The sequence below is a fragment of the Salvelinus fontinalis genome, unplaced genomic scaffold (genome assembly GCF_029448725.1).
Source record: "Salvelinus fontinalis isolate EN_2023a unplaced genomic scaffold, ASM2944872v1 scaffold_0004, whole genome shotgun sequence".
In the NCBI taxonomy this organism is placed as follows: domain Eukaryota; kingdom Metazoa; phylum Chordata; class Actinopteri; order Salmoniformes; family Salmonidae; genus Salvelinus; species Salvelinus fontinalis.
Window position 1 is genome coordinate 1,743,862 of NW_026600213.1, and position 72,089 is coordinate 1,815,950.

The 72,089-nt window shown below is 42.2% G+C and overlaps 3 protein-coding genes and 1 long non-coding RNA gene across 4 annotated transcripts; 1 reads left to right on the plus strand and 3 right to left on the minus strand.

The window, feature by feature from the left end:
* Positions 1-8,207: 8,207 nt before the first annotated feature.
* On the plus strand, positions 8,208-11,178 carry LOC129841943 (uncharacterized). The gene is made up of 5 exons (XR_008757429.1): positions 8,208-8,797; positions 9,590-9,720; positions 10,284-10,446; positions 10,775-10,967; positions 11,143-11,178. It is a non-coding gene; the product is annotated as an uncharacterized LOC129841943 (long non-coding RNA).
* Positions 11,179-23,777: 12,599 nt separating this feature from the next.
* Positions 23,778-25,035, minus strand: LOC129841931 (uncharacterized). Its single transcript, XM_055910303.1, has 2 exons — positions 24,833-25,035; positions 23,778-24,727 (listed from the first exon to the last, which is right to left on the minus strand). Exons 1-2 carry the CDS (start codon positions 24,873-24,875, stop codon positions 23,991-23,993), a joined length of 780 nt encoding a protein of 259 aa, XP_055766278.1. The 5' UTR covers positions 24,876-25,035; the 3' UTR covers positions 23,778-23,990.
* A 344-nt stretch (positions 25,036-25,379) lies between these two features.
* On the minus strand, positions 25,380-26,566 carry LOC129841958 (uncharacterized). The gene is made up of 2 exons (XM_055910324.1): positions 26,230-26,566; positions 25,380-26,076 (listed from the first exon to the last, which is right to left on the minus strand). The coding sequence occupies exons 1-2, from the start codon at positions 26,511-26,513 to the stop codon at positions 25,380-25,382; spliced, it is 981 nt and encodes a 326-aa protein (XP_055766299.1). The 5' UTR covers positions 26,514-26,566.
* A 16,156-nt stretch (positions 26,567-42,722) lies between these two features.
* On the minus strand, positions 42,723-57,854 carry LOC129841942 (NLR family CARD domain-containing protein 3-like). The gene is made up of 8 exons (XM_055910314.1): positions 57,678-57,854; positions 52,021-52,119; positions 48,600-48,716; positions 48,220-48,304; positions 47,868-48,090; positions 44,498-46,268; positions 44,045-44,218; positions 42,723-42,972 (listed from the first exon to the last, which is right to left on the minus strand). Exons 2-8 carry the CDS (start codon positions 52,101-52,103, stop codon positions 42,738-42,740), a joined length of 2,688 nt encoding a protein of 895 aa, XP_055766289.1. The 5' UTR covers positions 52,104-52,119; positions 57,678-57,854; the 3' UTR covers positions 42,723-42,737.
* Positions 57,855-72,089: the final 14,235 nt, after the last annotated feature.

Here is a 72,089-nt window from a genome sequence, read left to right on the forward strand (position 1 = left end):
TTATATCCCCCATATGCCTTAACTCCCCACGGTACCTTCTGGGGAGGGACCACTGGGAACACAAAACTCAGAGTTTTACACAGGGTTGAATTTGGCTCGAACTTTTCCAATATGCTCATCCAACCTTCCCCATTACTTAGGACAAATGGGTGAGCAGCCAGAATAGGTCTGGCATGTCCACATACGACACAGTCCTTTCTATTAAGTGTTTTGTAGGCCAACCACATATTCTCCCTTTCCTCATAACCAGTTTCAGTCCCCAAATGTTCACTATCTGAGATGTCTTTTATATTTATTATCTGTACCAGATTGGAGAGCTTAGGTGATGGCGTGGGACTTGGTCTTGAAGTGGTGGAGGAGGCCGGCTGAACCCTGGTCCGTTGGAACTGGTGGTGGTTCTGGCAGCACTGCGATGGTATCATCCCCATCGTATCCTGATCAGGCAGCTCAGGACTACAAGCAGTCCTGTAAAACCCCACCCTCTCCCAGAGAACACATCATCAGCCAGAGATCAAGCAACACTTTCACTTCTATGAACGAACACAGTGAGGAAAGGTCGGGGGCAGGGAATTCTTCATTAAGGAGTTGATCCCCGAGCTCTATTAGCAACAGTTCTTCTCCTTAACTCTGTGATCATTCGGCAGTGTCAGTGTGTCTCACCCTCCAAGTGCGATATGCCCCCAGGTCGAGTGATTCACCTTCTCCCTTAATTCACCTGCAATGTATAAACTCTTGGACATACAGGTTTGGTTAGCAAACAGTTCCTCATTTGTTCTTTCTGATTATATATTTAACTTCTATGCCTAATTATTTATTTATTTTTTTAGCTATAAATGTTTAATTTTAAATAAGTTTATTATCCAATAGGCCCCATCCTTTCCTAGTCCACAATGTACCCTCCTTCGTTTGATACCTGGCTCTGGCCAGGTATCAACCTTACCTACTCTAAATAATAACTTAGTACATCATATTCTAGGAACGTCCCTTTTATTCCCCGCATATCCAATTCTCCCTTTGGCGTACATTCATATCTATTCTTTTCTAATTCTCTGTCAAGTGACTTATCTACTTTGAAATGTATCTGTGCTGCTTATATATGTTAACCCCTTTCTCCTATCTTATTTCACAGCCTACCTTGCTCATTTCCTGGTCCACCCTCCCCACTCTGCTCTCAAACCTTCAAGGTCTGAACAGTGCGGGGTAGACCCATCTGTCTGCCTTTTTGTAATAATAGTCAATAACAACTGTGTGTTCCTTTACAATATTAACTAAGTGTCTCACTGTTTTGACTTTATCTGCATGGATTTAAAAATAACCACAGGTCTTATAGTGTCAACCTTTAAAGTCCTAACATAACCTTAATTAACCTATCTCTATCTTCTAATGGCCAATACAAATGCTTACCTTATGGTCAAGAGTTATAAACTCTATTATAATCAATTTACCTCAAAACTAGTATCCCAAATGACACAATCTCATTATTCTCACCACATTTCCCCGCGAGTGATCAAGTCGCCGGAAAATGCAATGGAAACAGAAAACAGGTCAAAATGTTACACCTACATTCGTGTTCCATATCTAAACATACCAAAAGAACCCTTTATCTTCTCAAAGTCCCTTGCCTAAATAAAACTCAGAAAGTAAAACTCCTATTCCCATATGAGTGTATTCTTTTAAGATATCTTATCTCTGGGTACACGGAAACCCTTAACCTTAATGTTTACTCCAAAAATCAAAATTATGTCACCAGCATTCAACCAGTCGGCTGGGAGACCATTTGGGTGCTGCAATACTGCCATCTTCTGTCCATTCTCTGCATAGCTCTCCACCCACTCTTATTCAACCTTCTCAATTTGAGCCATATTAGTTTCTTATTTTAACTATTGTTTTCTAAATTTTTAATTTTTTTAAATTTTTTAATCTATTATTACCTAGTTAGACTAGAGTGTCCGTGACATACATCCATGGGGATCCGGTTATAGTTATTCTATTAACCATGTGAAAGTGCCCAGGGACACCCCAAATGTCAGTAGGAATATCACAAATAAGGGGCCAGATATCCCTAGCCTTGCCCAGGGAGGGAGAAATATCCCTCTAACTGGGCGAGGTTCCTTTATCAGGGGAGGCGGAGTTTGATTCCGCATCACCTGAGTCAGAAATGTCTTCATTTGGAATCGAATTTAAGCTGTTTAAATCAGCTCTGACTTCTGTCAGTGTTCTAGAAGGGATTGGGGCTGGAGTGCAATGTGTGAGGTGGTGCCAAGGTGCGCCTGATTTACCTTTGACCTGGACTGAGTGTGAAGTAACCTCCCTCACTTCGTACTGTCCAGTCCACCTGGGTTCTAGCCACTTTCTCTTGTGGACATTAACCCCACCCAGTCACCAATTTTTACCTTCCGTGTGCCAGATCTCCCTTCTGCTTCCCCGTTGGACCTTATGAATCTGTGTGGAGAGAGCTGCAGAAAGTTCCGTCAATTATCAAACATTACAATTTGTTGTACATCAAGGGCGGGCATATGACCTCCCTTCCTTGGTGGACCAAGCATGACTCCTCCAGCCATTGTCTCATGAGGAGAGAGATGGGTGCCTGCACCTGGAGAGGCTATCATGGCCAACAACGCCAGGGGCAGGACTTCAACCCAAATCAACTTCAAACCTGCACATACATTTGATTGGCGCGTTCCACGAGACTTATGAGATTGTGGCCTGTACACTAACCCCATCATTAAACAACAATCAGTTGACATTTACACATCCGACCCTATTGGTACATGGAGCGTTTGTCATTAAACAATACACATGAGTTCGGTTTGCAGCCACTTAATGACCTATTTTGCATCCTCCCCTGCTGTTGGTATTGCCTCAACCCATTTAGAGAACCTGTCTACCATAACTAACAGGTACCTTTTTCCATTTGTCACATTGTCTTTCCCCATATCTGTGTGTGTTGGTGAGTGGTTCGTTCCCCAGGTCAGGTCTCCGTTTCAGTTCCTGTGCAGCTCTTTCTGCACAGGAGTGGGGTATACCTTCAGCATTGAGTGCGTCTGCCATGTTTTTGTCAGTGTTGACAAATGTGATGTGTGATTGTGTGCATTTATTCTGGATTTTCGTTTTCCTTTCAGCGCTGAACGTGAATTCTTTGCTCATCAGATATGCTGCAACCCCATGGTGGGTGTGGATTTCCAATGGATGGCACATTATCATGTGGGCTGTTTTTCCAATAGCTTTTGCCACTGCAGCCACATACCTGGAGCATGTGATTTGTCCTTCTTCAATGTGGGCCAGTTTGGAGGAGTGATACACCAACACTCTACTCTCCCCCTCTAGGTTCTGGAAAAGGATGGATGATGTACATCCTTCTTTTTCAGAAACATCCAGATGGAACTTGTTTTTTTTTGTTTTTTTTTAGTCAGGTGCTGTTAGGGCTACTGCCACTTAGAGATCTGTTTTCAAGAGTGCAAAAGCCTTTGATGCTTCAGTAGTCCAGGTCAATGATGAGTGTAGGTTAGTGGTGAGCAGCTTCAGGGCCATGGGGCATATTCGTCAGCCATGCCCTGAAAAGGGGGAGGTGATTGCTGATTCGGGTCTGGATTGGGGTGATTGTATGCGGGTTGAAGGGCCGCACGTGGTTGATACATCATTGGCCTGACTCCCCCTTGGTCTAGGGGCGTATCCTCGTCCCCTTTTGGCCAGAAACTGGCTTTGGGCCGGGGTTATTGGGTGTGGACACTGTCGCACCATATGCCCAGCTTGTTTACAATTATGACAGCTTCCATAAGATCCAGAGTACCTCTGGGGCTGTCCCCATGTGGGTGAATAGTTTGATTGTGGTAGTGGGTAGTAGGGTTGTAGTGGTGGTTCCGACGAAGGGTATGGCTGAAACGGGTAGGCATACGGCAGTTGGAATGGCTGCTCCTGGGGTGGGTGTATAGGTGGTCCCTGCTGGGTGAAGATGGGTAGTTGTTGTTGCTGTATCATTCGGGAAACAGTTTTTTCAATGATTTGTGAGATTTCTTGTTGGTCTTCAGCCACCATCTGTTTCTTGGGTTTCTCTCCTTTCTGGGCCTCTTTCAATTGTAGTTTCAAAAGTTGTACCTGTAGGGACTGGATTTGTGTTTCAGCCCCTCCCTTATCCTTATTGTATTGGGTAATGTGGTGATGCACATGGGAGTTGAACTGAGCCTGGGGAATTGCCATTAACCCCACAGTGCCCCTGAGATGGGTTGGGGCCGATGGGGCTGCTGTGGTGGTAGGTGGGGCGTCATTATTGTTGGGCCTGCCCTCTTTGGTGTCAGTTGGTGCTCCAGTGACCACTCTCATCGTATCAGGTTTCCGGTAAGGGAGAGCTTTCCTAATTTCCTCAATTGCCCATAAACCTATTCTCATCTCAGCCTGTGCCTTTTCCCTTTGCTTTGTCCCTTCTTTTTAAATAAGTGACTCTTATTCTTATCAACTTCACATTCTATCCCTTGCTTCACTGCTTCCTCCAATTCTTTCTCCATAATGAGGAGTTGCCCTTTTGATGGGGCGACTCCACTAAGGAAACCTGTTTGAGTCCATCTCAGCCTCACTTCCTCCCAAATCTTTTTAACGGGTTTGTAGTGTAATTTCCCGCCTGCTCTGTCTTTCATTCTCTGATCTAAATATTCGTTGAATTTGTGTTTGGGGACGATAGTCGTGGTCATTTTGTCGTTAAGCTATGTCTGGGTCTATTATTATCTTTGTATACTTTAGCCCGTCACTGATCGAAAGCAGCGATGTATTTTTCTTCCCCTAACCTCCCCCAGTCTCGTGTCCGACTCGCGTGGACAAAGGATTTTATTGCCGTGTATTCGATGAATTATTTTCGTTTTCCAACAATATTTCAACTATATCTCTTTGAAACAATATACGAATATATTCACGCGCTCCTGTTATAATTGGAATGACAGTTTTAGGTACTTTTAATAAAAGATATTATTGCTTTTCGCTAATTTAATTAATTAAATACTTTGGCAAAATATTTCAGAAGTTTCCTTTGGGGACAATATACTAGTAATTCAGGCGCTCCTGATATAATTGGAATGGCAAGTATATGATATATAATTCGAAAGATATTATTTCTATTAACTTTTCCGATTTAATTTGAACTTTTTCCGATTAATTAAATACTTTGCCAAAACATTTCAAAAATTTCCTTTGGGGACAATATACTAGTAATTCACGCGCTTCTATAATAATTTTCAAATTGATTCTCACCCTTAGGGATTTATCAACAGCAGGAGAGGGAAAAATCCGGTCAACTCATCAGCAGAAAATAGTTGCTTCACAGCAATATATACACATCGACACGGCGGTCACTTTATCACAGCCTCAACTAGCATATGGCTAGTTAGTAGCAATTGGTCTCGTGGAACGTTCAATCCCCCACATTGCGACAACACAACTTACACATATAATTACAACACAACTTACACATGCAATATTAGAATTCTCACGTAACACCTAGCTAAGTATAGCTACTGCACGACTATTTGAATTCACATTAGATTTCTCACGTAACACCTAGCTAAGTATAGCTACTGCACGACTATTTGAAAACGTATGGATTCTTCACGGTACCCCTATCTGATCGACTGTCAAATATGGCCCGACTGTGTGAATCGTTATATATATTTTTTTATTTATTTTTTTTTTTTTTTATGGGTCGTCACGGTAACACCTAGCTGATTTGCCAAATCTAACTACTGCCCGGCTATTTGGATCCCATCTTTTAATTATGGATTCTTCACGGTAACCCCTACCTGATCGACTGTCAAATATGGCCCGACTATGTGAATCGTTATAAAGCTTATTCTTCACTGTACACCTACTCGATCAGCATACCGCGTAGTGCCAGACTATGTGAATAAGTCTTTAACCTATTAATACTTAGATATCTGTACACAATGCCTTAAATTCTAAACAATTCCACATAAATTTAGCAACAATTCACACTCACCACAGTAGTCCTGATCTTTGAATTTAGATATTGGCTATAATACAATATACAGATTTTGGTTAAACGGGTATCTGCTCACCTCTTTAGTTTCGAGCTCTTTGATCAGTTTCCTGTGTGGGTTGAATCGCGATTCTCCCTCGAAAAGGTCACCTCTCCTCTGGAATCTTTCTCCCTCTCGTCTCCTGTCCGATTAATTTTCTATTGGGCCAAATTCAAAGATGAAACCATCCTCTGCTTACCAAGTCTGTTAGTAAAACGTTTACTGTTGACAGGAGAACAAGAGGAGACAATAGGACGAGGTGGATAATTTTATAATAAGGCCGTTTAATCACATGTAAAGATATCTTAGTAAAATCTTGCAGCAAGGCTCTTTCTGTCTGATTCCTATTGAATCGTCCGGGAAAGAGACCAGTTTCCAGAAATGTACAGTACTATATAGACAACAAGCAAAGTAGGTAGATCTGCGAGTCCGGCCTTCCGATTGGTCGATCTGGGTCTTGGGTAGTCCTGATCAGGCCTGGTGTCCACGTTCCATTGGTTCCTGAGAGTTCTTTGTCCTGAGGTCCAACCATGGGTTGGGTGTGTCTGTGTGATTGTCATGGGGGAGGGGAATTGTGGGTGCCGTGTATATGTCCTATGTGTCCAGCATATGTCCAAGAGAAAGAGGGGGTGTGTATGTTGTGTCAACTTATAGGTAATGTTGAGAAGTTGTTAAAACAAGTTACCAATATCTAATACAATTTCTTACATTACCAGAAAGATGTTTGTTTCTGTCGGCGCGATGCATGAAGAAACCAGCTGGCTGCACCGACTCCGTTAGCGTCTCTTGAGTTAGCCATGTTTCCGTGAAGCAGAGCACGTTGCAATCCCTGATGTCTCTCTGGAATGCTACCCGTGCTCGGATTTCATCAACCTTATTGTCAAGAGACTGGACATTGGCGAGTAGTATGCTAGGGAGTGTGTTGATAATGTTGTTTGACGTTAATGAAATGTTTTTGTATTTTTTTATTTAATTTAACGAATCCATGGCCAAAGGACAGGCTTGGAGTACAAACACACACACGCACGCACGCACACACATCTTCCAGATTGCCTGGAAGATTTGTTCCACCTGGTTCACCACTGATTGAAGGAGGAGGAGTTTCACCACTGAGGAGCTCCCAGGCAGTTTGTCAGCACAGAAGGGTTTCCGCAACAATCACGTCTGTGGTCACGTCGATGGCTTTGCGTTTGAGATTGGAGAGCTTAACCACACGTGCCTGAACCTTGGTATCACTGTCGTCGTCGCTGTCCTCATCGTCGCTGTCGTCCTGGTAGTAGTGGTAATAACCACCACCTCGGTTTAGGTTGCTCAGGGTTGTTAGCCTGTCTCAGCCTGTTGCTACACAGACAACATAAGGCTCTGAACAGCATCCAGACCATGAGGCTCGGCTCATAAGCTGCGCACTTTGTAAGTATACGGGAAAGCACGATGGTATCGTGAACCAGACATCAAACGCTTGATAGTCCAGACACCTTGGGCTATCCGATAGGACCGTGCAGGGAGATGACGAGAGCTACTACGAGCGGGTCCAGAGAGCATCTGTTCCGTTGCGAGAAGGAGCTTGCGGAAGCTGCTTTGAAAGACAGAGGGAGCTCCTACGGATTAGATATGTTTAGAACACGTGAGCTTAGTCGTCGTGAAAGGGGTCAGTCTGACAACGTGGACTACGAGCGTTACGGGTTGATCCCTATCCATCAGGATGTCAACTCCTAGGCTTACGTAAGTAAGGGTTTGGAAGTAAGCATTTCAAGGTAATGCCTACACCTGTTGTGTTTGATGCAGTTGACAAATACAATTTGATTTAATTTCATTTTAAATATGCGTTTAATACACTTTATGTTGGTGTTTCTTTTATTTTGGCAGATACAGTACATGTACTGTATGTCTTTTTGATAGTTATTTTTGTAGAAACTATTGATCCTCTTTGGCTAAATTATGCTCTGTTGTATTTTAAACATTGAGAGCGGGCTCCTGTGGTTGGATTAAAAAAATTATAATAATTGTAAAAAGTATTTATTTTGTATTTGTTTTGCCCCTTGGGCCCCCTACGGGCTTGGTCCCAGCTCCTGAATCACACATTTTACTAGTCACATTTATTTATTATGCAGTTTATATATTTTTATTAATCAATTAATTAAACAAGTGCCCACCTACCTCCTCTCCTCCCCATCTGACAAATAACAAAGTGTCCACAGCAGCAGGCCTCTACACTCATTGAGAGTGGGCTCCTGAATCCCCCTGTGGTTGGCGGTTGCAGTAAAACATAAATATATACTACATACTGTATATTGTTTTATTTCTCCGGGGCCCAGGGGCAATAGCCCAGGTAAGCCAGCCCTTCCTATGTCAGAAAATAGCCAAGGCCTATTCACCTTATTCCTATTTGTTTCTGGATCAATCAATACAATTTCTGAATCCTTAAAATGTACATGTTGGTGTCTTGAAGTTTCCTATGACCTATAGGCCGAGGGAAATGCATTCATTTTGCAATGTATTAGCCTATTTCTTAGGTCTATAGAATATTTAGTACACAAGTGAAATATCAACATCAGTCATGTCGATTGTATAGGATTCCAGCGCCTTGACAGATGCACACACACCACTGTGGTGACACGTCCCCTATATGACTATCTCTGTCCCCACGTTGTGATTGTCCCTCCCCCACTCCACTTTACCGCGCAGAGCCAGAGAGGGAAAATCACTTTCATCTGGAGAAGCTCGTCCGTTAACACCGGGCGGCCCATCTGCAGCTCCCCGCTGTTCCTAAAAGAAAGGTGAGCAATATCATATTTTCAAGAATTGAAATGATATGGAAAGTTATTTTCATGCTGTAGTACAATTCCACCACCATAAATCGTTGTATTGGTTTATGAACTATGTTAGCCTAGTTGGCTTGTTTGTTGCTAGTGCTAATGTTCGCTCACTATCTAGCTAATGCACTAGTGAGCCAATTTTGTTGCCATTTGGGCGGGTAGCTTGATTAGTTAACATAACTGTTGATAAAGAGACTGATATTTTATGGCTAGCTATTTCAGTCAATTCTATCAGTGTGGTTAGAAGTAACATGCATAGACAGCTAAATGGGACACGTGATCCCCATAGATGAACTTGAGTAGGTAGCAGTTTGATAACATTAGATGGTGTTAGTTTAGCGAGCTAAAGTTGGCTGGCTGGAAACCAGGTGTTGTGCACCCCACCTTGCATCTCATAGCAGAGTGGAAGAGGGAAAGTCACAGATGGAATTTTTTACTGCTTCTAACGTGCTTGTTTTGTAGTCATCTAACAAACATACATTATGTCTCTTATAAATTGTAGGTTAAGCCATGAATGTTGATTGTCTGACAGCCTTGGTATAGTTAAGCAGTAAAGCACAAGGAAAGGTTGAGGACTGTTCTTACGTAAGAGGCAACGCGGAGTGCCTGCCTGGTTACAGCCCTTAACCTTGGTATATTGGCCATATACCACAAACCCCCGAGGTGCCTTATTTCTTACATATACCACAGTTTCAGCCAATCAACATCCAGGACCCAAACTACCCAGTTTATAATGTCTGCTTTATTCCACAGATTAAGGATTTGAGTTGGCCTGACGGAGAGATCTTCCAGGCGACTCCGGCCCATGGAGGATGCAGAGCATCACATCAGATCAAACATTGATAAACCAGTACTTTACCAGCGTTTTATCAATATCTTTAAAGGTAAGGTGAAGATTGAATATATTTCTGACAGTCCTAAATATGACAGCTATGAATTAGATGAATCAGATGTACATTTTAGAGGTTAGTGGGAAACAGTGAATTGGGATATATGGGCAGAGTCACCCAGGAAAAAAGGTTTAAAGGAATAGCCATGTCTTTGTATTATGGTCATAGGATTCTTAAAGGTCCACTACAGTCACACAATGCTCCATCTGAAATCTCCTTCCACCTGAAAAGGCCCACCTTGAAAACCAATCATTGGTTTAGAAGACAAAGTAAGAGTGACAACTGAATCTAGCCTCTTGAAAGACAGAGCAGCGCATCCCCCTCCCTAAACCCCCTGCTGCACACCTGAACCTCATTTTGATTGGCAGTGATATGTGTGAGATCACTTTTAGACAGTGTGAGGTCATTTTATGAGAACAGCTGTTTTTGGAGAAGCTTGACAAGTTGAATGGGGTGATCATGTGACCGGAGTGGACCTCCAGACAGTGATTATTCTCTGTAATAATTGACAAGCACAATGCAATATCTCCTAATGTTTGTATTTTGTGTCTGCTAAGGACGGGGAGTTTTTGCCACTGAATTCATATCCAAAGGAGACTTTGTTGTGGAGTACCGAGGTGAACTGCTCACACAACAGGAGGGCGAGGTCCGAGCTGATCAGTACAATGATTCTGCAAAGGTGTTTCTTTTCGATTTCCAATGGAAAGGAAGAACATGGTGGTAAGTAGGATTGATGAGAACAAAATAAACATATTACTGCCTTTTGAGATCTAAAAAAAGCAACAACATTCAAATGGAGACAGACATTTAAATGGTTGGTGGCACAATATGCACTGTAGGCCTATCTCAGGCCCAGATACTAATTTGACCGTGTCCCTGACCTAAACAGTAAGGAACAATATTAGTCTTCAAACCAACTGGTTCGCTATCAGAGCATCTGCACTCCTTTGTTAAACAACAGTTAGGGACTTTTCTGCCCCTTTTCTGAAATAGAAACCCTGTGCTGCAATATCTTCATTAAACTGTGACATGTTATGTTTCTATGCAGCATTGATGCATCTGAAGAAGACTCCTCCCTTGGGAGACTCGTTAATGATGATCACTAAAGACTCAATCTCAAAATGAAGGCCATACAAGCAAACGATGAGCCACACTTGTGCCTCTTCGCGACTCGAGATATTGCAGCTGGCGAAGAGTTGACTTATAGTTACGGTGATTCAGACTGGCCATGGAGAACACAGGTGAGGAACCTTTTTTTTTTTAAAGATGCTAGATGAAATTACCACCCATCTTGGAAGAGCCGGGAGGATGAGCAATTCACTACCCTGTCATGCAATATGTTGTGATGCAGACAGCGTCTCTTTACTACCAAGATGTAATTGATGTCTAATTGTTGTCTTGGTTCACTTAATTCAGGTCATCAAAACTGAATTGTCGTCCAGCCCAAAACCTTTAGTAAGAACTTTACTAAAGTCATCGATCAATATGAGTTTATTTTTTTCTATTATCACATTTACTATTTCACCTTCACAAATACACATTTATAGTCTAACATCAATTGCACTGGAATGCAGTGCACTTGTTACATACATCAAAAGTTAACTAAATATACAATACATTCAAATATATGAAATAAAAACATTATCAATAAGAACTCAGTAGTTAGGCTCTTGTGGGCTCATTTAGTAGCCCAACTCATGAGGGATTTGCTCTTCTCCTGAAAAGTTCAGTCCTGCATCTGACCAGAATAGGATGTTCAAAACTAAACGCTACACCAGGCATTTCCTGTGTGCTTTCTTATACAGTAGGTCCCCAGATGTATACAATGCATTAGATCACGTTTTTTGATTTGAGGGGATTTTTCAGTGTTTTAAAAATGTTGATTATGTTTCAGCATCCAGGGGTTTGTCAGTTTCTACAAAAACAGTCTCTTAGTGCATAGATGTCTGTGACTATTTTGCCTGTTGGTCACAGGCTGGGAGCAGAACAGGGGCTGTGGCAGAGCAGAGCACTTAGGGGTGAAGTCCCTTGCTCAAAGGCAAAACAGCAGTAGGTAGTACACAGGGATATTGAAGCCGGTAACCCACCGGGCTTCAATATCACCGTATACTACCTACTGCCGTTGTGCCCATCAGCAAGGCACTTTACAACACACACATCACAGGCTGATAGCAGGACATGGGCTCCATAAAGTGATTGTTCTATGTAATAATTGACTAGCACAATACAATAACTCCTAATGTTTGTATTTTTGTGTCTGCTAAGGACAACAAGTTGATTTATGGGGAGAGGTCGGGTAATGTAATCATGTGCCCGAGCACAAAACAACATATATGTAATTTTTGTCCTGTCTAAATCTGCCATGTCAGTCATTTTTTATTCCAACCAGAATAACCTAATGTTTTTTGGTCTCCTGAAAGTACTAGTCCCGTGAGAATCAACATCAAGTTTTATTTGTCTCATGCTCCGAATACAACAGGTGCTGACTTACAAGCCCTTAACCAACAATGCAGTTCAAGAAATAGAGTTAAGAAAATATATACTAAATAAAATAAGTCAGCTTTTGCAGACACGTCTCGCCCCGCATCAGTATAGAAAGGGACCCTAGCAAACTGCATCAGTATAGAAAGGGTCCCTAACAAACTGCATCAGTATAGAAAGGATCCCTAACAAACTGCATCAGTATAGAAAGGGTCCCTAACAAACTGCATCAGTATAGAAAGGGTCCCTAACAAACTGCATCAGTATAGAAAGGGTCCCTAACAAACTGCATCAGTATAGAAAGGGTCCCTAACAAACTGCATCAGTATAGAAAGGGTCCCTAACAAACTGCATCAGTATAGAAAGGGTCCCTAACAAACTGCATCAGTATAGAAAGGGTCCCTAGCAAACTGCATCAGTATAGAAAGGGTCCCTAGCAAACTGCATCAGTATAGAAAGGGTCCCTATCAAACTGCATCAGTATAGAAAGGGTCCCTAGCAAACTGCATCAGTATAGAAAGGGTCCCTATCAAACTGCATCAGTATAGAAAGGGTCCCTAGCAAACTGCATCAGTATAGAAAGGGTCCCTAGCAAACTGCATCAGTATAGAAAGGGTCCCTAGCAAACTGCATCAGTATAGAAAGGGTCCCTAACAAACTGCATCAGTATAGAAAGGGTCCCTAACAAACTGCATCAGTATAGAAAGGGTCCCTAGCAAACTGCATCAGTATAGAAAGGGTCCCTAACAAACTGCATCAGTATAGAAAGGGTCCCTAACAAACTGCATCAGTATAGAAAGGGTCCCTAGCAAACTGCATCAGTATAGAAAGGGTCCCTAACAAACTGCATCAGTATAGAAAGGGTCCCTAACAAACTGCATCAGTATAGAAAGGGTCCCTAGCAAACTGCATCAGTATAGAAAGGGTCCCTAGCAAACTGCATCACCTTTGTGGGGAGACTAAAATCATCAAATCTTGTTGCAAAGTTACAATGTGTATATCAGTGACCGCTAGCCAGAAATAGCCATTTCTTTCTTCCTTCCTCGTTATGCAGACATAAGCACACCTGGCACCATCGAGGTGCAGCTGTTTACTTTCTACACGGGTTGTTATTTTTCAGTTTCCTCCTAAGAACAGATTGTAGTGGTAAAATAAAAAGGGATACATTTTTTTGGTGCCATTTAGGTGAAATTGATCTCCAAGCTTCACTCCAGTCAAAACGGCCTTTGCGAGTGTGTGATTCCATTCATTTGCTATGTGCTCCAGCTTATTTGTATTAAAAACAACTTTTTAAACTTTTATTTAACTAGGCAAGTCAGTTAAGAACAAATTCTTATTTTCAATGACGGCCTAGGAACAGTGGGTTAACTGCCTTGTTCAGGGGCAGAACGACAGATTTTTACCTTGTCAGCTCGGGGATTCAATCTTGCAACCTTTCGGTTACTAGTCCAACGCTCTAACCACTAGGCTACCTGCCTCCCCAGCTTAGCCAACGTTTGCTTGCCATTTTTCTTCCTTGACCTTTTCCATTGTCCAGCCCAGCCTTCTATAGTTACCCACTGTAGGGAAAAGGTTTTGGGGGGACTCATATCAGAGGAAAAAAGAAAAGCAGTCAATCATGTCAATAACTGTTTTATCCCTCCTCTGTAGTCCCAAATTAAGTCCAAGTGATTGATGCCACTCAATAAACAAACCTCAGCTACAAACTCCTCATCAAGCATTTACACTAGTATGTGTTGGGTTTGTTGTGGCGGCAATTGCAGAGAAATGCAATTATCTCCTCCCTATAAACTCTCATCCTCTCTTGAGAGCATTAGGCCTACCCTTACTTAGCTACCTAACATCATGATGTAGAGTTTACACCAGTATGTGTTGGGTTTGTTGTGTCTCCTCCCTCTTTAGCCCTACCCTTACTCAGCTACCTAACATCATGATGTAAAAGTAGATCATGATGCTCAGCAGACTACGAAACAAGCCATGTTGAAAGATAAATGTTAGTCATCGCTGAGTCCAATGTTCTTTAAGTCACAGCTGAGTCCAATGTTCTTTAAGTCATCGCTGAGTCCAATGTTCTTTAAGTCACAGCTGAGTCCAATGTTCTTTAAGTCATAGCTGAGTCCAATGTTCTTTAAGTCACAGCTGAGTCCAATGTCCTTTAAGTCATAACTTAGGGACTGTGTAATGACACACAATAACACACACACACAGACAGAGTCTATCACACTAACACACACAATCTACACCCACATTATTCTTTAGTTGTATTGTTTGTACAAGTCATTGTATTCTAACCCTAATGCTGATTCTAACCCTAATGCTGATTCTATCCCTAATGCTGATTCTAACCCTAATGCTGATTCTATCCCTAATGCTGATTCTAACCCTAATGCTGATTCTAATGCTGATTCTAACCCTAATGCTGATTCTAACCCTAATGCTGATTCTAACCCTAATGCTGATTCTAACCCTAATGCTGATTCTAACCCTAATGCTGATTCTATCCCTAATGCTGATTCTAATGCTGATTCTAACCCTAATGCTGATTCTAACCCTAATGCTGATTCTAATGCTGATTCTAACCCTAATGCTGATTCTAACCCTAATGCTGATTCTAACCCTAATGCTGATTCTATCCCTAATGCTGATTCTAACCCTAATGCTGATTCTAACCCTAATGCTGATTCTAACCCTAATGCTGATTCTAACCCTAATGCTGATTCTATCCCTAATGCTGATTCTAACCCTAATGCTGATTCTAACCCTAACGCTGATTCTAACCCTAATGCTGATTCTAACCCTAATGCTGATTCTAACCATAATGCTGATTCTAACCCTAATGCTGATTCTAACCCTAATGCTGATTCTAACCCTAATGCTGATTCTATCCCTAATGCTGATTCTAATGCTGATTCTAACCCTAATGCTGATTCTAACCCTAATGCTGATTCTAACCCTAATGCTGATTCTATCCCTAATGCTGATTCTAACCCTAATGCTGATTCTAACCCTAATGCTGATTCTAACCCTAATGCTGATTCTAATGCTGATTCTAACCCTAATGCTGATTCTAATGCTGATTCTATCCCTAATGCTGATTCTAACCCTAATGCTGATTCTAACCCTAATGCTGATTCTAACCCTAATGCTGATTCTAACCCTAATGCTGATTCTAACCCTAATGCTGATTCTAACCCTAATGCTGATTCTAACCCTAATGCTGATTCTAACCCTAATGCTGATTCTAACCCTAATGCTGATTCTAACCCTAATGCTGATTCTAACCCTAATGCTGATTCTATCCCTAATGCTGATTCTAACCCTAATGCTGATTCTAACCCTAATGCTGATTCTAACCCTAATGCTGATTCTAATGCTGATTCTAACCCTAATGCTGATTCTAATGCTGATTCTATCCCTAATGCTGATTCTAACCCTAATGCTGATTCTAACCCTAATGCTGATTCTAACCCTAATGCTGATTCTAACCCTAATGCTGATTCTAACCCTAATGCTGATTCTAACCCTAATGCTGATTCTAACCCTAATGCTGATTCTAACCCTAATGCTGATTCTAACCCTAATGCTGATTCTAACCCTAATGCTGATTCTAACCCTAATGCTGATTCTAACCCTAATGCTGATTCTAACCCTAATGCTGATTCTAACCCTAATGCTGATTCTATCCCTAATGCTGATTCTAACCCTAATGCTGATTCTAACCCTAATGCTGATTCTAACCCTAATGCTGATTCTAATGCTGATTCTATCCCTAATGCTGATTCTAACCCTAATGCTGATTCTAACCCTAATGGGCAGGGCTATAAGAAAAGAGATTCTCCCATTGGATAATATTGAGCAAGGGCTCATTTTGTTACTAAATATCAGATTTATTTCTGCTTGGATTAAAAATTAAAAATAAAATTAAGCAAAATGATCTTTCAAAAAATTTATAAAACAACATCTCATGGCACATTAGGGACTGTGAAATGGTACACAGACACAGTCTATGACACTAACATACACAATCTACACCCACATTATTCTTTAGTTGTATTGTTTGTGTAAGTCATTGTATTCTAATGCTGATTGTAACACCCACATTATTCTTTAGTTGTATTGTTTGTGTAAGTTATTGTATTCTAATGCTGATTGTAACACCCACATTATTCTTTAGTTGTATTGTTTGTGTAAGTCATTGTATTCTAATGCTGATTGTAACACCCACATTATTCTTTAGTTGTCTTGTTTGTGTAAGTCATTGTATTCTAATGCTGATTCTAACACCCACATTATTCTTTAGTTGTATTGTTTGTGTAAGTCATTGTATTCTAATGCTGATTGTAACACCCACATTATTCTTTAGTTGTATTGTTTGTGTAAGTCATTGTATTCTAATGCTGATTGTAACACCCACATTATTCTTTAGTTGTATTGTTTGTGTAAGTCATTGTATTCTAATGCTGATTGTAACACCCACATTATTCTTTAGTTGTATTGTTTGTGTAAGTCATTGTATTCTAATGCTGATTGTAACCCTAAACCCCCTAGAAACAGCCTTATTCCTTGTCTGGACCTGCAAATGTCCCCAGTTGGTCCAATGTTTGTCAGTTTGCTATTCTTGCGTGGACTTCTGGTCCCCACAAGTATAGTTAAACATGTCCACTCTCACACTCGAACACACACAATCTACACACACATTATTCTTTAGGAATATTGTTGTATTTAATATTTGTGTGAATGTTTTTGCTTGGTTACTTGTCGTGTTTTATGGTAATTTTTGTTGGATTGTACCTCAACTTTAAAGGAGCTAATAGTATTTAAGTATTTCTGTGCCGCGTAGGTTTATTTTGTTTGCCTTGTTTGTCTGATTTCAGCTCATTGACGCGTTGCAGAATGACAACTCCCAACCCTTTCAGAACAGCAGGGACACGGATGGATCAGATTCCAACTTGAAAGAAGATGTGGAGACCGTGTCTGTGTCTTCCAGCCCCAAACCCACGGTAAGAGAACCCCAAACCCACGGTAAGAGAGCCCCAAACCCACGGTAAGAGAGCCCCAAACCCACGGTAAGAGAGCCCCAAACCCACGGTAAGAGAGCCCCAAACCCACGGTAAGAGAACCCCAAACCCACGGTAAGAGAGCCCCAAACCCACGGTAAGAGAACTTGAATGATGGCCACAGTCGATCGTTGATCCCCCTTTAAATTGTCTATCAGCCTAACTCCCCAGTTATTATAGCCCCTAGCGTATTCACCTAGATCAGGGCTATTCAACCTAACTCCCCAGTTATTATAGCCCCTAGCGTATTCACCTAGATCAGGGCTATTCAACTATATTCTTACAGTTGGCAGATTTGAAAAAGGTTATTTACTGGGGACCAGACATTTTTCACATGCGATTGCTTTTCCTAAGACCGGTATGAACCACTTTTTTGGCCGACTTATAACACAGTTGACCTGCATTACATTCTTCATACATAGCTTTGTTTTTGATTTTTATTTACACATAGGAAACCTTTTATGCATGGCATATGTCAGCTGACCAGCATCACATTCCATTCTGTATTTATTTAATTTCATTCTTTCCTGTTTTACACAATTTATTTTGAACATAAAAAACACACAAGTGTTTCCCTTCGAATGGAAGAAATTGCACTTTGGGAGAGAGCAGAAAAGTGCAACCCGCCGGTATGAAGATTCACATTTGACAGGAAGAAACAGTGTTTGTTTTCATGTGAGAGAAGCTGGATTTACACGTGTCTGTTTAGGAATTATTCTGCAATAATATGCTCAGTCCAAAACGTTGCACAGCCCGCAGACTGAAGTGCCTGCCTCAGATAAGATGTTTGCACGTCTCCGAACTCTAGGTAGAGGGAACCCTTGTCATGTGACATTGGCACCTTAGCATTCGCAGAGAAGTCTCCCCGTCGCATCGGTATAGAAAGGATCCCTAACAAACTGCATCACCTTTGTGGGGAGACTAAACTCATCAAATCATGTTGCAACGCTATCTTTCAGCTTAACTGAAAACTCTGACATTACTGGTGTCATCTGTACTCGGGATGGCTTTATTAGGCTGGACAAAGGACATTTTTAACAACGCTTTTTTCTGGTAAAAATGAGTTCATTGCATCCGTCGTGGAGCCCAGTTTCATAATATTACCATATGTCCCAGTTGCTTGCTTTAGTTTTGAAGTAATCGTGAAAAAACAGGCCTTATTTTAGGGCATTTTTCACCCTGCCATCTCCTATTAGTTCTACTGAGCACCGTGGCACCAACTCACCTTCTGAACGTTCTATTCCCAGCCCATTGTTCTGCATCACAATGCCATCTCCTATTAGTTCTACTGAGCACCGTGGCACCAACTCGCGTTCCGAACGTTCTATTCCCAGCCCATTGTTCTGCATCACAATGCCATCTCCTATTAGTTCTACTGAGCACCGTGGCACCAACTCACCTTCTGAACGTTCTATTCCCAGCCCATTGTTCTGCATCACAATGCCATCTCCTATTAGTTCTACTGAGCACCGTGGCACCAACTCACCTTCTGAACGTTCTATTCCCAGCCCATGGTTCTACGTCACAATGCCTGCATTGCTATTGTTGGCAATGAGACCTGCCAACGTTGGTAGTTAAAAGGTCAACCACAACAAGAAGTTACTCATGGAACTCTGAGGTCGTCCCATTGTTTCCTATGGGGAAATATAGGTATGTCTGTCTATTTTGCTAAATATCTCGCAATGTGTATATTTAGATTTTTTTCTTCTCAAATTGGACACCATTGGACACCTCTTTCTAATCATGTAAGGCTGGGCAGCGTACTCCGTTGTCATCCAACGCCCCGATAATACCTGTTGCCCTTGGAGCGCTGAGCTCCCCCCATTGTTTTCCTATGGAGAGGCATGCTGGTGTCGTGTCTTTACTGTCATTAAATTGAAGACTTATAGTTTTTATCAAAGATTCTCTGTAATTAGTTATAGGATATATAGTTATAGTTAGGAGAAGAGCAAATCCCTCATGAGTTGGGCTACTAAATGAGCCCACAAGAGCCTAACTACTGAGTTCTTATTGCTAATGTTTTTATTTCATATATTTGAATGTATTGTATATTTAGTTAACTCTTGATGTATGCAACAAGTGCACTGCATTCCAGTGCAATTGGTGTTAGACTATAAATGTGTATTTGTGAAAGTGAAATAGTAAATGTGATAATAGAAAAAAATAAACTCATATTGATCTATGACTTTAGTAAAGTTCTTACCATAGGTTTTGGGCTGGACGACAATTCAGTTTTGATGACCTGAAATAAGTGAACCAAGACAACAATTAGACATCAATTACATCTTAGTAGTTAAGAGACACTGTCTACATCACAACATATTGCATGACAGGGTAGTGAATTGCTCATCCTCCCGGCTCTTCCAAGATGGGTGGTAATTTCATCTAGCATCTTTAAAAAAAAAAAGGTTCCTCACCTGTGTTCTCCATGGCCAGTCTGAATCACCGTAACTATAAGTCAACTCTTCGCCAGCTGCAATATCTCGAGTCGCGAAGAGGCACAAGTGTGGCTCATCGTTTGCTTGTATGGCCTTCATTTTGAGATTGAGTCTTTAGTGATCATCATTAACGAGTCTCCCAAGGGAGGAGTCTTCTTCAGATGCATCAATGCTGCATAGAAACATAACATGTCACAGTTTAATGAAGATATTGCAGCACAGGGTTTCTATTCCAGAAAAGGGGCAGAAAAGTCCCTAACTGTTGTTTAACAAAGGAGTGCAGATGCTCTGATAGCGAACCAGTTGGTTTGAAGACTAATATTGTTCCTGTCTGTTTAGGTCACGGACAAGGTCAAATTAGTATCTGGGCCTGAGATAGGCCAACAGTGCATATTGTGCCACCAACCATTTAAATGTCTGTCTCCATTTTAATGTTGTTGCTTTTTTTAGATCTCAAAAGGCATTAATATGTTTATTTTGTTCTCATCAATCCTACTTACCACCATGTTCTTCCTTTCCATTGGAAATCAAAAAGAAACACCTTTGCAGAATCATTGTACTGATCAGCTCGGACCTCGCCCTCCTGTTGTGTGAGCAGTTCACCTCGGTACTCCACAACAAAGTCTCCTTTGGATATGAATTCAGTGGCAAAAACTCCCCGTCCTTAGCAGACACAAAATACAAACATTAATTGCATTGTGCTTGTCAATTATTACAGAGAATAATCACTGTCTGGAGGTCCACTCCGGTCACATGATCACCCCATTCAACTTGCCAAGCTTCTCCAAAAACAACTGTTCTCATAAAATGACCTCACACTGTCTAAAAGTGATCTCACACATATCACTGCCAATCAAAATGAGGTTCAGGTGTGCAGCAGGGGGTTTAGGGAGGGGGATGCGCTGCTCTGTCTTTCAAGAGGCTAGATTCAGTTGTCACTCTGTCTTCTAAACCAATGATTGGTTTTCAAGGTGGGCCTTTTCAGGTGGAAGGAGATTTCAGATGGAGCATCGTGTGACTGTAGTGGACCTTTAAGAATCCTATGACCATAATACAAAGACATGGCTATTCCTTTAAACCTTTTTTCCTGGGTGACTGTGCCCATATATCCCAATTCACTGTTTCCCACTAACCTCTAAAATGTACACCTGATTCATCTAATTCATAGCTGTCATATTTAGGACTGTCAGAAATATATTCAATCTTCACCTTACCTTTAAAGATATTGATAAAACGCTGGTAAAGTACTGGTTTATCAATGTTTGATCTGATGTGATGCTCTGCATCCTCCATGGCCCGGAGTCGCCTGGAAGATCTCTCCGTCAGGCCAACTCAAATCCTTAATCTGTGGAATAAAGCAGACATTATAAACTGGGTAGTTTGGGTCCTGGATGTTGATTGACTGAAACTGTGGTATATTTAAGAAATAAGGCACCTCAGGGGTTTGTGGTATATGGCCAATATACCAAGGCTAAGGGCTGTAACCAGGCAGGCACTCCGCGTTGCCTCTTACGTAAGAACAGTCCTCAACCTTTCCTTGTGCTTTACTGCTTAACTATACCAAGGCTGTCAGACAATCAACATTCATGGCTTAACCTACAATTTATAAGAGACATAATGTATGTTTGTTAGATGACTACAAAACAAGCACGTTAGAAGCAGTAAAAAATTCCATCTGTGACTTTCCCTCTTCCACTCTGCTATGAGATGCAAGGTGGGGTGCACAACCCCTGGTTTCCAGCCAGCCAACTTTAGCTCGCTAAACTAACACCATCTAATGTTATCAAACTGCTACCGTCTCAAGTTCATCTATGGGGATCACGTGTCCCATTTAGCTGTCTATGCATGTTACTTATAACCACACTGGTAGAATTGACTGAAATAGCCATAAAATATCAGTCTCTTTATCAACAGTTATGTTAACTAATCAAGCTACCCGCCCAAATGTCAACAAAATTGGCTCACTAGTGCATTAGCTAGATAGTGAGCTAACATTAGCACTAGCAACAAACAAGCTAACTAGGCTAACATAGTTCATAAACCAATACAACGATTTATGGTGGTGGAATTGTACTACAGCATGAAAATAACTTTCCATATCATTTCAATTCTTGAAAATATGATATTGCTCACCTTTCTTTTAGGAACAGCGGGGACCTGCAGATGGGCCGCCCGGTGTTAACGGACGAGCTTCTCCAGATGAAAGTGATTTTCCCTCTCTGGCTCTGCGCGGTAAAGTGGAGTGGGGGAGGGGAATCACAACGTGGGGACAGAGATAGTCATATAGGGGACGTGTCACCACAGTGGTGTGTGTGCATCTGTCAAGGCGCTGGAATCCTATACAATCGACATGACTGATGTTGATATTTCACTTGTGTACTAAATATTCTATAGACCTAAGAAATAGGCTAATACATTGCAAAATGAATGCATTTCCCTCGGCCTATAGGTCATAGGAAACTTCAAGACACCAAAATGTACATTTTAAGGATTCAGAAATTGTATTGATTGATCCAGAAACACATAGGAATAAGGTGAATAGGCCTTGGCTATTTTCTGACATAGGAAGGGCTGGCTTACCTGAGCTATTGCCCCTGGGCCCCGGAGAAATACAACAATATACACTATGTAGTATATATTTATGTTTTACTGCAACCGCCAACCACAGGGGGATTCAGGAGCCCACTCTCAATGAGCGTAGAGGCCTGCTGCTGCGGACACTTTGTTATTTGTCAGATGGGGAGGAGAGGAGGTAGGGGGGACACTTGTTTAATTAATTGATTAATAAAAATAAACTGCATAATAAATAAATGTGACTAGTAAAATGTGTGATTCAGGAGCTGGGACCAAGCCCGTAGGGGGCCCAAGGGGCAAAACAAATACAAAATAAATACTTTTTACAATTATTATTATTTTTTTAATCCAACCACAGGAGCCCGCTCTCAATGTTTAAAATACAACAGAGCATAATTTAGCCAAAGAGGATCAATAGTTTCTACAAAAATAACTATCAAAAAGGCATACAGTACATGTACTGTATCTGCCAAAATAAAAGAAACACCAACATAAAGTGTATTAAACGCATAGTTAAAATGAAATGAAATCAAATTGTATTTGTCAACTGCATCAAACACAACAGGTGTAGGCATTACCTTGAAATGCTTACTTACAAACCCTTACTTACGTAGGCCCAGGAGTCCACGTCCCGATGGATAGGGATCAACCCGTAACGCTCGTAGTCCACGTTGTCAGACTGACCCCTTTCACGACGACTAAGCTCACGTGTTCTAAACATATCTAATCCGTAGGAGCTCCCTCTGTCTTTCAAAGCAGCTTCCGCAAGCTCCTTCTCGCAACGGAACATACGTTCCCTGGACACGCTCGCGGTGGCTCTCGTCATCTCCCTTCTCGGTCCTATCGGATAGCCCAAGGTGTCTGTACTGTCAAGCGTTTGATGTCTGGTTAACGATACCAACGTGCTTTCTCGTATACTTACAAAGTCCGTAGCTTATGAACCGAGCCTCCAGCATGTTCTGGATGCTGTTTAGAGCCTTATGTTGTCTGTGTAGCAACAGGCTGAGACAGGCTAACAACCCTGAGCAACCTAAACCCAGGTGGTGGTTATTACCACTACTACCAGGACGACAGCGACGATGAGGACAGCGACCACGACAGTGATACCATATACCCCACTACCCTATCACATGGAAAGACCAGCAGGATCACTGACATAGGGAGGCGAGTAGCACCTTCCTTTGTAAGTTCTAAATAGACAGTACACAGATAGATCCCTGTGCTGAATGAAATAGCTTCTGATTCCTCTGGCGGTGATAACGGACCCTGGCCGCGTAGAACCAAGGCTGGGAATACAACACAGAACCAGTGTCTACTGAGTAATCCACATAGATGTGCACCCGATCATAGGCAGTTCATTCTCAATTACTGTCACATCAATTGTCTTTCAAAATGTGGTGTCGCTGTCATCTTTCAAATAAACACAACCAAGATATATGTATATGCAAGACATATTTTATTTCAAGGCAATAGATATATAAGGCTGGCTGATACAAAAGGGTATACACATTACCCAGGTGTAATATGGTCAATTAAAGTAAGGTATAAAATCGTAAACACGTGACATTGAGAACATCACCATATTAATTTTTATCAGTCAGGGCCCATTGTCAAACAAGACCTAAAATAACCTTTAGGCATCATGTCACCACACGGTCCCACATGTAGACTCTTGTAGGCTGAGGTAACACTATACAAACATCATTGCTCTACTTTAAAGGAAGCTGTAACACTCTGTGGTTGTGGACATGTGAGTGAGACCAATACCATCATCGCCACTGTTGTGGTAGGAGCTAAACTCCTCAACAATATCGATGTAATTACCTCCTGAATTACCATCTGAGGGGCGTGTGGACATGCTGTTGGCATTCCTGCCATTGAAACAGTAATTACTATCATCTTTGGTCCGTTGCTGGGCCAGGTGAGGTGTTACTGTTTCCATCCCAATCCTGGTGGCCAACAAAGCTATGACATGGACCAAAGTAGGACCTTCACTAGGTTTACAATCTAACACCATGTTAAGCTGCCTGTCTGGTGGGGACCCGTACTGAGCTGTAAACCACCTACACAGATAGAATACCATTCGTCTAAACTCTATGCTTGAGGTATGGTTCTTCAGTGTGCTGTCAACCAGTGTGAATACCTTAGGCTGCCCTCTGCTGGGCATTGAAGTGCACCACATAGTTAAAATAATCTGTTTCTTCAGAACAAAACAGCACCAATGAAACTTGTAGGACCCTAGTGACACATTGAACAATCTTGGCAAGGAGTCATCGGGCCCGATCATGTTCGCCGTTTTGGGAAGGGTCCGGGTTCCCACCACGACGTGATCCCAGAAACCAGGTATATGAGGGATGCAGACATATCTGCAGGCCACCTCTTCTGGCATTGCTTCGTTTACCCAGTACTTGAAGGACATGGTGTCATTCACTGTGATGAGATGGTTGAACGCTGCGCGGGAAGAGAACACTGTCAGTCCAGCTACATGATCAGGGCTCGTCATTGTAGTATAACATAGACATAGACAGATATATCTATACATGGAAATATACATACCTATTCGCAGGGTGTCAACTCCAGAGGATTGCTCCTCATTCATAATCAGCTGCACATGGACGTTGACCTTCTTGTCAGTCTTGAACTTATCATCTATGTTGAGTTCCAGATCCCAGTCTCCTACATTCTCCAGAGCAGGGAAAATTGGCAAGGGTGTGGTGCTTAGAGTGGTATCTCTCTCTCTCTCTCTCTCTCTCTGTCTCTCTCTCTCTGTCTCTCTCTCTCTATCCCCCCCCCTCTCTCTCTCTGTCTCTCTCTCTCTCTCTCTCCTCTATCCCCCCCCCCTCTCTCTCTCTCTCTGTCTCTCTCTCTCTCACTCTCTCGCTCTCTGTCTCTCTATCTCCTCTATCCCCCCCCTCTCTGTCTCTCTCTCTCTCTCTCTCTCTCTCTGTCTCTCTCTCTCCTTGTGGATGACATATTGTGTAGGCTACAACCACGTTGTTGACTGTAACACAGTGTGCATAATACACAGCCACAAGCACATTGTATGGGCCTGTTCAGCTGAATCAAGTAGGTGTTACATATGACCGCTCTGTTGAACTTCTTTCTACACGTGGCGCTGTGATGAAATCATCTGTTTCATCACAGGGATTATCATCGCAATGGACGACACGGTAGCCCCGTCGCTGTACAGGTTATATCGGCTGGGACCAGGCACGGATTCTTCATAGGTGACAGCTGCTTCGGATTGTGGTGGTGTGGGGAACAATGTCCTTTGCGACTGTAAAGATGTCACTGGCTTGGGTTTGCACACGTTGAACCCTTGTATGTCAACAGTCTGCTGTGGAGTTTCAGGCACTTGAGATGCTGGTTGTTGGGGATGTAGGACCCGGGCCTCCTGCTGCGGCACTTGATGAAACGTTTCCAGATGCACCTCAACCTGCTGGGGCTCTAGAGGCTGTGCCGACTGTTGTTGTTGAAAGACATATTCACCACAGACCCTCTCAAGAGCAGCCATGGAGTTCTCTGGGTACCCGAGAGGGGCCATGTCACCAATACAGGCGTTGAAGGTGCTGAGTTCCACATCTGTAAGCTGGGTTACCTCATTACAGATGGCGCTTGAAGGTGGTTTCATAGTGGGAAGGGGATCGGTTGTAGCAGAAAATATTGAACCTGGACAAGAGTCAACGTTCCACTGTGGCCTACTGAAATGTGGCTTGGATGCTTGGGACACTTCACTCTCTTGAAAGGCATTTGCATATTCCACATCGGTTAGCATATCATCCGGAGCTCTCTCGGTACCCCTGTAACACAAGGCAGAAACAAGTCACCCCTCTACCCAAAGGCAATAGATTACTATTCAGTAATAACATAAGGCAGAAACAAGTCACCCCTCTACCCAAAGGCAATACATTACTATTCAGTAATAACACAATGTGTGTGATAGTTACACTTACGTGACACATGTCATGCTATCCAGGGCAGCAGTAACCTCCTCTGATGTATCACACCCAGACATGGCTGTGATGCTATCCAGGGCAGCAGTAACCTCCTCTGATGTATCACACCCAGACATGGCTGTGATGCTATCCACGGCAGTCTGAAGCTCCTTTGAGGTAGCACATCCGGCCCTGTTTACGTGCTCTGTCGCAGAGACAACTTCATCAGCCCTATCTTGATACCCAGGCGCAGCTAATACAATTGCATGGTCAACTCTACATTCAGGCACATTGTGAGACATTTCACATGTTTCACCAATAGGTTGTTGGAACGATGGTTCAGTTGTAGACTGGGGCTTGGTTACAGCAGACACTACCTCCTTGGTCTGAGTCTCATCAGAGTCTGGCTCCTTGGTCTGAGTCTCATCAGAGTCTGGCTCCTTGGTCTGAGTCTCATCAGAGTCTGGCTCCATGGTCTGAGTCTCATCAGTCTGGCTCCTTGGTCTGAGTCTCATCAGAGTCTGGCTCCTTGGTCTGAGTCTCATCAGAGTCTGGCTCCTTGGTCTGAGTCTCATCAGAGTCTGGCTCCTTGGTCTGAGTCTCATCAGAGTCTGGCTCCTTGGTCTGAGTCTCATCAGAGTCTGGCTCCTTGGTCTGAGTCTCATCAGAGTCTGGCTCCTTGGTCTGAGTCTCATCAGTCTGGCTCCTTGGTCTGAGTCTCATCAGAGTCTGGCTCCTTGGTCTGAGTCTCATCAGTCTGGCTCCTTGGTCTGAGTCTCATCAGTCTGGCTCCTTGGTCTGAGTCTCATCAGTCTGGCTCCTTGGTCTGAGTCTCATCAGAGTCTGGCTCCTTGGTCTGAGTCTCATCAGAGTCTGGCTCCTTGGTCTGAGTCTCATCAGAGTCTGGCTCCTTGGTCTGAGTCTCATCAGAGTCTGGCTCCTTGGTCTGAGTCTCATCAGTCTGGCTCCTTGGTCTGAGTCTCATCAGTCTGGCTCCTTGGTCTGAGTCTCATCAGAGTCTGGCTCCTTGGTCTGAGTCTCATCAGTCTGGCTCCTTGGTCTGAGTCTCATCAGAGTCTGGCTCCTTGGTCTGAGTCTCATCAGTCTGGCTCCTTGGTCTGAGTCTCATCAGAGTCTGGCTCCTTGGTCTGAGTCTCATCAGTCTGGCTCCTTGGTCTGAGTCTCATCAGTCTGGCTCCTTGGTCTGAGTCTCATCAGTCTGGCTCCTTGGTCTGAGTCTCATCAGAGTCTGGCTCCTTGGTCTGAGTCTCATCAGAGTCTGGCTCCTTGGTCTGAGTCTCATCAGAGTCTGGCTCCTTGGTCTGAGTCTCATCAGAGTCTGGCTCCTTGGTCTGAGTCTCATCAGTCTGGCTCCTTGGTCTGAGTCACAGCAGATTATGGGGTCTGAGTCTCTGCAGACACAGTCTCAGCAGACACTACATCATTGGCCTGAGTCTCATCAGAGTCTGGCTCCTGGGTCTGCGTCTCATCAGAGTCTGGCTCCTTGGTCTGAGTCTCATCAGTCTGGCTCCTTGGTCTGAGTCTCATCAGAGTCTGGCTCCTTGGTCTGAGTCTCATCAGAGTCTGGCTCCTTGGTCTGAGTCTCATCAGAGTCTGGCTCCTTGGTCTGAGTCTCATCAGTCTGGCTCCTTGGTCTGAGTCTCATCAGAGTCTGGCTCCTTGGTCTGAGTCTCATCAGTCTGGCTCCTTGGTCTGAGTCTCATCAGAGTCTGGCTCCTTGGTCTGAGTCTCATCAGTCTGGCTCCTTGGTCTGAGTCTCATCAGAGTCTGGCTCCTTGGTCTGAGTCTCATCAGTCTGGCTCCTTGGTCTGAGTCTCATCAGTCTGGCTCCTTGGTCTGAGTCTCATCAGTCTGGCTCCTTGGTCTGAGTCTCATCAGAGTCTGGCTCCTTGGTCTGAGTCTCATCAGAGTCTGGCTCCTTGGTCTGAGTCTCATCAGAGTCTGGCTCCTTGGTCTGAGTCTCATCAGAGTCTGGCTCCTTGGTCTGAGTCTCATCAGTCTGGCTCCTTGGTCTGAGTCACAGCAGATTATGGGGTCTGAGTCTCTGCACACACAGTCTCAGCAGACACTACATCATTGGCCTGAGTCTCATCAGAGTCTGGCTCCTGGGTCTGCGTCTCAGCAGAGGTAGCCCCGGCTGGGGCCGACACAGGCTCTGTGTCATCTGTGGTGGGGGAATTAGGCACAGTGCATACCGTCCCAGAACAGGCAGCATCCTCTGTATACTGATACTGTGGCTCAGCAGATACACATGGTTCAGTATCAGGGTCTTGTTGGACTCCAGCCACTCTGGTACTTTTTTGTTTGATAGGTACACTATGTTTGACTGGAGAGGATACCCTTTCCGCGACATGTTTGGGTACAGAATTGTGACAGTCCTCCTTGTCATCATCGCTAGTGTGAACAGAGTCACTGGAGGAACTTGTGTTGCTTTCATCTCCGCTATCATCTGTACCGGGTTCTCTAGGTACTTTAGCCCCGATTCCACTGCTGGAGTCATCGCTTTCATCTCCGCTATCATCTGTACCGGGTTCTCTAGGTACTTTAGCCCCGATTCCACTGCTGGAGTCATCGCTTTCGTCTCCGCTATCATCTGTACCAGGTTCTGTAGGTACTTTAGCCCTGATTCCACTGCTGGAGTCATCGCTTTCATCTCCGCTATCATCTGCACCGGGTTCTGTAGGTACTTTAGCCCCGATTCCACTGCTGGAGTCATCGCTTTCATCTCCGCTATCATCTGCACCGGGTTCTCTAGGTAGGTTAACCTCCTCATTGGTAGCTGTGACATGGTGTAGAACCGCTGATGTGCTATTGTCTACTTCTTCACTGTTGTTTGGTCTCCTGTTGAACATCCAGGTCCTCTTTCTGTAACTCCCCTTAAGGCTGGACTGAGAACCAGGTTGATTGTAGGACATGTCGACCGCTCTATTCTTAATATTGTCCAGATCCCCACGTTTTTGATGTGGGCCAGTGGGCGATCTATGCGATCTAGGCATGCTGCGGCTTTGTGAAGCAAACCTGTTTTCATATCTGCCAATCTTTGCTGATGCGACGCTGCTACCAAGACCACCGTTGCGGCCGCTGCTACAGGAGACTTCGGGACACAACCTTTGAGCATTAAGGCCTGTATTGGGTTCTTTGCTTCGCCTACGGTTGACAGAACTATGGGTCATGTCTCTGCTGCCGCTGGTGGTGTGAGCTCGGCTGTGGTCCCTGGGAGACTGGGCCCCGACGCTGTCCCTTTGGGGATGGGACCGACGGCTGCCCCTGGTGGGCTGGGGCCGTCTCCTGACATTGTCATGATGTCCGTGTCTCTCACCAGTCTTGCGTTGTGTTTTGGCAGGTTGTCCTTCACAGGGATCCATTCCAGAGGTATACGGCGTTTCACCTTTGCTGTAGTAGGAGCGTGACAAACGTTTTGTGGCCGTTTGTTGTACCGAGTTGGCGGTCCATTGTAACCCTTGGTCTTCGGTGACAGTCCTATGACATGACTACCTTGTTGTAACCTGTTTTTGTCAGACCTACATCTTAAGTCAAAGGGTTGGGGGTGTCTAGGGTACACAGGTACATTGTGTGGAACCAGAAGGTCGTGTTGATATGTGTTGTGGTCCTCTGTGTCATACAGCCTGTCATTAGAGGCTCTTTCATGCCACCTTCTCTGCTGTATGTTGCCCAAGGGAGAGGGTGTAGATTCCCTCAACTGTGTATATTCCTCAACTCTTAGGCCCATATTGGGATGCTGGTAGTACCATTCGCCTCTGTTATTGTATGTTGAATAAACGTCATGTGACATTCTATCTTTTCTTTCTAATTCTTGTTGTTTTGTAAAGTACTTCACACTAGCACTGGACCATGTCCATGTTTCAGCTGCAAATATACACTGAATTTTCCACTGTCTGTGTAACTAATCTTATATATGTAGCTGAGGCTCCTCCTAAAAGCTTCAAGGCCGTTTGAAGTAATCACCACAATGTGTCATCAGGTAGACTATATGTATCCTGTTTCACTGCTTAGGTGTCAACCTGAGGTGACCTAGTTTCAATGTCTCACTGTGGGTTGTGTATCCAACCACTGCTGTTTCTACGGGCTTCCGATACGTCCAACCACTGCTGAATTGTCCATTCCGATGTTATGCACATAACCTCGAATCGTCCAATAACTCCTGAGTCGCCCAACCGCTGTTCATCTAACATCGCTCATACAATCCAATCAGAGCTGACACCTCCGGCCGCAGCTGGGTCTTCCACCCCCTGTTCATCTAACATTGCTCATACAATCCAATCAGAGCTGACACCTCCGGCCGCAGCTGGGTCTTCCAACCGCTGTTATGCAGATGAAACTCACACTTTCCAAGTACAGATGACTCACCCAACTAATGTTATCTCCATGGGGCTCCAACACCCAGAGCAAGGTAGATCGTCCAACCACTGTTATGTATATGGAGCCCCAACACCAAGGTAGATCGTCCAACCACTGTTATGTATATGGGGCTCCAACACCAAGGTAGATCGTCCAACCACTGTTATGTATATGGAGCTCGGAACATCCAACGCCGGGGGGGTTCAGCTGTTATGTCAATGAAGCTCAGACTGTCCAAGTGTGAATGATTCACCCAGCTACTGCTATCTCCATGGTGAGCAAACATCCACACCAGATAGGTCATTCTATTAGCTATGTCAACTACAGAATAACAAGCTTTTCTGTTTGGGAGTCTAAGGTGGGAGCTGTTAGTAGCTGATTGACTTTGGACCTGTTGCCGTGCCACCCAAACACGATCTGGTGTAAACAAGGTAACCTTATCTATAAGGCATGTTTGTTCATCCAGCTCATTTGTGATGTGAACAGATAAAGGCGACCTGCATGGGAAAGTGTCTACCGGTTAGACATTTAAATGATGGTAAGTGATAATGATGACTCTACAAATAAATGGTCACAGGTCTACTAAAACAGTATCAAGATATCAGGTAAGTGCAGTAATTACGCCATAATCCATGCCACTGAGTCACTGAAACAACCAGGAATAACACCATAATCCTACTACTGCCACTGAGTAACTGAAACAACCAGGAATAACATCATTTATTTGTTGGCAGGTAAAATATTTGGATGTTGTTACTGGTACAAAGTGTAATTACAAAAAGGCTGTACTTCACTATAATGAAAGTTGTACTCTACTTAGCCCGTTTGTGTGTGTAGAGACATGCACAGTATACATTGTTGTCACTCAGGTTTATTGACCAGTTTATCACAAAAACAAAGCAGTGGAACATATCAGCTATAGAGACATGTTGCAATGGCACATTTATAGACCTAATACTGTTCAGTGTAGTAAAACCAGTTCATCATTGACTACATATCCTAGGGACTGAGGATATGTACGTTTTCAACTGGTCTGCCAGGCTGTTTTGGTTCATTTCCCTCAGTGTTTTGTAAATGGTATCCAGGTAACTGGTCATGTTGAACATGTTCCTTCAGCACTTTTGCAAGGTCAGTTGCGTTTCTGATAAGCTCCGCCGTGCTGCTTGGTAGTTTCAATGTCCATATGAATCTTTTCAACTGTCCTCTGTCAAGGTCGCAAAGTATATTCAACACCTTCTCTGTCACCTTGATGTTTATTGATAACCTTGCCGCGTCTAGCGAAGGCCACAGGTTGTAGCTGACTTGAGGTGTGAGTACAGTCACTGTCTTTGACTCGCTTCACCAGGTCATTGCGACCGATTTTCTTGAGCAGGGTGTTCAACCCTGCCCATGCTGCAGCTCCGTAATGCAATGCCATAACATCTGCCAACCCGGTTCTATCTGTCACATATTGCAGGTCCAGAGCACTGATGTGGTGTCGATGCGTGATCTCTATCTCGCTCATAACAAACTTCATCTTCTCAATATCATCACGGGTTATATTGTCCCAAAAAATGGAGACTATTTCCTTAGGTGACATAACATTACCATTACCTACTGAGGATGATCCAGGGTAATTTTCCCATGTTGCCATCAAGCTATTACTAGTAATACCTCCCTTACTTCTGGCAGTGTCAATCAGGGCCCGGGCCTTGTCATGAGTACCTCCTATAGACTGGATACTGTCCAACTCTCCATTGTTTAGCATCCTTTGTGCAAAGAGAACATCTGCAAAGAGTATCGGCTCTTCGGTATGTGACACAGGAACAGCTTGTTGAAATATACAACTGCACGTTGGCACTGCTAGACCTCTGCTTATGACAAACTTTAGTGTTCTGTGTTTTAGAGAAACATCATGACCAACTTTAGTGTTCTGTGTTTTAGAGAAACATCATACCCAACTTTAGTCTTTACTATTTTAGAGAAACATCATGACCAACTTTAGTGTTTACTGTTTTAGAGAAACATCATGACCAACTTTAGTGTTCTGTGATTCAGAGAAACATCATGACCAACTTTAGCCTTTACTGTTTTAGAGAAACATCATGACCAACTTTAGTGTTCTGTGTTTTAGAGAAACATCATGACCAACTTTAGTGTTCTGTGTTTTAGAGAAACATCATGACCAACTTTAGTCTTTACTGTTTTAGAGAAACATCATGACCAGCTTTAGTGTTCTGTGTTTTAGAGAAACATCATGACCAACTTTAGTGTTCTGTGTTTTAGAGAAACATCATGACCAACTTTAGTGTTCTGTGTTTTAGAGAAACATCATGACCAACTTTAGTGTTCTGTGTTTTAGAGAAACATCATGACCAACTTTAGTCTTTACTGTTTTAGAGAAACATCATGACCAGCTTTAGTGTTCTGTGTTTTAGAGAAACATCATGACCAACTTTAGTGTTTATTGTTTTAGAGAAACATCATGACCAACTTTAGTGTTTACTGTTTTAGAGAAACATCATGACCAACTTTAGTGTTCTGTGTTTTAGAGAAACATCATGACCAACTTTAGTGTTCTGTGTTTCAGAGAAACATCATGACCAACTTTAGTGTTTATTGTTTCAGAGAAACATCATGACCAACTTTAGTGTTTATTGTTTTAGAGAAACATCATGACCAACTTTAGTGTTTACTGTTTTAGAGAAACATCATGACCAACTTTAGTGTTCTGTGTTTTAGAGAAACATCATGACCAACTTTAGTGTTCTGTGTTTCAGAGAAACATCATGACCAACTTTAGTGTCCTGTGTTTCTGAGAAACATCATGACCAACTTTAGTCTTTACTGTTTCAGAGAAACATCATGACCAACTTTAGTCTTTACTGTTTTAGAGAAACATCATGACCAACTTTAGTGTTCTGTGTTTTAGAGAAACATCATGACCAACTTTAGTGTTCTGTGTTTTAGAGAAACATCATGACCAACTTTAGTCTTTACTGTTTTAGAGAAACATCATGACCAACTTTAGTGTTCTGTGTTTCAGAGAAACATCATGACCAACTTTAGTGTTCTGTGTTTCAGAGAAAAATCATGACCAACTTTAGTCTTTACTGTTTTAGAGAAACATCATGACCAACTTTAGTGTTCTGTGTTTTAGAGAAACATCATGACCAACTTTAGTGTTCTGTGTTTCAGAGAAACATCATGACCAACTTTAGTGTTCTGTGTTTCAGAGAAAAATCATGACCAACTTTAGTCTTTACTGTTTTAGAGAAACATCATGACCAACTTTAGTGTTCTGTGTTTTAGAGAAACATCATGACCAACTTTAGTGTTCTGTGTTTCAGAGAAACATCACGACCAACTTTAGTGTTCGGTGTTTTTAGAGAAACATCATGACCAACTTTAGTGTTCTGTGTTTTAGAGAAACATCATGACCAACTTTAGTGTTCTGTGTTTTAGAGAAACATCATGACCAACTTTAGTCTTTACTGTTTTAGAGAAACATCATGACCAACTTTAGTCTTTACTGTTTTAGAGAAACATCATGACCAACTTTAGTCTTTACTGTTTTAGAGAAACATCATGACCAACTTTAGTGTTCTGTTTTAGAGAAACATCATGACCAACTTTAGTGTTCTGTGTTTTAGAGAAACATCATGACCAACTTTAGTGTTCTGTGTTTTAGAGAAACATCATGACCAACTTTAGTGTTCTGTGTTTTAGAGAAACATCATGACCAACTTTAGTCTTTACTGTTTTAGAGAAACATCATGACCAGCTTTAGTGTTCTGTGTTTTAGAGAAACATCATGACCAACTTTAGTGTTTATTGTTTTAGAGAAACATCATGACCAACTTTAGTGTTTACTGTTTTAGAGAAACATCATGACCAACTTTAGTGTTCTGTGTTTTAGAGAAACATCATGACCAACTTTAGTGTTCTGTGTTTCAGAGAAACATCATGACCAACTTTAGTGTTTATTGTTTCAGAGAAACATCATGACCAACTTTAGTGTTTATTGTTTTAGAGAAACATCATGACCAACTTTAGTGTTTACTGTTTTAGAGAAACATCATGACCAACTTTAGTGTTCTGTGTTTTAGAGAAACATCATGACCAACTTTAGTGTTCTGTGTTTCAGAGAAACATCATGACCAACTTTAGTGTCCTGTGTTTCTGAGAAACATCATGACCAACTTTAGTCTTTACTGTTTCAGAGAAACATCATGACCAACTTTAGTCTTTACTGTTTTAGAGAAACATCATGACCAACTTTAGTGTTCTGTGTTTTAGAGAAACATCATGACCAACTTTAGTGTTCTGTGTTTTAGAGAAACATCATGACCAACTTTAGTCTTTACTGTTTTAGAGAAACATCATGACCAACTTTAGTGTTCTGTGTTTCAGAGAAACATCATGACCAACTTTAGTGTTCTGTGTTTCAGAGAAAAATCATGACCAACTTTAGTCTTTACTGTTTTAGAGAAACATCATGACCAACTTTAGTGTTCTGTGTTTTAGAGAAACATCATGACCAACTTTAGTGTTCTGTGTTTCAGAGAAACATCATGACCAACTTTAGTGTTCTGTGTTTCAGAGAAAAATCATGACCAACTTTAGTCTTTACTGTTTTAGAGAAACATCATGACCAACTTTAGTGTTCTGTGTTTTAGAGAAACATCATGACCAACTTTAGTGTTCTGTGTTTCAGAGAAACATCACGACCAACTTTAGTGTTCGGTGTTTTTAGAGAAACATCATGACCAACTTTAGTGTTCTGTGTTTTAGAGAAACATCATGACCAACTTTAGTGTTCTGTGTTTTAGAGAAACATCATGACCAACTTTAGTCTTTACTGTTTTAGAGAAACATCATGACCAACTTTAGTCTTTACTGTTTTAGAGAAACATCATGACCAACTTTAGTCTTTACTGTTTTAGAGAAACATCATGACCAACTTTAGTGTTCTGTTTTAGAGAAACATCATGACCAACTTTAGTGTTCTGTGTTTTAGAGAAACAACCTCCACACATCCTCTCTCTCCCCTCCCTCTCTCTCTTTCCCTCTGTTCTGACTCTCTACCCTCCCTCTCTCTCTTTCCCTCTGTTCTGACTCTCTACCCTCCCTCTCTCTCTTTCCCTCTGTTCTGACTCTCTACCCTCCCTCTCTCTCTCTTTCCCTCTGTTCTGACTCTCTCCCCTCCCTCTCTCTCTTTCCCTCTGTTCTGACTCTCTCCCCTCCCTCTCTCTCTCTTTCCCTCTGTTCTGACTCTCTCCCCTCCCTCTCTCTCTCTCTTTCCCTCTGTTCTGACTCTCTACCCTCCCTCTCTCTCTTTCCCTCTGTTCTGACTCCCTCTCTCTCTCTCTTTCCCTCTGTTCTGACTCTCTACCCTTCCTCTCTCTCTTTCCCTCTGTTCTGACTCTCTCCCCTCCTTCTCTTTCCCTCTGTTCTGACTCTCTCCCCTCCCTCTCTCTCTCCCCCTCAGGGCTCCAGATCCTCTATCAGTTCTGACTCTCTACCCTCCCAGTATAGTATACACAGACTGGACAACAGGACAATGATCCTAAGCCCGGACTTGAACCCGATCTAACATCTCTGGAGAGACATGAAAATAGCTGTACAGCTACGCTCCCCATCCAACCTGACAGAGCTTGAGAGGATCTGCAGAGGAGAATGGGAGAAACTCCCCAAATACAGGTGTGCCAAGCTTGTAGCGTCATACCCAAGAAGACTCAAGGCTGTAATCGCTGCCAAAGGTGTTTCAACAAAGTACTGAGTAAAGGGTCTGAATACTTATGTAAATGTGATATCTAAGTTTTTAAATAAATATGTGCACACATAAAATAAACAGTTTTTGCTTTGTAATTCTGGGTTATTGTGTGTAGATTGATGAGGGGGAAAAACAATGTAATCCATTTTAGAATAAGGCTGTAACGTGACAAAATGTGTAAAAAGTCAAGGGGTCTGAATACTTTCTGAATGCCCTGTATATCAGTATATTAGACTCTCTCTCTCTCTGCAGTGATGTTGTTTTCATCACTTCTGGTTTAACACTGACATCAAGTGGTGATTGTCCAAACTGCACCCCAGTTAAGATAAAAAAAAGTGTGGGAGAGAGAGAAGAGAGCAGACCACAGAGAGAGAGCCGAGAGAGCAGACAGCAGAGAGAAGAGAGCAGAAAGAGGCAGAGAGCAGGCTGAGAGAGAAGAGAGGAGAGCAGAGAGAGCAGAGAGCAGGGAAAAGAGAAAGCAGAGAGCAGAGAAAATAGAGAAGAGAGGGTGAGAGCAGAGAGAGAGCAGGCTGAGAGAGCAGAGAGCATTAGAGAGCATTAGAGAGAGAGGGAGAGACCGGAGAGCAGGCTGAGAGAGCAGAGAGACAACAGAAAGAGAGAGATCAGAGAGAGCAGAGAAAAGAGAGAGCGCAGCAGAGCAGAGAACAGAGAGAGCAGAGCTCAAAGAGAAGAGAGAGAGCAGAGAAAGAAGAGTAGAGAAAAGAGAGGGAGAGAGAGCAGGGTGAGAGAGAGAGAGCAGAGAGAGCAGAGGGAGAGAGCTGAGAGCAGAGAGAGCTGAGCGAGCAGAGCATAGAGAGAGAGAGCAGAGACAGAGCAGAGAGTAGGCTGAGAGAGCAAAGAGAGAGAGGAGAGGGCAGAGTGAGAGAGAGAGCAGAGACCAGAGAGAGAGAAGAGAGCAGGCTGAGAAAGCAAAGAGAGTGAGAGAGCAGAGAGAGCAGAGAGAGAGCAGAGAGGGAGCAGAGAGGGAGCAGAGAGATAGAGCAGAGGGAGATAGAGCAGAGAGGGCAGAGAGAGCAGAGAGAGAGAAAGCAGAGAGTGAGAGAGAGGGAAGAGAGCAGAAAAAGAGCAGAGAGTAGGCTGAGAGTGCAGAGAGAGAGAGCAGAGTGAGAGAGAGAGAGCAGAGGGAGAGAGATAGCAGAGAGAGAGCGAGCAGAGAGCAGGCTGAGAGAGCAGAGAGAGAGCAGAGAGAGCAGAGAGCAGGCTGAAAGAGCAGAAAGCAGGCTGAGAAAGCAAAGAGAGAGAGAGAGAGCAGAGGGCAAAGAGAGAGAGCAGAGATCAGAGAGAGAGAGAGCAGAGACAGAGAGAAGGCTGAGAGAGAAAAGAGAGAGAGCAGAGAGGAGAGGGCAGAGGAGAGAGAGAGCAGACACCAGAGAGAGAGCAGAGAGCAGGCTGAGAAAGCAAAGAGAGAGCAGAGAGAGGGCAGAGAGAGCAGAGCAAAAAGAGCAGAGGGAGAGAGAGCAGAGAGTGCTGAGAGAGCAGAGAGAGCGAGAGCAGAGAGAGAGCAGAGACTGAGATAGCAGAGAGAGAGCAGAAGGCAGAGAGAGCTGAGCGAGCAGAGCACAGAGAGAGCATAGAGAGAGAGCAGAGAGAGAGGGGAGAGGGCAGAGTGAGAGAGAGAGCAGAGGGAGCAGAGAGCAGGCTGAGAAAGCAAAGAGAGAGAGAGCAGAGAGAGCAGAGAGAGAGGGGAGAGGGCAGAGTGAGAGAGAGAGCAGAGGGAGAGAGAGAGCAGAGAGCAGGCTGAGAAAGCAAAGAGTGAGAGAGCAGAGAGAGAGCAGAGAAGGCAGAGAGAAGAGGGCAGAGAGAGAGAGCAGAGAACAGAGAGCAGAGCGAGCAGAGAGAGAGAGCAGAGAGAGAGCAGAGAAAAGAGAGAACAGCAGAGCGAGCAGAGAGCAGAGAGAGAGAAGAGAGAGCAGAGGGCAGAGAAAAGAGAGATAGAGCAGAGAGAGCAGAGGGAGAGAGCAGAGAGAAGAGAGAGAGCAGAGAAAGAGTAGAGAGAGCAGAGAAAAGAGAGAGAGCAGAGAACAGAGAGAGAGCAGAGAACAGAGAGAGAGCAGAGAACAGAGAGAGAGCAGAGAACAGAGAGAGAGCAGAGAACAGAGAGAGAGCAGGCTGAGAGAGAAGAGAGAGCAGAGAGAAGGCAGAGAGAGGAGAGAAAAGAGAGAACAGCAGAGAGAGAGAGAGAACTCTGTTGCTATAGTGACCCTGCATCACAACACTCTGTTACTATAGTAACCCTGCATCACAACACTCTGTTGTACAATTTGTTTAATTCAATTCCACATATTTAATTGTTTTGTACTTCATTTCATATTAGTTTCATGTTTCAACCAGTCGCAGGTTAACGTCAACCTGACAGAGGAAATGTAACATCAATAACCAAACTGTTTTCACAATTAACATGCTTTTCTTGTTTCAAGTATGTTTTATTATGAAAAGTACAATATATCCTTGTATACTTGTACAACTATGGAGCGTATGTCCATATATAATTATACAATTTGTTATTCAACATAAAAGACAACAAATGATCACACTGATATTTTAACAGTGTTATTGTCACAATTATAGGAAGACACGCATGTGTGTGTGTGTGTGTGTCCACTGTGTTTGTATGTGTCCAGTGTGTGTGTGTGTTTGTTTGTCCAGTGTGTGTTTGTTTGTCCAGTGTGTGTGTGTGTGTGTCCAGTGTGTGTGTGAGTGTCCAGTGTGTGTGTGTGTGTGTCCAGTGTGTGTGTGAGTGTCCAGTGTGTGTGTGTGAGTCCAGTGTGTGTGTGTGAGTCCAGTGTGTGTGTGTGTCCAGTGTGTGTGTATGTGTGTGTCCAGTGTGTGTGTATGTGTGTGTCCAGTGTGTGTGTATGTGTGTGTCCAGTATGTGTGTGTCCAGCAGGTGTGTGTGTGTGTGTGTGTGTGTTTGTTCAGTGTGTGTGTCTGTTTGTCCAGTGTGTTTGTCCAGTGTGTATGTGTGTGTGTGTGTGTGTGAGTCCAGTAAGTGTGTGTGTGTGTGAGTCCAATGTGAGTGTGTGTGTGTCCAGTGTGTGTGTGTGTGTATCCAGTGTGTGTGTGTGTGTGTGTGTGTGTGTGTGTGTGTGTGTGTGTGTGTGTGTGTGTGTGTGTGTGTGTGTGTGTGTGTGAGTCCAGTGTGTGTGTGTGTGTGTCCAGTGTCTGTGTGTCCAGTGTGTGGCCAGTCTGTGTCTGTGAGTCCAGTGTGTGTGTGTGTGTGTGTGTCCAGTGTGTGTGTGTGTGTGTGTTTGTCCAGTGTGTGTGTGTGTGTTTGTCCAGTGTGTGTCTGTGTGTGTGTGTGTTTGTCCAGTGTGTGTATGTGTCCAGTGTGTGTTTGTCCAGTGTGTGTGTGTGTGTGTGTGTTTGTCCAGTGTGTATGTGTGTTTGTCCAGTGTGTGTGTGTGTGTGTGTGTGTGTGTGTGTGTGTGTGTGTGTGTGTGTGCGCGTGTGTGTTTGTCCAGTGTGTGTGTGTCCAGTCTGTGTGTGTGTGTCTTCAGTCTGTGTGTGTGTGTCCAGTGTGTGTGTGTGTGTGTGTGTGTCCAGTGTGTGTGTGTGTGTGTGTGTGTCCAGTGTGTGTGTGTGTCCAGTCTGTGTGTAGTGTGTGTGTCCAGTGTGTGTGTCTGTGTGTGTGTTTGTGTGTATGTGTCCAGTGTGTGTTTGTCCAGTGTGTATGTGTGTTTGTCCAGTGGGTGTGTGTGTGTGTGTGTGTGTGTTTGTCCAGTGTGTATGTGTGTTTGTCCAGTGTGTGTGTGTGTGTGTGTGTGTGTGTGTGTGTGTGTGTGTGTGTGTGTGTGTGTGTGTGTTTGTCCAGTGTGTGTGTGTCCAGTCTGTGGTGTGTCCAGTGTGTGTGTGTGTCTTCAGTCTGTGTGTGTGTGTGTCCAGTGTGTGTGTGTGTGTGTGTGTCCAGTGTGTGTGTGTGTGTGTGTGTCCAGTGTGTGTGTGTGTCCAGTCTGTGTGTAGTGTGTGTGTCCAGTGTGTGTGTGTGTGTCCAGTCTGTGTGTAGTGTGTGTGTGTGTCCAGTGTGTGTGTGTGTGTGTGTGTGTGTGTGTGTGTGTGTGTCCAGTGTGTGTGTGTGTCCAGCAGGTTTGTGTGTCCAGTGTGTGTGAGTCCAGTGTGTGTGTGAGTCCAGTGTGTGTGTGTGTGTGTGTGTGTGTGTGTGTGTGTGTGTGTGTCCAGTGTGTGTGTGTGTCCAGCAGGTTTGTGTGTCCAGTGTGTGTTTGTTCAGTGTGTGTGTGTGTTTGTCCAGTGTGTGTGTGTGTGTCCAATGTGTGTGTGTGTGTCCAATGTGTGTGTGTGTGTGTGTGTCCAGTGTGTGTGTGTGTCCAATGTGTGTGTGTGTGTGTCCTGTGTGTGTGTTTGTCCAGTGTGTGTGAGTCCAGTGTCTGTGAGTCCAGTGTGTGTGTGTGTGTCCAGTCTGTGTGTGTCCAATGTGTGTGTGTGTGTGTCCAGTCTGTGTGTCCAGTGTGTGTGTGTCCAGTGTGTGTGTGAGTCCAGTGTGTGTGTGTCCAGTCTGTGTGTGTCCAGTGTGTGTGTGTCCAGTATGTGTGTGTCCAGTCTGTGTTTGTCCTGTGTGTGTGCAGTGTGTGTGTGTCCAGTGTGTGTGTGTCCAGTGTGTGTGTGTGTGTGTGTGTGTGTGTGTCCAATGTGTGTGTGTGTCCAATGTGTTTGTCCAGTGTGTGTGTGTCTATTGTGAGTGTGTGTGTGTGTCCAGTGTGTGTCTGTGAGTCCAGTGTGTGTGTGTCCAGTGTGTGTGTTTCCAGTCTGTGTGTGTCCAGTGTGTGTGTGTCCAGTGTGTGTGTGTCCAGTGTGTGTGTGTCCAGTGTGTGTGTGTCCAGTCTGTGTGTGTCCAGTGTGTGTGTGTCCAGTGTGTGTGTGTCCAGTCTGTGTGTGTCCAGTGTGTGTGTGTGTCCAATGTGTGTGTGTGTCCAGTGTGTGTGTGTGTCCAGTGTGTGTGTCCTGTGTGTGTGTCCAGTGTGTGTGTGGGTGTGTGTGTTTGTCCAGTGTGTGTGTGGGTGTGTGTGTTTGTCCAGTGTGTGTGTGTGTGTGTGTGTGTCCAGTGTGTGTGTGTGTCTGTCCAGTGTGTGTGTGTCCAGTGTGTGTGTGTGTCAGGTTATTATTTCAAGGACACTGAGGAGTCTTCATAAACCCCAAACCCTGGATAGAGGGGCTCAGTGAATGTGGTGAATGTGTACAGGTGGGTCAGTGTGTCAGAGGAGGCTCTATAGAAGGACAGAGTGCCGGCTGGCCAGTCCAGATACACTCCTACTCTGTGGGAGCTGGAGGGGTGGACGTCTATGGTAGTGGGATTATTATTGTGCCTGGCAATGTAACTGTTGTCAGAGCAGAACAGACTCCAGGACTTGTCATTGTATCCAAGACAACAGTCATTAACCTCTCCTCTCCTGCTGATTCCTTTATATGTCACTCCTATATCAGCCCCCATTCTCCCACTCCACTCTACCTCCCAGTAACAGCGCCCAGTCAGACCCTCTCTACACAGCACCTGTCTACAGTCCTCAAATCTCTCTGGGTGATCAGGATACGGCTGCTCCTCTCTCCTACATGTCACCTTTCTGTTCTCCTCAGACAGAGAGAGGTGTCTGTTTACTGTGTTTAGGTCCAGTGTGAGATCACAGACATCTGATGGATGAAACCAGACACAATATTAGAAATCATCATCATTCACATTAGAATGTTAACTCACTTTTCACTAATTCATTTAATGTAGATGTTTCTAGGTATCAAAAGGAGAAGTTAAGGTAACTTGAGACTTGTTGAATGATCATATGTTATACTGTATGGTAATATAAAACACACTTATTCCCATTAATTACACACACACACACACACACACACACACACACACACACACACACACACACACACACACACACACACACACACACACACACACACACACACACACACACATTGTCAAAGCAACTCTTTGTAAACGTTGGTGTCCCTGATTTCTGCTTCTGTAGAACTACAGCTGATATTTAATATGACCAAGTCAGTAATGATGGTGGTCTTTGACTTTGACTTAACTTGAATTAAGACTTATTCTTAGTCATATTCTTCACAGCAGTCAACACTCACATTTTCTAAGCCCAGGTTTCATTCTGTTCTCTCCACCATGTTCCACACTGTAGCGGTAAGCAGAAGAACAGACAGTCATTGAGGGATACACCTGAACTCACACACACACAGGACTCTCTCACACACACACACACACACACACACACACACACACACACACACACACACACACACACACACACACACACACACACACACACACACACACACACACACACACACACACACACAGTAACATAACTTTGTCCAAGTGGTGGTCAGAATGTTTGTCTTAACTTGCCTGATAAGTCAAACATGTCTGATATGAACATGGACATAAACCCTCTACATACTTGAGTTTCTCCAGTCTGCAGTGTGGATCCTCCAGTCCAGCAGAGAGCAGTCTGACTCCTGAGTCTCCTGGGTGATTGTAGCTCAGGTCCAGCTCTCTCAGGTGTGAGGGGTTTGACCTCAGAGCTGAGACCAGAGAAGCACAGCCTTCCTCTGTGACTAGACAGCCTGACAGCCTGCAAAGAGTCAAATCATATTAAAATCACACTGATATTCTTTGGTGGTGAAAATAGTGGCAGTATATTTTTTCAACATATTCAGATACATCAGTGTCCTGAATCCTTCCATATCTATTCATAAATTCATGTATCATCATTAGAAACTTACAAATTATCAAAGTATTGCTTGTAGATAGAAAAATGTATAGTACAAATATTTGAGTAGACTGACCAGACCAGTTTAAAAAGCAGTATCAGTCAGAAGACAGACAGTGAGGTAATCTGGGGCTTAATCTTATGTCTAAGTTATTAACAAGTTTCTAAACACTACTAAATGAATCCTGACGATGCCTTGAATAAGAAAAATCATGTATCAATCATGAAATTGTGAGAAAGTTACAGAGACTACAACAAAACATACTAACCTCTCACCATTACCAATAACAGAGACTACAACAAAACATGCTAACCTCTCACCATTACCAATAACAGAGGCTACAACAAAACATGCTAACCTCTCACCATTACCAATAACAGAGACTACAACAAAACATGCTAACCTCTCACCATTACCAATAACAGAGGCTACAACAAAACATGCTAATCTCTCACCATTACCAATAACAGAGGCTACAACAAAACATGCTAACCTCTCACCATTTCCAATAACAGAGGCTACAACAAAACATGCTAACCTCTCACCATTACCAATAACAGTGGCTACAACAAAACATGCTAACCTCTCACCATTACCAATAACAGAGGCTACAACAAAACATGCTAACCTCTCACCATTACCAATAACAGAGACTACAACAAAACATGCTAACCTCTCACCATTACCAATAACAGAGACTACAACTAAACACGCTAACCTCTCACCATTAACCTCAAATAAAAGGTGACATTCTGGACTGTCACCTAATATGAAACATTCTATCTCAAATCCAAAATGCTGGAGCATAGCACCAAATGTAAAACTGTAAGTTTCACTGTCCAAACACATATGGTGTGGACTATGTGTGTCTGGTAAACACATGTGGATCTGGTGAACAGTTATCACTTGTTGACCAACTACAGGAATACTGACCTCAGAGTCTCCAGTTTACAGTGGGGATTCCCCAGTCCAGCAGAGAGCAGCTTCACTCGTGAATCCTTCAGGTCATTGTAGCTCAGGTCCAGCTCTCTCAGGTGTGAGGGGTTTGACTCCAGAGCTGAGACCAGAGAAGCACAGCCTTCCTCTGTGACTCCACAGTCTGACAGCCTGAAAAAGAGATCATCATGACTTCAAACACACTGTTAATTTAACGATTAGTGTAGAAGGACAATGGCAGATACATTTGGTTTATTCTCCCAAACAACATATAGATTCATCTTCCGTCTCCTAGAATTGTATGGCCATAATGTTATACTAATGTAAAAATAAATACATTTATTCAATATGTTATTCAATATAATATTATATACATATTATAACACATTTTCTAGAAACTGAATATTTTCTCCTGATGATTAGTTCTTAAATGTAATTTTATTTACTCACAGAGCAGCTCTGGAGGCTTTGACCACTGGCAGCAGCCTCAGAAGACTTTCCTCTGATCTGGAGTATTTCTTCAGGTCAAACACATCCAGCTCCTTTTCTGAAGTCAGCAACACAAAGACCAGAGCTGACCACTGTGCAGGTGACAGGTTGGGTTTTGAGAGACTTCCTGAGCTCAGGTAGCTTTGGATCTCCTCCACTAGAGAATGGTCATTCAGTTCATTCAGACAGTGGAACAGATTGATGCTCCTCTCTGGAGAGGGATTCTCCCTGATCTTCTCCTTGATGTACTTCACTGTTTCTTCATGGCTCTGTGAGCTGCTTCTTGACTTTGTCAGTAGACCTCGTAAGTGCTTCTGATTGGACTCCAGTGAGAGGCCCAGAAGGAAGCGGAGGAAAAGGTCCAGGTTTCCCGTCTCACTTTGTAAGGCTTTATCCACAGCACTCTTGTAGAACGTAACTTCAGGCTCGTCTTTTGTTTGCAGTTTGTCCATTAGATTCTCATTGTTGTTGATGAAGGAGAGGAACACATATACAGCAGCCAGAAACTCCTGAATGCTCAGATAAACAAAGCAGTACACCTTGTCCTGGTACAGCCCACATTCCTCTTTAAAGATCTGTGTGCACAATCCTGAGTACACTGAGGCTTCACTGACATCAATGCCAGCCTCTTTCAGGTCTTCTTCATAGAAAATCAGATTGCCCTTCACAAGCTGTTGAAAAGCCAGTTTTCCCAGTGACAGAATGCTCTCTTTATTCCAGTGTGGACCTGTCTCTTCTTTCCCAACATACTTTTCATTCTTCTGTTTGGTATGAAACACCACAAGGTGTGTGTACATCTCAGTCAGAGTCTTGGGCATCTCTTCTCTCTTATGTTTCAGCATGTGTTCAAGGACTGTTGCAGAAATCCAACAGAAGACTGGAATGTGGCACATGATGTGGAGGCTCCTTGATGTCTTTATGTGTGAGATGATTCTGCTGGCCAGGTCCTCATCACTGAATCTCTTCCTGAAGTACTCCTTCTTCTGTGGGTCATTGAACCCTCGTACCTCTGTCACCTGGTCAACACACCCTGAAGGGATCTTATTGGCTGCTGCAGGTCGGGTAGTTATCCAGAGGAGAGCAGAGGGAAGCAGATTTCCCTTGATGAGATTTGTCAGCAGAACATCCACGGAGGTTGACTCTGTGACGTCCCAACAGATCTTGTTCTTCTGGAAGTCTAGGGGCAGTCGGCACTCATCCAGACCATCAAAGATGAACAGAACTTTGTACTTGTTGTAGATGGAGAATCCTGATTGTTTGGTTTCCATTGAGAAGTGATTGAGAAGTTTAATGAAAGTGTGTTTGTCCTCTTTCATCAAATTCAGCTCCCGAAAAGGGAATGAAAATACAAATTGGACATCCTGATTTGTTTTTCCTTCAGCCCAGTCCAGAATGAACTTCTGCACAGAGACTGTTTTTCCAATGCCAGCGACTCCCTTTGTCAGCACAGTTCTGATAAGTTTGTCTTGTCTAGTTAAGGGTTTGAAGATGTCGTTACATTTGATTGCAGTCTCTGGTCTTGCTTGTTTCCTGGTTGTTGTCTCAATCTGTCTCAGCTCATGTTCATTATTGACCTCTCCTGTTCCACCCTCTGTGATGTAGAGCTCTGTGTAGATCTTATTGAGAAGTGTTGGGTTTCCTTGTTTAGCGATCCCCTCAAATACACATTGAAACTTCTTCTTTAGATTAGATTTGAGTTCACGTTGGCAAATCACAGCAAGCTCATCTGAATGAAGAAATAACACAGAGGATATTAATATTACGTCTGTTTTAATGACTACAGTATTGTAGGACTGTTATAAAGTTTTACATTATAATAATTTATTCTCTTAACTGACTGTATAAATGTGTAAATGTTTTCATAATGCATTACAGACTGGTGTGACTGATTATATTATTATTGGTATTATTGATGGTATTATTAATGTTGTCTCTCTAATCTTCTCTCTCTAAATTAATCACCACAACACATCCCTGCTGCTACTTGATGAGGTCACTAGGTGTTGTGTTAAGGCTAGAGGTCGACCGATTAATCGGAATGGCCGATTAATTAGGGCCGATTTCAAGTTTTCATAACAATCGGAAATCGTTATTTTTGGACGCCGATTTTTTCTTTTTTTCTTCTTTATTTAAGTCAGTTAAGAACACATTCTTATTTTCAATGACGGCCTAGAAACGGTGGGTTAACTGCCTCGTTCAGGGGCAGAATGACAGATTTTCACCTTGTCAGCTCGGGGGATCCAATCTTGCAACCTTCAGGTTAACTAGTCCAACGCAATAACGACCTGCCTGCCTCTCGTTGCACTCCACAAGGAATGCAGTAAGCCAAGGTAAGTAGCTAGCTAGCATTAAACTTATCTTATAAAAAACAATCAATCAATCAGAACCACTAGTTAACTACACATGGTTGATGATATTACTAGATATTATCTAGCGTGTCCTGCGTTGCATATAATCTGACTGAGCATACAAGTATCTATGTATCTGACTTAGCGGTGGTAGGCAGAAGCAGGCACGTAAACATTCATTCAAACAGCACTTTCATGCGTTTTGCCAGCAGCTATTCGTTGTGCGTCAAGCATTGCGCTGTTTATGACTTCAAGCCTATCAACTCCCGAGATGAGGCTGGTGTAACCGAAGTGAAATGGCTAGCTAGTTAGCGCGCGCTAATAGCGTTTCAAACGTCACTCGCTCTGAGCCTTGGAGTGGTTGTTCCCCTTGCTCTGCATGGGTAACGCTGCTTCGAGGGTGGCTGTTGTCGTTGTGTTCCTGGTTCAAGCCCAGGTAGGAGCGAGGAGAGGGACGGAAGCTATACTGTTACACTGGCAATACTAAAGTGCCTATAAGAACATCCAATAGTCAAAGGTTAATGAAATACAAATGGTATAGAGGGAAATAGTCCTATAATTCCTATAATAACTACAACCTAAAACTTCTATTGAAGACTCATGTTAAAAGGAACCACCAGCTTTCATATGTTCTCATGTTCTGAGCAAGGAACTTAAACGTTAGCTTTCTTACATGGCACATATTGCACTTCTACTTTCTTCTCCAACACTTTGTTTTTGCATTATTTAATTATATATGAAGTTAAAATAAGTGTTCATTCAGTATTGTTGTAATTGTCATTATTACAAGTAAATGTAAAAAAAATTGTATCGGCTTTTTTGGTCGTCCAATAATCGGTATCTGCGTTGAAAAATCCTAATCGGTCGACCTCTAGTTAAGGCTGCTACAATATCATTGAGTTACACAGCTACTTTAGATGTACTTTAGCTACAGCTTTTAAATGTTATAAAACACCATTAAACATGAGGCAGACAGATCTTACATTTCTCCAGTGTGTCAGCAAGCTCCTTCTGGTTCATTTTCCTCAGGACGTGCAGTGTGATCTTCAGAGCCCCCTCTCTGGCACTGCTCTCCTGCTTCTCATCTTCAGCATCCACCACTTCCTGGTTCTGACTCTCAAAGCCTTCTGGGAGTTCTGGACTAAGAATCCTCTTGAACATCTTCAGCTCGTTCTTCACAAATGTCACAATATTCTTTTCAAGCATCTGAAATAAATAAAGTAAATAAGTTAAGCCAGAGAATAAATGCTTTCTCATTAACACATTAATTAATGATTGACAGATCAACTTTACTTGAGGTAAACAAAAACAAATGTACATAACAGGACCACATACACTGAATATGGAGGCCAGGTCTGTTTGATGACTCTGGGAAGACTGACCACTGAGAATCTCTGACTCTGATCTCTCCTGTTGGTTTCTGTGAACAAAACATGAGATTACATCTCCTCATCCAGGGAGCACACACACACACACACACACACACACACACACACACACACACACACACACACACACACACACACACACACACACACACACACACACACACACGGAGGGAATGTTGTGTTTGTTTAATATTGTTTTAGGACTATGAAAATGGACAAAAGGATTAGCCTATGGATTATGAAAACAACAAATAGAAATGGGAGAGGAGAAATGACTGGAGACAGTGTTGTTTAACTCACTGACCATGACCCATGAGTTCTTCTTACCTTTGTTCAGTAGAAAAGTCTCCCTCTCTAAACTGTATAGGTTGAACCATAGACTTGTCACTCTTCATGGACACACAGCTGGGTACAGGGGAGGCTGGTCTCTCCTGCTTGATTGGACTTCAACACAACAGAGACAAACATTACATCTCTCATCTACTCTGAGCTCAGATGGGGAAACATAAGAAGAGTTTCATTCCAAAAAGCTATATATCCATTTTCAGAAATGTTAGTAAATGAGCTTTTATTGTTTAAAGAAGTTATGTTTATGTTTTTTGCTAAATGAGGCGATGGCACGTGGGTACCTGCTTCTATAAACCAATGAGGAGATGGCACATGGGTATCTGCTTCTATAAACCAATGAGGAGATGGCACGTGGGTACCTGCTTCTATAAACCAATGAGGAGATGGCACGTGGGTACCTGCTTCTATAAACCAATGAGGAGATGGCACGTGGGTACCTGCTTCTATAAACCAATGAGGAGATGGCACGTGGGTACCTGCTTCTATAAACCAATGAGGAGATGGCACGTGGGTACCTGCTTCTATAAACCAATGAGGAGATGGCACGTGGGTACCTGCTTCTATAAACCAATGAGGAGATGGCACGTGGGTACCTGCTTCTATAAACCAATGAGGAGATGGCACGTGGGTACCTGCTTCTATAAACCAATGAGGAGATGGCACGTGGGTACCTGCTTCTATAAACCAATGAGGAGATGCAGCGCGATCTGTGTCACAAATAGAACTGACTTCTAGACGCTCGTTGGCGTGCGCGTGCAGTGTGTCATTTTTAATAACGAAATTAATTTAGCGACGCGAGCGTTGTAGTCAGCCCCGCTAAAAGGCTGGTGTCGTTACTCTGCCTTCTCCGGGGGCATGTTGAGGTAAATTTACTAACCGGGAGGGTTGAATTATGTAATTTATTGGAGGGCTGGAAGACGCACTCTTGTCTTTTATATTCCGAGGTTGTTAACGCGCAATATCAGATATTAAGATGTTTTGTATAAAGAATGTATCCTGAGGTTGAGGCTCTGACTAGTGATTATTTACCCGGTGTTCAATACCTGCTATTGAGGCGCCCTGAAAATAATATTCAAAAGATTGGTCCTTGGACACAGAGGGGTTAAACACTAAAGTTACCGTTCATCTAGTGGAGAGAGGAGAACCGGACAGAGGTAGTCAGCATCCGTCAACGAGAGAATGATGTATTGTTAGCTAAGTTAACTAGGATGCTGCTGGTATAGTAGCTAGCTAGCTTACCTAACTGTACCGACTAGCTTGGCTAGCTAGCTGGTCGTTCTGTACCTCGTCTCGATGAAAATGATGAATCCGGTGAACCACAAAATGAACCAAGGATAGAGAGTGAAAAGGATCTGGCTACACTCATACTGTCCCTGACCGTAAAGAAAAAAGCAAATTGAACACTAAACTTCGGTGTCTCAACACTGTAGTGAACTCCGTCGTTTTTCTCCAAGATCACCTCAGCCAACTCTGCGCGTAACCGGACAATATGCTTGGCGCCACACCGAACGTGGACGCGGACAGTTCTGTACGGGAACGCGGACATGTCTGTACGGGAACGCGGACATGTCTGTACGGGAACGCGGACAGTTCTGTACGGGAACGCGGACAGTTCTGTACGGGAACGCGGACAGTTCCAGGAAGCGGACATGAGCAGTGCGACACAATCAACTAAACCCAGTCTTTACAGTGGGTTACATTAGTAATATTCATGTTTTATTATTATGTAAAACAAACATTCTAAGTTTTTTATAACAATGTTTTGAGATCTGGGTCCATATCGCCAAAGTGTCTCTTAGTAGAAAATTGGTCGTATAAGTGCTGAGAATAAAGACATTTTACACTTCTGGTATAAATTAAAGCTTTGCATGAAGTCTCTAGTCCCACCTAGTCGGCAGATATTCAGGACACCTCGTGAGCTGTCCTAAGTAGTTAAGAGTTAACAGCAGGTGTCTTGATAATACTATAGAGTAATGCAGTGAGTCAGTGGTTCCTGCGCCACATGTAATTGCTTTGGAGTAGTTAAAAATAATGTTTTTACATTTCTATATGATCAATCTATAAATAATATAGACCTACATGCAACAGTATGTCTTGTGCTTTTGGCAATGATTTATGTATAATAATTATGTATCACAAGCAATACCATGTATGTCTCAAGCATTTTGTCTTAATTTTGGCAGATTAAATCATGCTTATTTCTGAAGATTAACTCAGGTTTTCATCCAGCGGCTAAGGAGTTGGAGCTGTGGCAGGAGTTGGAGCTGTGGCTGAAAGGTGGCTGGTTCGAATCCCTGGCCGGGCGATGGAAAAAAACGGAAGGAATTGATCTGACCACTGGAGGGGTGCTGGGTTCATATACTCAAAACATCCACCTTTTGTTGATCAGAACTAAAGAGGTTCTTCTTCACTGAACCCAAAAATATATATCACTTTTAGTGGTTCCATATATTAAGGAAGTGGTTCTATAAGGAACCTTCTTTTCTAAGAGTGTATAATAAACACGTTTTTCTTTTGATTATTTATTTATCTATATCATGTTATTTCAAGTTATCCCTTTGGAGCGCAACATCAAATTGTTAAATAATAATCTTAAATTGGGCGTGGCTATAAATTGGGTAATTAAAGGCATCTGGGGCGTAATATGTGTTTGATGAAAATTAACATTGTTGCAACGTTGTAGGCAACATTATTGGCAAGGGACTTGATGCTACTATGTCAAAGATATTTAGAGTTGTTAAAGGGTGTGAAGAGTGTGTTGATGTAACGGTAATATTGTCAAAATTCTGCTTGTAACAACGATCAGAATCGGTTAATAAAATATGCATTCCATTATATTAGGCAATAATTAAGAGCAGGCAAAGTGGTCGTGTCGTGTGAAAATTCTATCAAATGTCTTACATTGCAACGAGTACAGTCAGGGTGCCGTGGAACCCCTGCAGTACCTCCACAGACCCCGGATTGAGAACCCCTGCAGTACCTCCACAGACCCCGGATTGAGAACCCCTGCAGTACCTCCACAGACCCCGGATTGAGAACCCCTGCAGTACCTCCACAGACCCCGGATTGAGAACCCCTGCAGTACCTCCACAGACCCCGGATTGAGAACCCCTGCAGTACCTCCACAGACCCCGGATTGAGAACCCCTGCAGTACCTCCACAGACCCCGGATTGAGAACCCCTGCAGTACCTCCACAGACCCCGGATTGAGAACCCCTGCAGTACCTCCACAGACCCCGGATTGAGAACCCCTGCAGTACCTCCACAGACCCCGGATTGAGAACCCCTGATTTAGCAGATGCTCTTATCCAGAGTGATTTACAGTAAGTGCATTCATCTTAAAATAGCTATTTATTTAGGAAATTAACTTAATAAATTGTTCATAAAATTGTCATCTTACCTCTTAGCTTTGGTGTCATGTCCCCCAGAGAGATGCATTTTAGAGGCAGGTCCCCCCTCCTCTCTCTCCCCAGAGAGACTCATTTTAGAGCACTGACCCCTAAACAGAGATCCAGCATGTTGGTTGTGGTTAACACAGTGACAACTAAACAGAGATCCAACATGTTGGTTGTGGTTAACACAGTGACAAGTCATTATTGAATGTCAATTGTTCTCATGAATTCATTATCTCTGAGAAATAAAACATTTACTAACAGACATAGAAACAGCCAGGTGATTTAATGCATCACATCAACATGTAGTTGTGACATTTCATCTCCATGGTAACTGTCAATAATAATAATAAGTCACTGTTTGTTAAGGTAGTTCTAGACAGTACAGCAACAATAATAATAATAATAATAATAACAATAAGTCACTGTTTGTTAAGGTAGTTATAGACAGTACAGCAACAATAATAATAATAATACTAAAAAGTCACTGTTTGTTAAGGTAGTTATAGACAGTACAGCAACAATAATAATAATAATAAGTCACTGTTTGTTAATAAGGTAGTTCTAGACAGTACAGCAACAATAATAATAATAACAATAATAATAAGTCACTGTTTGTTAAGGTAGTTATAGACAGTACAGCAACAATAATAATAATAATAAGTCACTGTTTGTTAAGGTAGTTCTAGACAGTACAGCAATAATAATAATAATAATAAGTCACTGTTTGTTAAGGTAGTTATAGACAGTACAGCAACAACAATAATAATAATAATAAGTCACTGTTTGTTAAGGTAGTTCTAGACAGTACAGCAACAATAATAATAATAATAATAAGTCACTGTTTGTTAAGGTAGTTCTAGACAGTACAGCAACAATAATAATAATAATAATAAGTCACTGTTTGTTAAGGTAGTTATAGACAGTACAGCAACAACAATAATAATAATAATAAGTCACTGTTTGTTAATAAGGTAGTTCTAGACAGTACAGCAACAATAATAATAATAACAATAATAATAAGTCACTGTTTGTTAAGGTAGTTATAGACAGTACAGCAACAATAATAATAATAATAATAATAATAATAATAAGTCACTGTTTGTTAAGATAGTTATAGACAGTACAGCAACAATAATAATAATAATAATAATAAGTCACTGTTTGTTAAGGTAGTTATAGACAGTACAGCAACAATAATAATAATAATAATAATAAGTCACTGTTTGTTAAGGAAGTTATAGACAGTACAGCAACAATAATAATAATAATAATAATAATAATAATAAGTCACTGTTTGTTAAGGTAGTTATAGACAGTACAGCAACAATAATAATAATAATAAGTCACTGTTTGTTAAGGTAGTTATAGACAGTACAGCAACAACAATAATAATAATAATAATAATAAGTCACTGTTTGTTAAGGTAGTTATAGACAGTACAACAACAATAATAATAATAATAATAATAAGTCACTGTTTGTTAAGGTAGTTATAGACAGTACAGCAACAACAACAATAACAATAATAATAAGTCACTGTTTGTTAAGGTAGTTATAGACAGTACAGCAACAACAATAATAATAATAATAAGTCACTGTTTGTTAATTAAGGTAGTTATAGACAGTACAGCAACAATAATAATAATAATAATAATAATAATAAGTCACTGTTTGTTAAGGTAGTTATAGACAGTACAGCAACAACAATAATAATAATAATAATAAGTCACTGTTTGTTAAGGTAGTTCTAGACAGTACAGCAACACAAGGCCATGTCTCACAATTATTTGTATTCACTAACAGTAGGCTATTTATTGTTCATTGTCTTTCAATCTGTTATTTTCTAAACGTATCTGAGAATATAGACAGAAGGGCTGAAATGGACATCATTGATCCATTCAGAAAGTTTTTTTGCATCAAGTAAGAGATTTTATATTATGTAAAGTAGACTAGGTTATAATGTATAATAGCAGTTTGTTAGTGATATGCAGATCAAGGTCTATACCTCAGCTATAGCCTACATATCATAGATGACCAGCCTAAACCTGTTCAGGTCAGTTCACATAATGTTATAGTCCTACCAGTAGCAGGACAGAGCATGTACACTATATATACAAAAGTATGTGGACACCCCTTCAAATTAGAAAATTCAGCTATTTCAGCCACACCCGCTGCTGACAGATGTATAGAATCGAGCAGACCGCCATGCAATCTCCATAGACAAATGTCATAGGATGCCACCTTACCAACAAGTCAGTTCGTCAAATTCCTGCCCTGCTAGAGCTGCCCCGGTCAACTGTAAGTGCTGTTATTGTGAAGTGGAAACGTCTAGGAGCAACAACGGCTCAACTGTGAAGTGGTAGGCCACACAAGCTCACAGAACGGGCCAACCGAGTGCAGAAGAGCATAAAAATGGTCTGTCCTCGGTTGCAACACGCACTACCAAGTTCCAATCTGCAACGTCAGCAAAATAACTGTTCGTCGGGAGCTTCATTAGTTAGAAATTAGTTTCCATGGTCGAGCAGCCGTACACAAGATCATCATGCGCAATGCCAAGCATCTGCTTGAGTGGTGTAAAGCTCGCCGCCATTGGACTCTGGAACAGTGGAAACGTGTTCGTTGGAATTATGAATCACGCTTCACCATCTGGCAGTCCGACAGACGAATCTGGGTTTGGCGGATGCCAGGAAAACGCTACCTGCCCGAATGCATTGTGCCAACTGTAAAGTTTGGTGGAGGAGGAATAATGGTCTGGGCTGTTTTTCATGGTTCGGGCCCCCTAGTTCTAGTGAAGAGAAATCTTAACGCTACAGTATAAAATTACATTCTAGACGATTCTGTGCTTCCAACTTTGTGGAAACAGTTTGGTGAAAGGCCATTTCCTGTTTCAGCATGACAATGCCCCCGTGCACAAAGCGAGGTCCATACAGAAATGGCTTGCCGAGATCGGTGTGGATGAACTTGACTGGCCTGCACAGAGCCCTGACCTCAACCAATCTAACACCTTTGGGATGAATTGGAACGCCGACTGCGAGCCAGGCCTAATCACCCAACATCAGTGCCCGACCTCCCTAATGCTCTTGTGGCTGAATGGAAGCAAGTCCCCGCAGCAATGTTCCAACATCTAGTGCAAAGCCTTCCCAGAAGAGTGGAGGCTGTTATAGCAGCAAAGGGGGAACAACTCCATATTAATGCCTATGATTTTGGAATGAGATGTTCGACTAGCAGGTGTCCACATATTTTTGGTCATGTAGTGTATAAAGCCTAATCTAAATCAAATCAAATCAAATGTTATTGGTCACAATGTCAGAGCGGCATAGACTAAGATAGAATAGTATAGAATACAGTATATACATATGAGATGAGTAATGCATAGACTAAGATACAGTAGAATAGTATAGAATACAGTATATACATATGAGATGAGTAATACATAGACTAAGATACAGTATAATAGTATAGAATACAGTATATACATATGAGATGAGTAATGCATAGACTAAGATACAGTAGAATAGTATAGAATGCAGTATATACATATGAGATGAGTAATGCATAGACTAAGATACAGTAGAATAGTATAGAATACAGTATATACATATGAGATGAGTAATGCATAGACTAAGATACAGTAGAATAGTATAGAATGCAGTATATACATATGAGATGAGTAATACAGACTAAGATACAGTAGAATAGTATAGAATACAGTATATACATATGAGATGAGTAATGAATAGACTAAGATACAGTAGAATAGTATAGAATGCAGTATATACATATGAGATGAGTAATACATAGACTAAGATACAGTAAAATAGTATAGAATGCAGTATATACATATGAGATGAGTAATACATAGACTAAGATACAGTAGAATAGTATAGAATACAGTATATACATATGAGATGAGTAATACATAGACTAAGATACAGTAGAATAGTATAGAATACAGTATATACATATGAGATGAGTAATACATAGACTAAGATACAGTAGAATAGTATAGAATACAGTATATACATATGAGATGAGTAATACATAGACTAAGATACAGTAGAATAGTATAGAATACAGTATATACATATGAGATGAGTAATACATAGACTAAGATACAGTAGAATAGTATAGAATACAGTATATACATATGAGATGAGTAATGCATAGACTAAGATACAGTAGAATAGTATAGAATACAGTATATACATATGAGATGAGTAATGCCAGATATTTATAGCCGAGGCCAGATTCTTTTCACAACATTTCCAACAGAGACCATCAGGTTCCTACAAATCAACACATTTATCTGTCTTCTAACACTTTTATCTGTCTTCTAAATACTTTAAAGTACTACTTACTATTTATATATTACTATTTATGTTTTTAACAACTTTTACTTTTACTTCACTACATTCATGAAGAAAATGATTTTTTTACTCCATACATTTTCCCTGACTCCCAAAATTACTCGTTACATTTTGAATGCTTAGCAGGACAGAAAATGGTCTAATTCACACACTTATCAAGAGAACATCCCTGGTCATCCCTCCTGCCTCTGATCTGGAGGACTCACTAAACACAAATACTTTGTTTTTAAATGATGTCTGAGTGTTGGAGTGTGACCCTGGCTATCCGGAAATTAAAATAACAAGAAAGTTGTGCCGTCTGGTTTGATTAATAAAAGGAATTGAAATTATTACTACTTTACTTTTACTTTGATAATTAAGTATATTTGAGCAATTAAATGTACTTTTGATACTTAATAATATTTAAAACCAAATACTTTTAGACTTTTACTGAAGTAGAATTTTACTGGGTGACTTTCATTTTTAATTTAATAATTTCTATTAAGGAATCTTTACTTTTAGTCAAGTATGACAATTGAGTTGAGAACTGAGTTCTGTTTCCACCACTGTTCTAACGTTCCATATGAGACACAGTTTCAACAGACATTCTGGAACTGCGTCGGCTACAAAGTTACTTTACATTTCATATAAGGAAATAAAGTAACGGTCACTGGGGGAATTTGTTTTGCATTGCCCGGCTCCCCGGGTGAGCAGAGTTTGCGCATTTTATACCAATCCATTGGTCCTTAAAGTAAATGTCCACCCACCTGTAGCACCGGGCCATGCAAAACGAACTTCCCACAGTCGCAGCGCACTGAGGCACAGAGTTCTAAACCCAGACGCGTTTCTTCAAGACATCTCTCTTACATTATTTTTGATAAACATTTAATTTACTCGAAACCAAGTTTAGTTGTGTTTTTTTTCCTGCAAAATGTGAGTTAGTGTAGGCCTTTAATAATTGTAAGTGGGCCTACAAACCCAAAAGGTTTTAATTTGAGAATGTTCATTTGTATGCCTCAAATATTAAACTGTCTTAAAATATTTGATGATTAGTTGAATCAGGTGTGTAAGTGCTGGTAAGAACAAAAGGATTGAGAAACCCTGAGATAACATAAAACCATATAGTTGAAAAGCTCCTCCACCATCTTTACCAGACGTTTTACTGATAACATGTCGGCCTACTGATTAGTTTACACTTTGAAAACTGCTGTCTGTCAGCAACTCAAGTGGCAGTTCTACTAACTAGTAATATCTCATTACAGATATTCATTCTCTTACTCTGTCCTTTAGAATAAATTATTTTTCAGAAATACTTACTTTATTTTTCAATAATCTCCATATAGTGTTTTCTGCTCTGTCGTCTCAAAATGGATCCTGAACAAAAGAACAACTTTACTTTCTGTTTCAGCTCAGCCGTCTCCCCACCCTGATAATAAAGTGTTTTATTGGTATCTTCCACTAGATGGCAGTAAACACCTGCTGTAACTAGACTTTACAACTATGTGTTCTGTTTCATACAAGCAGTATCCCAGAGGAGGGTACTGACCTAGGATCAGCCCCCCCCTCTCCATGTAATCTGATTCAATATGATCTAGGATCAGGTCCTCCTCTCCATGTAATCTGATTCAATATGATCTAGGATCAGGTCCCTCCTCTCCATGTAATCTGATTCATTATGATCTAGGATCAGGTCCCCCCTCTCCATGTAATCTGATTCATTATGATCTAGGATCAGGTCCCCCTCTCCATGTAATCTGATTCATTATGATCTAGGATCAGGTCCCCCCTCTCCATGTAATCTGATTCATTATGATCTAGGATCAGGTCCCCCCTCTCCATGTAATCTGATTCATTATGATCTAGGATCAGGTCCCCCCTCTCCATGTAATCTGATTCATTATGATCTAGGATCAGGTCCCTCCTCTCCATGTAATCTGATTCATTATGATCTAGGATCAGGTCCTCCTCTCCATGTAATCTGATTCATTATGATCTAGGATCAGGTCCCCCCTCTCCATGTAATCTGATTCATTATGATCTAGGATCAGGTCCCCCTCTCCATGTAATCTGATTCATTATGATTGTTTTGTCTCATGTCTCTTTATATTCATATAGCCTGGGGGCCATGTAATCTGATTCATTATGATTGTTTTGTCTCATTTCTCTTTATATTCATGTAGCCTGGGGGCCATGTAATCTGATTCATTATGATTGTTTTGTCTCATGTCTCTTTATATTCGTGTAGCCTGGGGGAAATGTAGCTGTATTGAAATGACCTTGTTTTATAACCTTCTTTGTTGCTCAGTGGTACTTCAATTGTCCTGACCACGTCCAGTTCTTTCACACAGTAATGCTCCAGCATCCACTCAGAGATTATGCATCTAATGCATTCCTCAAATACTGCAGAGTTGTTCAGCAAGTCCCTGAGATGGTCCTGTTCAACCACATGTATTAGTTTATTTGTCAGATGAAACCTGAGGGGATCACTGTAGTGTCATAATGCATCAACAATGGTTCTGAGGTCCTCAACAATGTTATTCTGTACCGTAGCTGGGATGCAGTGTTCTTTCCTGATTTACTAAATAAAAAGACAGATATTGTTTTAGAGACGTTCAATCAGCTGCTCAGTGTTGATCTCTGTGGCTTGAACATATTCAGCCTCTGGCAGACTCTCTACATCGCTCATGTCATCTTCAATGGGATCAGTCCCAGTCTCAAATTCATCATGAGGGCAATTCTCATCTAAGTTGTCTCTGAAAAGCTCTCTGTGGTTTTGGTAGATGTGTGGCCGATAGACGCTGAAACATCTATTTGTTTTCCCACACCCATTAACTCCACAGGTAATTAGAACATGTGGTTCATGCTGGTGATAGAGGACAATATGTGTGAGTCGTCTGGACACAGAGAAAGTTTGCTCGTTGCAAAGTGGACTATTGAATAGAGTTGGCATTCTTCAGAAAGATTGTGAACGTTGGAATGATGGGATGGAATCATGGAGATCATTGGTACTCAGCCACTTGCAGACATCATCAAGGGACCAGTCTTCCACAGCCACACTCAAATTCAAGTTGACACATAAAGCAAACATTAAATGTATTAGTGTGGAGGCTAAAACTAAACCTATCCCACTCTTTCCAGACAACCACCTTTCCTCCTATTTTGTATTTATGGTTGTTCCATAACGAAGCAGAGCTTGTCAGGAAAGGTGAAGATATCTGTCTCTTATTTATCTGACTCCATATTTCTTAGTTTGGGACATTATGGGATTCTGCAGTCCCACATTTAAGTGTTGACTCAGATAATATGATGCTCCAAATGGGGCATTAAGTTCTTCTTCCATGTCGACCCAAATTGTCCTATTAGAGTTGTCAATAAAGAGCCTATCAGGGCAGTTATAAAGTCTTCTTGATATAATTGTCCTATTAGAGTTGTCAATAAAGAGCCTATCAGGGCATACCTAGTTATCTACCTCTGATGTGAGCAGATCTCACTCCCAGACTGTAACTGATAGTCAACATACCTAGTTATCTACCTCTGATGTGAGCAGATCTCACTCCCAGACTGTAACTGATAGTCAACATACCTAGTTATCTACCTCTGATGTGAGCAGATCTCACTCCCAGCTCTGAGGTGATTTAACTTTTGTTCTGCACAGGACTACTGGAGTAATGGATTTTTATTATTTTATTTTTTATTTTCTATTTTTTATTTTATTTTGCTGTTTTTACCTGCAGTAAAGGCAGTGAGCTCTTTGTTGTTTCTTGGTCTGACAGTTCTCTTTGTTATGCTCCACTATTCTCACTCAGTCATTTAAATCTATATGGAGGTCTGACAGTTATCTTTGTTATGCTCCACTATTCTCACTCAATCATTTAAATCTATATGGAGGTCTGACAGGTATCTTTGTTATGCTCCACTATTCTCACTCAGTCATTTAAATCTATATGGAGGTCTGACAGTTATCTTTGTTATGCTCCACTATTCTCACTCAATCATTTAAATCTATATGGAGGTCTGACAGTTATCTTTGTTATGCTTCACTATTCTCACTCAGTCATTTAAATCTATATGGAGGTCTGACAGTTATCTTTGTTATGCTCCACTATTCTCACTCAATCATTTATATCTATATGGAGGTCTGACAGTTATCTTTGTTATGCTCCACTATTCTCACTCAATCATTTATATCTATATGGAGGTCTGACAGTTATCTTTGTTATGCTTCACTATTCTCACTCAATCATTTAAATCTATATGGAGGTCTGACAGGTATCTTTGTTATGCTCCACTATTCTCACTCAGTCATTTAATATGTTGTGCAGCTCTGGTTTCTTCTCAGTTTTACTAGACTTAGTAATTGTTGTTTATCTCGTAGTACTTCCTGTTCCTCCATATTCCACCTTGTCGTTGTCTATAGTTTCACTCAATGCCGGGGGGTTAAGAAATCATGTAAAGCACAAAGCCTTATTTTTATATTGCCAAACAGCTTAAAACAGATTGAGGTCAACTTCTACAGATGTCAGTGGGGAAATGATTTGTGTCTCTCTCATGGTTCTGAACTCTCTGCTGGAGTCACCACTCTAATGAATCATTTCAATGGAAGTATTTTACACTCAGACTGGGACCCTATTGGTCACTTGCTTTGTCTTGTCATCAACTGTAACATCATCATCATCATTATTACCAACATTTATTGGTTCAATTCCAAACTTGAAAATGATCAGTGACTTGAATCTTTGGAAAAGCGTATTCTCCATTGGCTAACCAAGTTCCCTAATGCTTTACTTATAGTAGGTGGGGATTATAATATTTCTCAGAATAATTTAATTGAAAGATGAGAGTCCATTTCTGTGAATATTAGTTTGAGGCAGTTTATGGAAAGGTTTGATATTCTAGATATTTGGAGAGTAAAGTTTCCTAATGACTAGTCTTCCACTTGGAGTAATAACACCCGCTCCAGACAATCACCACAGATCTTTGGTTGGTGTCTCAATGTTTTGATAAACAGGCTATTTCTGTTAACATCCTGGACACTCCCCTTACTGACCATAGAGCTGTTTATATTGACATTACACTGTTTATCTCTGATAATGGCCCTTACTGACCATAGAGCTGTTTATATTGACATTACACTGTTTATCTCTGATAATGGCCCTTACTGACCATAGAGCTGTTTATCTCTGATAATGGCCCTTACTGACCATAGAGCTGTTTATATTGACATTACACTGTTTATCTCTGATAATGGCCCTTACTGATCATAGAGCTGTTTATCTCTGATAATGGCCCTTACTGATCATAGAGCTGTTTATCTCTGATAATGGTCCTTACTGACCATAGAGCTGTTTATATTGACATTACACTGTTTATCTCTGATAATGGCCCTTACTGACCATAGAGCTGTTTATCTCTGATAATGGCCCTTACTGACCATAGAGCTGTTTATATTGACATTACACTGTTTATCTCTGATAATGGCCCTTACTGACCATAGAGCTGTTTATATTGACATTACACTGTTTATCTCTGATAATGGCCCTTACTGACCATAGAGCTGTTTATATTGACATTACACTGTTTATCTCTGATAATGGCCCTTACTGACCATAGAGCTGTTTATATTGACATTACACTGTTTATCTCTGATAATGGCCCTTACTGACCATAGAGCTGTTTATATTGACATTACACTGTTTATCTCTGATAATGGCCCTTACTGACCATAGAGCTGTTTATATTGACATTACACTGTTTATCTCTGATAATGGCCCTTACTGATCATAGAGCTGTTTATATTGACATTACACTGTTTATCTCTGATAATGGCCCTTACTGACCATAGAGCTGTTTATCTCTGATAATGGCCCTTTCTGACCATAGAGCTGTTTATATTGACATTACACTGTTTATCTCTGATAATGGCCCTTACTGACCATAGAGCTGTTTATATTGACATTACACTGTTTATCTCTGATAATGGCCCTTACTGATCATAGAGCTGTTTATATTGACATTACACTGTTTATCTCTGATAATGGCCCTTACTGACCATAGAGCTGTTTATCTCTGATAATGGCCCTTACTGACCATAGAGCTGTTTATCTCTGATAATGGCCCTTACTGACCATAGAGCTGTTTATCTCTGATAATGGCCCTTACTGACCATAGAGCTGTTTATATTGACATTACACTGTTTATCTCTGATAATGGCCCTTACTGACCATAGAGCTGTTTATATTGACATTACACTGTTTATCTCTGATAATGGCCCTTACTGACCATAGAGCTGTTTATATTGACATTACACTGTTTATCTCTGATAATGGCCCTTACTGACCATAGAGCTGTTTATATTGACATTACACTGTGTATCTCTGATAATGGCCCTTACTGATCATAGAGCTGTTTATCTCTGATAATGGCCCTTACTGACCATAGAGCTGTTAATATTGACATTACACTGTTTATCTCTGATAATGGCCCTGGCAGAGCATCCTATTGGAAGCTTAATAGCTCTATATTAAAACATTAGTTGGTCCAGATGGAGATAAACAATGTAATTACAGACTTCTGGAACAACGCTATAAATAACAATTCATACAGTAATAACTGGGAGCTTTTTAAGGTTGGAAAATATGCCAGAAAACATGGAGTTTTGTTGCCAAGACCAGGAGAGCTGAAGAAGAAAGTGTAATTACAAAGATCACCTGTCTTGTTCAAAAGCCTGTTGAAAGTCTTTCAGAGGCGGATAAATCTGTTCTGTTTGATCTACAACACCAGTTGGATGATATGTATAGACTGAAAGCATTCTGTTTGATCTACAACACCAGTTGGATGATATGTATAGACTGAAAGCATTCTGTTTGATCTACAACACCAGGTGGATGATATGTATAGACTGAAAGCATTCTGTTTGATCTACAACACCAGTTGGATGATATGTATAGACTGAAAGCATTCTGTTTGATCTACAACACCAGTTGGATGATATGTATAGACTGAAAGCATTCTGTTTGATCTACAACACCAGTTGGATGATATGTATAGACTGAAAGCATTCTGTTTGATCTACAACACCAGGTGGATGATATGTATAGACTGAAAGCATTCTGTTTGATCTACAACACCAGTTGGATGATATGTATAGACTGAAAGCATTCTGTTTGATCTACAACACCAGGTGGATGATATGTATAGACTGAAAGCATTCTGTTTGATCTACAACACCAGTTGGATGATATGTATAGACTGAAAGCATTCTGTTTGATCTACAACACCAGGTGGATGATATGTATAGACTGAAAGCAGACGGAACCTTTGTCAGATGTAGAAATGGAGGAGGGTGGACTAAATTAATCTTGTTTTTTTTTCAGGTTAGAAAAATACCACTCTAAAAATAATACAATTCAGCAAATAAATATGACTGGTCTCATCACTGATGACCCCACATTAATCTCCATCTTTAGTTGAAACTTCAACAGTATTGTGAGGTGTCCTCATCTTCTACAGTATTGTGAGGTGTCCTCATCTTCTACAGTATTGTGAGGTGTCCTCATCTTCTACAGTATTGTGAGGTGTCCTCATCTTCTACAGTATTGTGAGGTGTCCTCATCTTCTACAGTATTGTGAGGTGTCCTCATCTTCTACAGTATTGTGAGGTGTCCTCATCTTCTACAGTATCGTGAGGTGTCCTCATCTTCCACAGTATCGTGAGGTGTCCTCAACTCTTTGTTTTGATTGTCTGGGGGATGTGAAATCAGTTGGTGAGGCTGACAGGGAACAGTGTGATGACCCCATTATAGTTGAACACATCATTTATTCTATTGAACACCTTAAAAATAATAAGTCTCCTGGGACTGATGGTATATCTGCTGAGTTTTACACAACTGATTACAGAACAGTTAGTCCCTTTTCTGTTGGAGGTCTCCTGGGACTGATGGTATATCTGCTGAGTTTTACACAACTGATTACAGAACAGTTAGTCCCTTTTCTGTTGGAGGTCTCCTGGGACTGATGGTATATCTGCTGAGTTTTACACAACTGATTACAGAACAGTTAGTCCCTTTTCTGTTGGAGGTCTCCTGGGACTGATGGTATATCTGCTGAGTTTTACACAACTGATTACAGAACAGTTAGTCCCTTTTCTGTTGGAGGTCTCCTGGGACTGATGGTATATCTGCTGAGTTTTACACAACTGTTTACAGAGCAGTTAGTCCGTTTTCTGTTGTTTTTTTCTGAAAGCATTGTAAATAATGATCTCCCTCCCAGTTTGAATGAAATGATTACATTCATCCATAAGCCCAAGAAATACCTGTAAATGTATTAAACTGTGATAGAGGATCACTATGTAAATGTATTAAACTGTGATAGAGGATCACTTTGTAAATGTCTTAGACTGTGATAGAGGATCACTATGTAAATGTATTAAACTGTGATAGAGAATCACTTTGTAAACGTATTAAACTGTGATAGAGAATCACTATGTAAATGTATTAAACTGGGATAGAGGATCACTATGTAAATGTATTAAACTGTGATAGAGAATCACTTTGTAAATGTATTAAACTGTGATAGTGTAACAGTCCTGACCTGTTTTATGTTGTTTTTATGTGTTTATGGTCAGGGCATGTGTTTTGGGTGGGCAGTCTATGTTATTCGTTTCTATGTTGGTTTTGGTTTGCCTGGTATGGCTCTTGATTAGAGGCAGGTGGTTTGCGTTTTCCTCTAATCAAGAGTCATATTTAGGTAGGGCATTCTCACTGTTTGTTTGTGGGTGATTGTCTCCTGTGATGTCTTCGTTGTGTTCGATGTTATTCACTATCGGGGCTGTTTGGCTGTTCGTACGTTTCGATGTAACGTTCCTGTTCGTGAGTTTACGTTTGTCGATGTAAGTTTATGTTCAGGTTCCGTTCGTTACGTTTTGTTATTTTGTGTAAGTTTTGAAAGTGTTTTGTTTTGTTTAGTGGCCGTCGTATTTGTAATAAAGATGGCTTATTTCCCTGACTCCGCATTTTGGTCTGAAGATCCTTCTCTCCTCACCTCATCCGAGGATGAGGAAAGCGACAGCCCTTACAGATAGAGGATCACTCTGTAAACGTATTAAACTGTGATAGAGGATCACTCTGTAAATGTATTAAACTGTGATAGAGGATCAATTTGTAAATATATTAAACTGTGATAGAGGATCACTCTGTAAACGTATTAAACTGTGATAGAGGATCACTTTGTAAATGTATTAAACTGTGATAGAGGATCACTTTGTAAATATATTAAACTGTGATAGAGGATCACTCTGTAAATGTATTAAACTGTGATAGAGGATCACTATGTAAATTTATTAAACTGTGATAGAGGATCACTATGTAAATGTATTAAACTGTGATAGAGGATCACTATGTAAATGTATTAAACTGTGATAGAGGATCACTATGTAAATTTATTAAACTGTGATAGAGGATCACTATGTAAATGTATTAAACTGTGATAGAGGATCACTCTGTAAATGTATTAAACTGTGATAGAGGATCACTCTGTAAATGTATTAAACTGTGATAGAGGATCACTATGTAAATGTATTAAACTGTGATAGAGGAACACTTTGTAAATGTATTCAACTGTGATAGAGGATCACTATGTAAATGTATTAAACTGGGCATTTGACCAATTCCAGTCCTCTTCCTCCTGGGGATAGTTTTTGAGAAGCTCAGTTCTGAGATACTCAGTTCTGGTGACCAAATAAAAGTACATTCTACTCCAAAATGTATCAAAATAAAATGATGCTGACACCATCTAAAATATAATTTCCACCTCCAGAAATGAGCCCAATAAGATATTGTTAAAATGTTTAAATGATTTTAACATGTTGGACCAAAAAACCTGTATGGATTGTATATTATCAGCTATTAGCAATAAGCATTATCACCTGTAACAACTGATGCAGCATCGTGTCTATAAATAAATAGGCTGAAGCATGGGGTTTGTCTGTCTACATTATCACCTGTACCAACTGATGCAGCATAGTGACTATAAATACATAGGCTGAAGCATGATGGGGTTTATCTACATTATCACCTGTATCAACTGATGCAACATAGTGTCTATAAATACATAGGCTGAAGCATAGGGTTTGTCTATCTACATTATCACCTGTATCAACTGATGCAGCATAGTGTCTATAAATACATAGGCTGAAGCATGGGGTTTGTCCTCTACATTATCACCTGTATCAACAGATGCAGCATAGTGACTATAAATACATAGGCTGAAGCATGATGGGGTTTATCTATCCAGGCTATACACACTGGTCTGATAAACACTCCTAACAACCCCACCACTAGGAGGTGTCCACATGGTCTGATAAACACTCCTAACAACCCCACCACTAGGAGGTGTCCACATGGTCTGATAAACACTCCTAACAACCCCCTAACAACCCACCACTAGGAGGTGTCCACATGGTCTGATAAACACTCCTAACAACCCCACCACTAGTAGGTGTCCACATGGTCTGATTAACACTCCTAACAACCTCACCACTAGGAGGTGTCCACATGGTCTGATAAACACTCCTAACAACCCCACCACTAGGAGGTATCCACATGGTCTGATAAACACTCCTAACAACCAGACCACTAGGAGGTGTCCACATGGTCTGATAAACACTCCTAACAACCAGACCACTAGGAGGTGTCCACATGGTCTGATAAACACTCCTAACAACCCCACCACTAGGAGGTGTCCACATGGTCTGATAAACACTCCTAACAACCCCACCATTAGGAGGTGTCCACATGGTCTGATAAACACTCCTAACAACCCCACCACTAGGAGGTGTCCACATGGTCTGATAAACACTCCTAACAACCCCACCACTAGGAGGTGTCCACATGGTCTGATTAACACTCCTAACCACCCCACCACTAGGAGGTGTCCACATGGTCTGATAAACACTCCTAACTACCCCACCACTAGGAGGTGTCCACATGGTCTGATTAACACTCCTAACAACCCCACCACTAGGAGGTGTCCACATGGTCTGATAAACACTCCTAACAACCCCACCACTAGGAGGTGTCCACATGGTCTGATAAACACTCCTAACAACCCCACCACTAGGAGGTGTCCACATGGTCTGATAAACACTCCTAACAACCCCACCACTAGGAGGTGTCCACATGGTCTGATAAACACTCCTAACAACCTGACCACTAGGAGGTGTCCACATGGTCTGATAAACACTCCTAACAACCCCACCACTAGGAGGTGTCCACATGGTCTGATAAACACTCCTAACAACCCCACCACTAGTAGGTGTCCACATGGTCTGACAAACACTCCTAACAACCCCACCACTAGGAGGTGTCCACATGGTCTGATAAACACTCCTAACCACCCCACCACTAGGAGGTGTCCACATGGTCTGATAAACACTCCTAACAACCCCACCACTAGGAGGTGTCCACATGGTCTGATTAACACTCCTAACAACCCCACCACTAGGAGGTGTCCACATGGTCTGATTAACACTCCTAACAACCCCACCACTAGGAGGTGTCCACATGGTCTGATAAACACTCCTAACAACCCGACCACTAGGAGGTGTCCACATGGTCTGATAAACACTCCTAACAACCCCACCACTAGGAGGTGTCCACATGGTCTGATAAACACTCCTAACAACCCCACCACTAGGAGGTGTCCACATGGTCTGATAAACACTCCTAACAACCCCACCTCTAGGAGGTGTCCACATGGTCTGATAAACACTCCTAACAACCCCACCGCTAGGAGGTGTCCACATGGTCTGATTAACACTCCTAACAACCCCACCGCTAGGAGGTGTCCACATGGTCTGATTAACACTCCTAACAACCCCACCACTAGGAGGTGTCCACATGGTCTGATAAACACTCCTAACAACCCGACCACTAGGAGGTGTCCACATGGTCTGATAAACACTCCTAACATCCCCACCACTAGGAGGTGTCCACATGGTCTGATAAACACTCCTAACAACCCCACCACTAGGAGGTGTCCACATGGTCTGATTAACACTCCTAACAACCCCACCACTAGGAGGTGTCCACATGGTCTGATAAACACTCCTAACAACCCCACCACTAGGAGGTGTCCACATGGTCTGATAAACACTCCTAACAACCCCACCACTAGGAGGTGTCCACATGGTCTGATAAACACTCCTAACAACCCCACCACTAGGAGGTGTCCACATGGTCTGATTAACACTCCTAACAACCCCACCACTAGGAGGTGTCCACATGGTCTGATTAACACTCCTAACAACCCCACCACTAGGAGGTGTCCACATGGTCTGATAAACACTCCTAACAACCCTACCACTAGGAGGTGTCCACATGGTCTGATAAACACTCCTAACAACCAGACAACTAGGAGGTGTCCACATGGTCTGATAAAAACTACTAACAACCAGACAACTAGGAGGTGTCCACATGGTCTGATAAACACTCCTAACAAGCCCACCACTAGGAGGTGTCCACATGGTCTGATAAACACTCCTAACAACCCCACCACTAGGAGGTGTCCACATGGTCTGATAAACACTCCTAACAACCCCACCACTAGGAGGTGTCCACATAGTCTGATAAACACTCCTAACAACCCCACCACTAGGAGGTGTCCACATGGTCTGATAAACACTCCTAACAACCCCACCACTAGGAGGTGTCCACATGGTCTGATAAACACTCCTAACAACCCCACCACTAGGAGGTGTCCACATGGTCTGATAAAAACTCCTAACAACCAGACCACTAGGAGGTGTCCACATGGTCTGATTAACACTCCTAACATCCCCACCACTAGGAGGTGTCCACATGGTCTGATAAACACTCCTAACAACCCCACCACTAGGAGGTGTCCACATGGTCTGATAAACACTCCTAACAACCCCACCACTAGGAGGTGTCCGCATGGTCTGATAAACACTCCTAACAACCCCACCACTAGGAGGTGTCCACATGGTCTGATAAACACTCCTAACAACCCCACCACTAGGAGGTGTCCACATGGTCTGATAAAAACTCCTAACAACCAGACCACAAGGAGGTGTCCACATGGTCTGATAAACACTCCTAACAACCCCACAACTAGGAGGTGTCCACATGGTCTGATAAACACTCCTAACAACCCCACAACTAGGAGGTGTCCACATGGTCTGATAAACACTCCTAACAACCCAACCACTAGGAGGTGTCCACATGGTCTGATAAACACTCCTAACAACCCACCACTAGGAGGTGTCCACATGGTCTGATAAACACTCCTAACAACCCCACCACTAGGAGGTGTCCACATGGTCTGATAAACACTCCTAACAACCCCACCACTAGGAGGTGTCCACATGGTCTGATAAACACTCCTAACAACCCCACCACTAGGAGGTGTCCACATGGTCTGATAAACACTCCTAACAACCCCACCACTAGGAGGTGTCCATATGGTCTGATAAACACTCCTAACAACCAGATCACTAGGAGGTTTCCACATGGTATGATAAACACTCCTAACAACCCCACCACTAGGAGGTGTCCACATGGTCTGATAAACACTCCTAACAACCCCACCATTAGGAGGTGTCCACATGGTCTGATAAACACTCCTAACAACCCCACCACCACTAGGTGTCCACATGGTCTGATAAACACTCCTAACAACCAGACCACTAGGAGGTGTCCACATGGTCTGATAAACACTCCTAACAACCCCACCACTAGGAGGTGTCCACATGGTCTGATAAACACTCCTAACAACCCACCACTAGGAGGTGTCCACATGGTCTGATTAACACTCCTAACAACCAGACCACTAGGTGTCCACATGGTCTGATAAACACTCCTAACAACCCCACCACTAGGTGTCCACATGGTCTGATAAACACTCCTAACAACCAGACCACTAGGAGGTGTCCACATGGTCTGATAAACACTCCTAACAACCCCACCACTAGGTGTCCACATGGTCTGATTAACACTCCTAACAACCCCACCACTAGGAGGTGTCCACATGGTCTGATAAACACTCCTAACAACCAGACCACTAGGAGGTGTCCACATGGTCTGATATACACTCCTAACAACCCCACCACTAGGAGGTGTCCACATGGTCTGATAAACACTCCTAACAACCAGACCACTAGGAGGTGTCCACATGGTCTGATATACACTCCTAACAACCCCACCACTAGGAGGTGTCCACATGGTCTGATAAACACTCCTAACAACCCCACCACTAGGAGGTGTCCACATGGTCTGATAAACACTCCTAACAACCCCAACACTAGGAGGTGTCCACATGGTCTGATAAACACTCCTCACAACCAGACCACTAGGAGGTGTCCACATGGTCTGATAAACACTCCTAACAACCCACCACTAGGAGGTGTCCACATGGTCTGATAAACACTCCTAACAACCCCAACACGAGGAGGTGTCCACATGGTCTGATAAACACTCCTAACAACCTGACCACTAGGAGGTGTCCACATGATCTGATAAACACTCCTAACAACCCCACCACTAGGAGGTGTCCACATGGTCTGATAAACACTCCTAACAACCCCACCACTAGGAGGTGTCCACATGGTCTGATAAACACTCCTAACAACCCCACCACTAGGAGGTGTCCAAATGGTCTGATAAACACTCCTAACAACCCCACCACTAGGAGGTGTCAACATGGTCTGATTAACACTCCTAACAACCCCACCACTAGGAGGTGTCCACATGGTCTGATAAACACTCCTAACAACCCCACCACTAGGAGGTGTCCACATGGTCTGATAAACACTCCTAACAACCCCACCACTAGGAGGTGTCCACATGGTCTGATAAACACTCCTAACAACCAGACCACTAGGAGGTGTCCACATGGTCTGATAAACACTCCTAACAACCAGACCACTAGGAGGTGTCCACATGGTCTGATAAACACTCCTAACAACCAGATCACTAGGAGGTGTCCACATGGTCTGATAAACACTACTAACAACCCCACCACTAGGAGGTGTCCACATGGTCTGATAAACACTCCTAACAACCCCACCACTAGGAGGTGTCCACATGGTCTGATTAACACTCCTAACAACCCCACCACTAGGAGGTGTCCACATGGTCTGATAAACACTCCTAACAACCCCAACACTAGGAGGTGTCCACATGGTCTGATAAACACTCCTCACAACCAGACCACTAGGAGGTGTCCACATGGTCTGATAAACACTCCTAACAACCCACCACTAGGAGGTGTCCACATGGTCTGATAAACACTCCTAACAACCCCAACACGAGGAGGTGTCCACATGGTCTGATAAACACTCCTAACAACCTGACCACTAGGAGGTGTCCACATGATCTGATAAACACTCCTAACAACCCCACCACTAGGAGGTGTCCACATGGTCTGATAAACACTCCTAACAACCCCACCACTAGGAGGTGTCCACATGGTCTGATAAACACTCCTAACAACCCCACCACTAGGAGGTGTCCACATGGTCTGATAAACACTCCTAACAACCCCACCACTAGGAGGTGTCCACATGGTCTGATAAACACTCCTAACAACCCCACCACTAGGAGGTGTCCACATGGTCTGATAAACACTCCTAACAACCCCACCACTAGGAGGTGTCCACATGGTCTGATAAACACTCCTAACAACCCCACCACTAGGAGGTGTCCACATGGTCTG

Bases quoted from the DNA above. Each gene is read 5' to 3' on its own strand.
- LOC129841958 (XM_055910324.1), bottom strand. From the start codon at position 26,513: ATGTCTCACAATGTGCCTGAATGTAGAGTTGACCATGCAATTGTATTA. The intron at 26,077-26,229 runs GTAAGTGTAACT...CTTGTGTTACAG, and splicing joins GATAGCATGACATGTGTCAC to GGGTACCGAGAGAGCTCCGG.
- LOC129841931 (XM_055910303.1), bottom strand. From the start codon at position 24,875: ATGAATGAGGAGCAATCCTCTGGAGTTGACACCCTGCGAATAG. The intron at 24,728-24,832 runs GTATGTATATTT...CTTCCCGCGCAG, and splicing joins AGTTGACACCCTGCGAATAG to CGTTCAACCATCTCATCACA.
- LOC129841942 (XM_055910314.1), bottom strand. From the start codon at position 52,103: ATGAGTCTCTCTGGGGAGAGAGAGGAGGGGGGACCTGCCTCTAAAATG. The intron at 48,305-48,599 runs GTAAGAAGAACT...TTTTGTTCACAG, and splicing joins GACTTTTCTACTGAACAAAG to AAACCAACAGGAGAGATCAG. The intron at 42,973-44,044 runs GTCAGTATTCCT...GACTCTTTGCAG, and splicing joins TGTAAACTGGAGACTCTGAG to GCTGTCAGGCTGTCTAGTCA.